Raw genomic sequence first — 64,534 nt, 5'->3', positions numbered from 1 at the left:
ATCTCTATTCAAAAGTCATAGAGGCAAAGCGGGATTTCTTCTTCCAGTGTCTTACAGATGTTAGCTTCAACATTGTACTTCACTTGTTCCCCAGGAGGGCGGGCTTTCGATTCAGGAAAAAAAGGGCTGTGGTGAGTGTTACCTTGAGATAACTGACCTCAGGTTTAATGCGTGACTTTATTTACCTTCTACTTCTCTCTAGACCTTGGAAATCAGCAGCTGTTTAGATATGCACTGTGAATGCTTCCTTTGTTTTCTATCACTGAAGACAGTGTTTCAGCAAATGTGCCTTGGCTTTGATGCCTCCTATATCTGGCCTACTTGGATTTTAGGATCTATTCTGGCTCCACTCCAAGGAATATCAATCTCTACAACATTTCCACTGCCTCAAAAGGAGATCATGAATATAGAGCAAAATATACAGTTACAAACCTGAAAATGTAGAAATCAAATAACACAGTTTGGCTGGGAAGGTAGTGTTACATTTAGGATGCAGTATTAAGTATATGATTACTCCATCTTTAGTAGTTAAGGCTTAAAAGACATAATTTAAAATTGAAAAGTAAAGTATTAAACTAACACGAATCAGTATGAAGGTAAAATGTCAAAATTGATAAAATATGGATAGACTGATAATTTTTTTAAAGACGTTTTCTTTTTTTCTTTTTTTTAAGTTTATTTATTTTTAGAGAGAGAGCACAGGAGAGAGATAGAGAGAAGGAGAGAGAATCTCATGCAAGCTGTGTGCTGTTAGCACGGACCCCGATGCGGGGCTTGAACCCATGAACCGTAAGATCATGACCTTAGCCAAAACCAAGAGTTGGACACTTAACCGACTGAGCCACCCAGGTGCCCCAATACTGATAATCCTTGAAGTTGAGGTTCAATGAAGAATACATGGGAGTTCTTTATAATGTTCTTTTTTTATTTTTTAAATATTTTTCAATGTTTTTTTAATGTAGTATATTTGAACATTTCCTTAATAAAATGCTTTAAAATAAGAGAGTAGGTAGAAGATGGTGGTGGACTGGGAAGTTCATCAACTTCATTATTACTTATAGTAAGAGATTAGTAGTTATTGTCAAAAAACAGAATATTAAATGTGTATGTTTTTGTAGGGCTCACAAGATAAGAATTGTTTTTACATTTTTAAATGACTGAAACAAAACAAAAGATGATGGTATTTTGTGGCATGTGAAAATTATACTAAATTCAGAATTTAGTATGCATATATAAAGTTTTATTGGAATACACTCTTGCTCATTTATTTATGTGTTGTCTGTGGCTGCCTTCATACTGCAGTGGCAGAGTTGAGTAGTTTTGAAAGAAGGCATATGACCCACAAAGCCTAAAATATTTACTATCTGGATTTTGTAGAAAAATGTTGCCAACCTCAGACCTAGTAAGAGATGGACATAAGAAATAAACAAATTTCAAAGAAATGGAGATATAAATTTTCCCAATCATATGAAAAGATGTTCACTCTCACTTATAATAGAAAGTAATTGAAATAAAATTGAGATTTTTTTTTATTCATCATATTAGCAAACCCAAATGGTTAAAATACAGTGGTTGAGAAAGGTCTGATGAAAGAAACATTTTCATAATTGCTGATGGGACAGTTAATAGGTATGACTTATATAGAGATAAATGACAATACCGTATCTACCAAAATTGTAAATACACAAAATCTTTTACTAACAATTTAATTCCATTTCTAAAAATAAGTCAGTCAGAGAAAGAAAAATACCATTTTGATTTCACTGTGGATTCACCATATGTGGAATTTAAGAAACAAAGCAAACGATCATAAGGAAAAAAAAGAGAGGGAGGCAAACCAAGACACAGACAAAAAAGATGCTTAACAATAGAAAACAAACTGATGGGCACCAGAGGGGAGATGGGTGGGAGGATGGGTGAAATGGGGGATAGGGATTAAGGAGTGTTCACTTGCCATGTTGAATACTGGATGTTGTATGAAGTGTTGAATCACTATACTCTATACCAGAAATTAATAGTGCACCGTATGTTAACTAACTGAAATTTAAATTAAAACTTTAAAAAATTTGGCTTACAAATGTATTTACATGTATGCAAATTGACATATATACAAGACTATTCACTACACTATGAATAAGAAAACAAAAAATGGAAGCAAGCTAGATATTCATCAGCTGGGAACTAGTAAATAAATTCCCATAGCATGTAATGTATAAGAATCAACACAGTGAAATATTATGTGTATGTAAAAGCAAATGGTTGTGCCTGGTTATGAATGATCTCAAAGATGTAAACTTATATACAAATCGGCTAGAGGGTAGTGCACAATGTTCCCTGGGAAGAAGTATAAACACACATAATTTCTTGTTTATACATAAATGCCTTTCTAAAGAAAAATGTAATACACTGAAAATATTTGTTGACTTTGGGGAGGGAAACCAGAAAAACTGAAATAGAGACTTGTAGTGAGTGTGTATATATATATATATATATATATATACATATACATATATATATACATATACATATACATATATACATATACATGTATATATATATACATAAATATACATATATATACATATACATATATATACATATACATATACATATATACATATACATGTATATATATACATAAATATACATATATATACATATACATATATATATATACATATACATATATACATATACATATACATATACATATACATATACATATATATACATATACATATATACATATATATACATATACATGTGTATGTATATTTATACACATATGTATACACACACATACACACACGTATGTATTCAATAGGAAAACTCAACTTTGTGAATCTCTGACATTGCCAATAATATTTCAACTGTGTGGAGGTCTAACATTGTCAATAATATTTACGCTAAAATGCGGTGACAAATAACATCAGAAGGGATTGAATGGTAATTTAAAGAATGCTAAATTCTTTGTTTATTTGAAGATGAAAGACATTTTGAATAACTTTTGACTTTGTAAACTATGTATGTTTACATTTTAGTCATAGAATAAAAGTGCAGTTTATAACTCCAATACAAATAGGGGAAATAATATTTAAAATATTTTAAATCTGATAGAAGACAGGAAAGGAAAAACATATATGTAAATAAACTTTAGAAACCAGATAGGTTGAACAAACAGAATTGTTTCAAGTATTAATAATAACACAAGTACGGACTCACAGTGACAGAAACAATGGCCGGGAAGACAATAACAGGTGAGAAAGTTTTCAAGAATGGAATCTAGAAAGCATGGAGATGGCCAGTAACATTTCATAGAGCAAGGAAATACAAAACCTAATTGACTACAGAGGAACAAGTGACCAAGAAACTTAGCAATTCAAACTCAGAAAGCTACCTGAACTTGAGGCATTTGGAATTCAGGAAAGCAAGGGCATAAGACTCAAAACTGGAGATTTTGTGTGAGAGGACTCAAAATTGTGGATTTTGTGAAAATCACTGTAGGGTTAAATTAGAAGATTCAGTCCTTCTCACCACACAAGCACATGATTATCACCCACTCAGAGTGTCAGACTGCATTTTTTATGCACATTTTTGTTAGGATATGACATTCATAGATAAAAGTACTCATGTTTTACATATATAGCTAATAATGATCACAAAATGAATAGATCCTGTATCCTTAATCCAGATCAAGAAATAAGACACTACTGTGCCCCAGTGGTCAGTTTGAGTAGGCTGTTCCATACGCACTTGAAAGGGATGTGTAGTATGTAGTAGTTGTTGGTTTCTTTTTCTTTAGTTGTTACTTAGATTAAGGTTTTAAGTCATGTTTTCCAGTTCTTTTTTTTTAATTAAAAAAATTAATGTTTATTTATTTTTGAGAGAGAGAGACAGAGTGTGAACAGGGGAGGGGTAGAGAGGGAGAGAGACACAGAATCCGAAGCAGGCTCCAGGCTCCGAGCTGTCAGCACAGAGCCTGATGCGGGGCTCGAACCCACAAATTGTGAGATCATGACCTGAGCCAAAATCGAACACTTAACCGACTGAGCCACCCAGGCGCCCCTTTTTAAAACATTTTTATTTAAATTTCAGTTAGTTTTTGAGGAACCTCCACATTGCTTTCCAGAGTGGCTGCACCAGTTTGCATTCCCACCAACCCTATGACCCAGCAATAGCACTGCTAGGAATTTAACCAAGGTATACAGGAGTGCTGATGCATAGGGGCACTTGGACCCCAATGTTTATAGCAGCACTCTCAACAATAGCTAAATTGTGGAAAAAGCCTAAATGTCCATCAACTGATAAATAGATAAAGAAATTGTGGTTTAGGGGTGCCTGGGTGGCTCAGTTGGTTAAGCCGCAGCCTTTGCCTCAGGTCATGATCTCGCAGTCCGTGAGTTTGAGCCCCGCGTCGGGCACTGTGCTGACAGCTCAGAGCCTGGACCCTGTTTCAGATTCTGTGTCTCCCTCTCTCTGACCCTCCCCCGTTCATGCTCTGTCTCTCTCTGTCTCAAAAATAAATAAACGTTAAAAAAAAAAAGAAATTGTGGTTTATATACACAATGGAATACTACTTGGCAATGAGAAAGAATGAAATATGGCCTTTTGTAGCAATGTGGATGGGACTGGAGAGTGTTATGCTAAGTGAAATAAGTCATACAGAGAAAGACAGATACCATATGTTTTCACTCTTATGGGGATCCTGAGAAACTTAACAGAAGACCATGGGGGGGGGAAAGGAAAAAAAAAGTTAGGGAGGGAGAGAGCTAAATCATAAGAGACTCTTAAAAACAGAGAATAACTGAGGGTTTATGGGGGTGGGAGGACAGGAAGGGTGGGTGATGGGCATTGAGGAGGGCACTTGTTGGGATGAGCATTGGGTGTTGTATGGAAACCAATTTGACAATAAATTTCATAGTAAAAAAATAAATTTCAGTTAGTTAACATACAGTGCAATATTGATTTCAGGAGTAGAAATCAGTGATTCATCACTTACATACAATACCCAGTGCTCATCAAAACAAGTGCCCTCCTTAATACCAATCACCCCCCTAGCCCATCTTCCCCCCACCTCCCTCCATCAATCCTCAGTGTGTTCTCTAGTCTTAAGAATCTCGTCTGGTTTGTTTGCTTCTCTCTTTTTCCCAATTCTTTTACATCAATTTGATTTTTAATTTTTGGCTTACTTAGTATGTCAGTTACTATGAAAGGTGTAATAAAATCTGTTCTATGATTATGGATTTATCTACTTCTTTTTGTGGTTCTGATAACTTTTGCTCTATGTGTTTTATTCTGTATTTAAAATCTAGAAACTTTTTACCCATCTTGCGTGTTACTTACATTATGAAATGCTCCTCTTATTGCTGATAATGCTTTTGCCTTGAAGCTTACTCTATCTGATATTAAGTAAGGCTATCACAAGGTTTTTTTTAGTTGGCGATTACAAGGAATATCTTTCTAAATATCTTTACTTGAAATGTTTCTGTATCCTTATATTTTAGAGAGCTCTTAAAAGAAGACCATATAGTTTTTATTCTGTATGACAATATTTGGCTTTTAATTGGAGTATTATCCATTTATTTTCAATAAATTAAATGATTTGAAAGCATTTAAATTTGCCATCTTACCATGTATTCAAACTTACCATATTCTTTTCTCATATCTTCCTTTATATTGGATTACTTACTGTTTTATTATTATATTTTCATTTATATAAGATTTTGGTTGAATGGTTTTCAGAGAGATTAAAAGAGAGACATTTTACTTATCAAGTGTTATGGATTGAATATTTGTGTCCCCAAACCTCAATATGATGGTATTAGGAAGTGGGTCTTTGAGAGGTAATTAGGTTTAGATGAGGTCATGAGAGCGAGGCTCCCATTATGGTATTAGTGTCCTTATGAAAAGAGGAAGAGAGATCAGAGATCTCTCTCTCCCCACCATGTGAGGACACAGCAAGAAGGTGGCTATCTGAAAGTCAGGAAAAAAGTCTACCAGGAACCAAATCTGCTGGCACCTTTACCTTGACCTTCTCAGCTTCCAAAACTGTGAGAAATAACTTTCTGTTGTGTAAGCTAAGTCTGTGGTATTTATGGCAACTCGAGCTGATTAATACATTGTCTAATTTATACTAGATTTTTACTACTTAATAGACCATGCAGGAACTGAAGACTAATTTAGTTCCACTTACCTCTCCCCATCTTCTGTCCTTCTGCTGATATGTATGTAATTTTTACTAATTTAAAAATGCAAAATATTATATTTTTTCATACCATCAGTCTTTATTTACATTTACTCTGGTATTGTTCTGTATTACTTCTTGCAGCTCCATACTCTTATCAAATGATTGCCCTTTAAGTGAGTGTTAGTGGGGCACCTGGGTGGCTCAGTAGGTTAAGGGTCCTACTCTTGATTTCAGCTCAGGTCATGATCCCAGGGTCGTGGGACTGAGGCCTGTGTTGAACTCCATGCTCATTGTGGAGCCTGCTTAAGATTCTCCTTCTCCTTCTGCTCCTCTCCCCCACTTGGGTTCTCACTCTCTCTGACAAAGGGGAAAAAAAAGAGATTTCATAAAAAGACGGATTGACATTTAAAAATAAATAAATAAAAATAATGAAAAATTAAAAAAAAATAGCATTAGTGATGGATTCTCTGAATTTTTGGGCTTCTGGTTTTGAATGACATTATATTTCTCTATATAGAATACATATTGGCATCTTTTTATTTCAGGTATCACTCCATTGTCTTTTTTCTTCTGTTGTTTTTTGTTAGAGGATCAGTAAAAGATGTTACTGGTTATTATTTTATTTTATTTTTAGTATTTATTTATCTATTTATCTTTTTATTTTTCTATAATTTATTGTTAAGTTAGCTAACATACATATGTATATGGTGTGCTCTTGGCTTCGGGAGTAGATTCCTGTGATTTATCACTTACATAAAACACCCAGTGCAAATCCCAACAAGTGCCCTCCTCAATGCCCGTCACCCACTCCTTCCCCCTCCCCCATGACTCCCTTCCACCCTTAGTTTGTTCTCTGTATTTAAAAGTCTCTTATGGTTTGCCTCCCTCTCTGTTTGTAACTATACACACACACACAGACACACACACACACACATATATATATATATATTTTTTTCTTTCCTTTCCCCCATGGTCTTCTGTTAAGTTTCTCAAGTTTCACATATGAGTGAAAACATACGATATCTGTCTTTCTCTGATGGACTTATTTAACTTAGCATAATACCCTCCAGGTCCATCCACATTGTTGCAAATGGCAAGGTTTCATTATTTTTCATTGCCAAGGAGTATTCCATTGTATATATAAATTACCTCTTCTTTATCCATTCATCCATCGATGGACATTTGGGCTCTTTCCATACTTTAGCTATTGTTGATAGCACTGCTATAAACATTGGGGTACATGTACCCCTATGAATCATCACTCCTGTATCCTTTAGATAAATTCCTGGTAGTGCTATTGCTGGGTTGTAGGGTAATTCAATCTTTAATTTTTTGAGGAACCTCCACACTGTTTTCCAAGTGACTGTACCAGTTTGTATTCCCACCAACAATGCAAGAGTGTTCCTTTTTCTCCACACCCTCGCCAACATCTGTTGTTGCCTGAGTTGTTAATTTTAGCCACTCTGACTGGTGTGAAGTGGTAGCTTAATGTTGTTTTGATTTATATTTTTCTGATGATGAGTGATGTTGAGCATCTTTTCATGTGGCTGTTAGCCATCTGGATGTCTTCTTTGGATAAATGTCTATTCATGTCATCTGCCCACTTTGTCACTGGATTATTTGTTTATTGGGTGTTGAGTTTGATAAGTTCTTTATAGATTTTTGATACTAACCCTTTATCCTATATGTAATTTGCAAATATCTTTCCCATTCTGTTGGTTGCCTTTTGGTTTTGTTGATTGTTTCCTTTGCTGTGCAGAAACTTTTTATCTTGATGAGGTCCCAATAGTTCATTTTCACTTTTATTTCCCTTGCCTTCGAAGATGTGTCAAGTAAGAAGTTGCTGTGGCTGAAGTCAAAGAGGTTGTTGCCTGCTCTCTCTTCTAGGATTTTGATGGTTTTCTGTCTCAGATTTAGGTCTCTCATCCATTTTGAATGTATTTTTGTGTACGGTGTAAGAAACTGGTCCAGTTTCATTCTTCTGCATGTTGCTGTCCAGTTCTCCCAGCACCATTTGTTAAAGAGACTGTCTTTTTTCTATTGGATACTCTTTCCTGCTTTGTCGAAGATTAGTTTGCCATACATTTGTAGGTACAATTCTGGGTTCTCTATTCTATTCCATTGGTCTAGGTGTCTGTTTTTGTGCCAGTACCATGCTGTCTTGATGATTACAGCTTTGTAGTAAAGACTAAAGTCCGGGATTGTGATGCCTTCAGTTTTGGTTTTCTTTTTCAAGATTACTTTGGCTATTTGGGGTATTTGGTGATTCCATACAAATTGTAGGATTGTTTGTTCTAGCTCTGAGAAGAATGCTGGTACTGTTTTGATTGGAATTGCGTTGAATGTGTAGATTGCTTTGGGTAGTATTGTCGTTTTAACAATATTTGTTCTTCCACTCCATGAGCATGGAACATTTTTCCATTTTTTGGTATCTTCTTCAATTTCCTTCATATGTTTTCTACAGTTTTCAGCATACAGATTTTTTACTTCTTTGGTTAGGTTTATTCCTAAGTATTTTATGGTTCTTGGTGCATTTGCAAATGGGATTGATTCCTTGATATCTTTTTCTGTTGCTCCATTATCAGTGTATAGAAATGCAACTGATTTCGGTACATTGATTTTATATCCTGCACCTTTGCTGAATTCATGTATCAGTTCTAGACTTTTGGTGGAGTCTTTTGTGTTTTCTATGTAGAGTATCGTGTCATCTGCAAAAAGTGAAAGTTTGATGTCTTGTTTGCCAGTTTGGATACATTTTATTTCATTTTGTTGTCCAATTGCTGAAGCTAGGACTTCCAACACTATGTTAAACAACAGTGGTGAGAGTGGACATCCTTGTTGTGTTCCTGATCTCAGGGGGAAAGCTTTCAGTTTTTCCCCATTGAGGATGATATTAGTTGTGGGCTTTTCATATATGGCTTTTATGATGTTAAGGTACGTTCCTTCTATCCTGACTTTATTGAGAGTTTTCATTAAGAAAGGATGCTGTATTTTGTCAAATGCTCCTTCTGCATCTATTGACAGGATCATATGGTTATTCTCCTTTCTTCTATTAATGTGGTGTATCACACTGATTGATTTGTGAATATTGAACCAGCCCTGCAGCCCAGGAATGAATCCCACGTGATCATGGTGAATAATCCTTTTAAAAATTGTTGAATTAGATTTGCTAGTATCTTTTTGAAAAATTTTACCTCCATTTTCATCAGTTACATTGGCCTGTAATTTTCCTTTTCAGTGGATTCTTTGTCTCATTTGGTTATCAAGGTAATGCTGGCTTCATAGAATGAGTCCAGAAGCTTTCCTTCCATTTCTATTTTTTTGGAATAGCTTGAGAAGAATAAGTACTAGCACTGATTTAAATGCCTGGTAGAATTCCCTTGGGAAGCCATCTGGCCCAGGGCTCTTATTTGTTGGGAGACTTTTGATAACTGATTCAGTTTCTTCACTGGTTATGGGTCTGTTCAAGTTTTCTATTTATCCCCATTTGAGTTTTGATAGTGTGTGGTGTTCAGGAATTTGTCCATTTCTTCCAGCTAATCCAGTTTGTTGACATATAATTTTTCATACTATTTGCTAGTAATTGTTTATATTTCTGTGGTGTTGGTTGCGATCTCTCCTCTTTCATTTGTGATTTTCTCTGTTTGGATCCTCTCTTCTTCTTTTTGAGAAGTTTGGCTAGGAGTTTATCAATTTTGTTTACTCTTTCAAAAAATCAGCTCTTAGATTCATTTGTCTATTCTATTGTTTTTTTTAATTCTATATTGTTTATTCCTGCTCTAATCCTTATTATTTCTCTTCTTCTGCTGGCTTTGGGGTTTCCTGCTGCTCTGTTTCTAGTTCAGTTAGGTTGAGCTTAGATTCTGTATTTGTTACCTTTCTTGTTTCTTGAGATAGACCTGGGTTGTGATGTATTTTCCTCTTAGCACTGCCTTTGCTGCATCCCAAAGGGTTTGGACTGCAGTGTTTTCACTTTCATTTGCTTCCATATACTTTTTAAGCTCTTTTATTTCCTGGTTGACCCATTCATTCTTTAGTAGGATGCTCTTTAACCTCCATGTACTTGGAGGCTTTCCAAATTTTTTCTTGTGGTTGATTTCAAATTTCGAAGCATTGTGATCTGCAAATATGCATGGTATGATCTCAATCCTTTTGTATTCTGCTTTGTGACCCAGTTTGCGATTGTTTTTGGAGAATGTTCCATGTGCAGTCGAGAAGAATATGTGTTCTGTTGCTTTTGGATGAAAAGATCTGAATATATCTGTTAAGTCCATCTGGTCCAATGTGTCACTCAGAGCAATTGTTTCCTTACTGATTTTCTGCTTAGATGATCTCCTCTTTGTTGTAAGAGGAGTATTAAATACCCCTACAATCACGGAATTGTTGTCTACACATTTATGTTTGTGATTGATTGATTCATATATTTGGGTATTCCACATCAGGGGCATGAACACTTATAGTTGTTAGTTCTTCTTGATGGATATACCCCTTAATTATGGTATAATGACCTTCTTCATCTCTTGTTAGAGTCTTTGTTTTAAAATCTAGTTTGTCTGATATAAGTATGGCTACTCTGCCTCTCTTTTGACATCGGTAGCATGTAGATGGTCTCCGTCCCTTCGCTTTCAATCTGTTAGTGTCCTCAGGTCTAAAATGAGTCTTGTGTAGGCAGCATATAGATAGATCTTGGTTTTTTATCCATTCTGATACCCTATGTCTTTTGACTGGGGCATTTAGTCCATTTACATTCAGAGTGATTATTGAAAGATACGGATTTAGTGTCATTGTGTTATCTTTAAGTTTTGTGCTTGTGGTGTTGTCCCTTGTCCTTTGTAGATTTTGCTGCTTTCCACTCACAGAGTTACCCTTTAGGATCTCCTCCAGATCTGGTTTAGTGGTCATGAACTCTAGTTTTTGTTTGTCTGGGAAAGCCTTTATCTCTCCTTCTATTCTAACTGACGGCCTTGCTGCATAAAAGTTTCTTAGCTGCATAGTTTTCCTATTCAGAGCATTGAATATTTCCTGCCACTGGCTTCTGGCCTGCCAAGTTTCAGTGGACAGGTTTGCTACTACCCTTATGTGTCTACCCTTGTAGGACAAGGCCCATTTGTCCCTAGCTGCTTTCAGAATTCTTTCTTTATCTTTGTATTTTGCCAGATTCACTATGATATGTTTTGGCGTTGATCTGTTTTTCTTTATTCTGAAGGGGTCCTGTTTGCTTCCCCAGATTAGAGAAGTTCTCCCATATAACTTGTTCAAATAACCCTTTCTTTCTTCTGGAAATCCTAAGATATGAATATTATTTAATTTCATTGAATCACTTAGGTCTCTGATTCTTCCCTCTTGGTCTAGTAATTTCCTTTCTCTTCATCATTTTCCATAATTTTATCTTCTGTTTCACCTTTTCTCTCCTCTGTTTCGCCCATCCTTGCTGTCACTGCATCTAGTTTATTTTTCACTTCATTTACAGCTTGTCTTAATTCATCACGAAACTGTAAGGTAACTCCATGGGGGGGAAGAAAAAAGTAGGAGAGTAGAAAGATAAGGAAGAGAAAAGAGAAGAGGAGGAAATAAAATAAAAGAAAAAATAATAGCAATTAAAAAAGAAACAGGAAAAAAAGGAAAACAACAACAAAAATAAAATGAAAAAAACAGACTAACATGCAAAACCTGAGAATAGTGGTCTATTGGTGCCTTGGAGACAGTGGCTGTGCTGGTTGGTGGAGAGCGAATGACGGTTGTCTGAGTGTCAATCTCACCCCAGTAGATGAGCAGTTACTAGTCTTTGAGGGGGGAGGTTTGGCGTAAGTGGTCTGCCTCCCTTGGTAGGTCACTGTCCGGTTCCCTGAGGCCCCACCGTGTTGATGTTGGGGAGGAAAAGGGTGACCGTCCCCCTCAATCTCTCCCCCTCAAAATGTCCCAAACCGTGCTGTTCAAGCAGCCTTCCTAGAGCAGTGTGGGCGCTGGTGGGCTGGTTTGTCCCACTCCACAGTCTCCCTGGGATTCAAAATGCCATGTGTTAGAGGATCCCACACTGTGGGCCGAAATAGCACCACTCCAGCCAACCAACAAAGGGCCTCTGCCTGGCACCTGCAGGGTCTTTTGTTCTTGGAGCATTGGTAAAACCTCTTCTCATGGTACTTTATGGAGGGGACGGCTTTCTCTCAAGTGCACCTGTGAGAGTGTTCCCCAGTCCGGGGTTGGCTCTCCTCCCCACGAGGTGTACCCACATGCATTGGCCTCCGGTCTGGAGATAGTTCAGCCACCCTGAAATCTCTGATCTTCACTCCTAAGGCTGTTTGCAAAGTGGAAACTGTCTCTCTTTGTATTTTTCCTCTTCCAGACTGTGGTCTGGAGAGGTTTTTCTCTTATCCAAATATGATCCCACACTTCCACAGCCTCTCTTTCGTTTCTTCACCAAGGGGTACCCCCCCCACACTTCCGTGCCTACACCGCCACCTGCTTTATCTCTCCCAATCCCTAAGCATGCACCTCTGAACTGCCAAGCTGTCTCTGTAGGTGCCTAGAGAGGTTTCTGTTAGACTGTAGCCTGGATTCCTGGAATTCCAAGTGTTCTGATCTCATTACTGCTGAGTTTGAGGGAGGAGGGAAATTCTGGTATCCCTACTCCTCTCCATGTTGACTCCTCTCCCTGAAGATGTTAATTGTTTTTATTGAAAAATGGACAGATTGATTTGCAATACTTTTTCTCTTTGTTTTAATTTTAACATGTTCTCTTTCATTTTCATTTTTCCACTGTATGAATTTGAAGTGGCTAGGGGTATATTGGTTGTTTTGTACTTTTCCTCCTTGTAGTTTATTGTGTTTCTTGAATTTTTTGCTCATGTTTTATGTAAGTTTTGGAAAATATGTATATTATTATATCCTAATATTGCTTTTTCCCCAGGATACTCTCCTTCTAGGGCTCCAATTCCTTGTGTACTTGAGCTTTCCAGCAAATACCATATGTGTTTTAAGGTTTTTATTTATTTTGTTATACTTTATCCTTTCATGCTCCAGATACTCAACATTGTCTATAGTCTGGATATGATCTGAATTAATTTCCTCCTATTTTGGTTCTTTATTCCAATTGTGTCTAACATGATTAAATCCATCCATTCAGTCTTTAATGTCAGTTATATTTTAGTATTTCATTTTATTTTTAATAGTTTCCAATTTGTTGCTTAAATTCTATATTTTGCAATGTGAATTGTAGGCTATAGTAATCAAAATCATTTAAATGTTTGTTTGTTTATTTATTTTGAGAGAGAAAGAGAGAGAGGGAGAGAGAGAGCACTGTTAGTGTAGAGCCTGGTTGGGCTCAAACTCACAAACTGTGAGATCAATGACCTGAGTTGAAATCAAGAGTCAGACACTTAGCTGACTGAGCCACCAAGGCACCCCAGTAATAAAAATTATTTAAATGTTTGTGTATGCTGATTCCCAAAGCTGGATCATCTGTGGATATAATCCTTTTGCTTTTTATCTTTTTTTTTCCTATTGACTTTTGTTCAATATCATATTTTTAATTCCTGGTTAAATTTTAGTGAACACCATCAAATTGTGAGCATAATTCAAGATGTTGGTTAATATCTTCCTGGAGAGAATATTTAGTTTTAGTTTTGATTTGAGTGATCAACCATACCAGTTTTTGGCTGAGGGGTTTTCCAGAATGTGGTACTTTCTAAGATAAAGCCAGGAAAGTCCTGGAAAAATTGGGTTGGTTGATCACCTTAATTCTTATAGAATAGTAAAATTAAGTGTGAGTTGACTTTAAAAACCTATGTTAGGCTAGTATATTTCTTTTTAAAAAAATGTTTATTTATTTCGAGAGAAAGAGAAAGTATGTGTGAACAGGGGAGAAAGCAGAGAAAGAGAAATTGAGAGAGAGAGAGAGAGAGAGAGGAGAGAATCTTAAGCAAGCTCCATGATCAGCGTGGACCATAATGTGGGGCTTGATCCCATGACCATGTGACCTGAGCCCAAACCAAGAGTTGGATGCTTAATGAACTGAGCCACCGAGGCTCCCCAGGCTAGTCTATTTCTAATTTTCCCTTACTCCAAGGTATAACATTTTGGAATCAAAATAAATTCTCAGGTGTTTACCAGTCCCTTTCATCCATGGGGATCCTTGTGTTCCAATTTTTGTCCCTCTGCATTCCACCCCTTCGTGATTGCTATAAGCTCATCTGGTTTTATCAGCTATCACTTTTGAATTGGCAAATTTCTTAAGGGAGAGAATGGCATAAAATCAGGCTCACTTCTCTATGCTCCTTTTGTCTTTGGAATCTTGGCTTTTACATATCGTTGCATTGGATACTCTCTGAAGCCACTTACAAAATATTTCTCTAACTTTTCTAACTGTTCTTGGCAGAAGGATTAATCTGAAACAAATTAACATGTACTTGATGAATGTGGAAATGCCCATAACATGTCATGCAATTTTCTCAAGGGTTCCGATTCATAATTTAGCTTCATGTCTAGCTTAATATAATGACATGACATTATTTTGTCTGGTTTGCAAAATCAAGAATTAAGGTGGTTTCCTAAGGTCTAAATTTTAAGTTAGAATAGTGAATATAATGTCAGAATAAGATACACCTAAATTTGATGCTTTCCTATTAGACTCTGCTTATTTTTCACTACATACACTCCCAGAGACTTCTAGACCCTTAACTGTGTGATTTTCTAGGATTTTGTCTGATCCTCAGGTTGTCCCTGAGACTGGACCACAGGAAAATGAGTGAAAAAGACTGGAAAGAAAGGAGCTAGAAATGGGGCATTATATATCTAGTCCTTTGTAGGATGGAGCTTTCTGAAAAGTATCCATTAAAGTAGCCTTGATCTGAAAAACTCTATCTACATTTAGAATCTTACTGTCTTTGATAGCCTTGTATAGGACTGATCATATTTAAGAAGTCTGAGGGTGCACCATGCCATCCCATAAAGAGAATGAAAGTGAGACCTAAGATTCTCATTTTATGTCAAGCCATCTGACAACTTGACCTCATCATTCCTTCTTGTGCCTTTCCAGCTATAGGATGTCTTTCCTCAGACACTCTAAAGATATCCCTTCTCCTCTTCTCTCTCAGGGAACTGCCACTGTCTCACTTCTTTAGTAATCTATGGGATGGCATTTCCTGTGGGTTTGCTGCTTGGTTTCTCTTGATAGTTCTGTCACAGTTGTCTGCAGAGTTCAATCACCCATCAGTGGGCTATGAATCTAGGGCATAGTTATGGGCAACTTACAACCTTGAGGTCAGAATCTATAGAAACATAGTGTCTGGAAACCTGGAGTTAGAGTCACAGAATTAACTTTTGCAAAAAAAATCTTTGGCTGTTTTGGTACCACTGCAATGCAGTGCAAGCAAACCATTGAAATTTATTTATTTATTTATTTATTTATTTATTTATTACCCAATGTAATTAACATACAGTGTTGCATTAGTTCCAGGTGTACAATATAGTGATTCATCAATTATATATATTACTCAGCACTCATCATGACAAATGCATTCCTTAATCCTCTTCACCTATTTTACCTACCCACCCCCATCTCCCCTCTGGTAACCATCAGTTTGTTCTCTATTATTAAGAGTCTGTTTGATGGTTGGTCTCCTTTTTTCCCTTTTGTTTGTTTCTTAAATTCCACATATGAATGAAATCATATGGTATTTGCCTTTCTCTGACTGGCTTATTTCACTTAGCATTATACCGTCTATACTGTCTATCCATGTTTTTGTAAATGGCAAGATACCATTCTTTTTATGGCTGAATAACATACCATTCTGTGTGTGTGTGTGTGTGTGTGTGTGTGTGTATCTCATATCTTCTTTATCCATTCATTTATTGATGAACACTTAGGCCTCTTTCATAAGTTGGCTATTGCAAATAATGTTGCAATAAATATAAGGGTGCATATAGCCCTTCAATTTGGTGTTTTTGTATTCTCTGGATAAATACCCAGTAGTGGAATTCCTGGATCATAGGGCAGTTCTTTTTTAATGTTTATTTATTTATTTTGGGAGAGCGAGAGAGAGAGAGAGAGAGAGCATATGCATGCATGCGTGAGCTGGGTAGGGACACAGAGAGAGGGAGAGAGAGAATACCAAGCAGGCTCTATGCTCAGCGTAGAGTTGGACATGAGGTTTGATCTCACGACTGTGATATCATGGCCTGAGCCAAAATCAAGACAGATGCTTAACTGACTGAGCCATGCAGGTGCCCCATAATTTTTGACAGCCTCCATACTGTCTTCCACTGTGGCTGCACCAGTTTGCATTTCCTCCAACAGTGCACAAGGGTTCCTTTTTCTCTACATCTTAGCAATAGTAACCAGACAAGAAAAAGGCATATAAGCCATCCAGATTGGTAAAGAAGAAGTAAAACTTACACTATTTGCAGATGACACAATACTATATATAGAAAACCCTAAAGACCCCACCAAAAAACTACTAGAAGTGATAAATGAATTCAGTAAGGCCATAGGATACAAAATCAATGTACAGAAATCTACTGCATTTCTATACACAAATAATAAATCAGCATAAAGAAAAATTAAGAAAGCAATCCCGCTTACAATTGCACCAAAAATAATAAAATACCTGGGAATACTTAACCATAGAGGTGAAAGACCTGTACTCTGAAAACTATAAAATACTGACTAAAGAAATTGAAAATGCCACAAAGACATGGAAAGACATTCCATGCTGATGGATTGGAAGAAGAATATTGTTAAAATATCTATACTACCAAAAGCAATCTATGTATTTAATGTGATCCCTATTGAAATACCAACAGAATTTTTCATGGAACTAGTAACAACTAATCCTAACATTTGTATGAAACCACAAAAGACCCCAAATGGCCAAAGAAACCTTGAAAAAGAAAAACAATAGTAGAGCCATCACAATTCCAGACTTCAAGTTATATTAAAAGGCTGTAGTGATCAAGACAGTATGGTACTGGCATAAAATTTTTAAAATTCATATTCAAAAGCTTTATTTGAATGTGGGAGTATTTGAGGTCTATTTTTTAATTGATTCTAAACATAGTTCCAGAAATTACAAAGAAGAGCAGAGACAGAAGTAGAAAAAAAATTATTTCTAAGCACCATGAAGAAAGGGAAATGTCTTTTTTTTTGTCACCACTTTATCTCTAAGGCTTAGATTTGTGTTTGATCCATTGCATGTGCTCAGTTATTGTTATCTGACTGACTACTAGGAAGGTCTGAGGAGACAGTTCTTGCTTACTTGACGGTATGATTTATGGGCTTAATAGCTTACACTCTGGAGTTTAACCTAACTGGGTTCCACTGCTAGCTCTTGGATGCATAGGTTTGAGCAAGATGCTCACTGTAACTAAGCAGCAGTTTTTCACGTGAAAAAAATTACATTAATAATATCTCATAGGGTTGTTGTGGGAAATGATTAAAATAATAAAGTATACATTTGCATCTCAAAAGTCTTAGTTCCTTTTCCTAAAAATATAGGTGTGAAATTTCTACATTATTTCAAATGTCTGCAAAGAAATAATCAACCAGACAAAAAAATTAATGTACATGAAGGGGATGCTTGCCTTTTTAAAAGATTCTGCATCCTGGGTGCAGATCTTCAGAATTTTACATAATGAACAGGATTCGCAATCTTTGTCACTCTCAACTGGGAGCCTTGGTGAGGTTGATCAAATACCAGTCAGAGCCAGTACTGGAAGCCTCCTTTAAGCTAGTTAATGTAGCCTCCTGCTGTCAAGATCAAGTATGAACAACTCAAGAGAATGCAATCCATTTCATATCCTCATTCCCTAGAACAGAGATCTCAATAGATTTCCCAGGACACCTTCCATCTCCTGATTACCTTTCCCTTGTGGGGAGAGTCATGTTTTCATTAGCAATCCTTCCTGCATTCCTGCTCCAGCTAGGCAAGGTAATGGAAAACCTCATGTAACACAACATTTAAAAAATAACATCAATCCTTTGTACTGTTCTGTCACACATAGTCCACCCCCACGGATACTCCAGTTTATTGCTAGATTATGTAGAACTTCTGTTAGATAACGTATTTTAAGGTAACACCATTTGCATAACATGCAAGCTGGGACCACCCGGGATTATAGAAAAAAGTCCCCTCCTACTTTGTCCTTTGTCTAAACTCTGGCTCTTTTCTCTGAGAACATTCGGACAATGCCACGATGGATCTCCTTGGTCTTAATGCTGTAGACAATGGGGTTGACAACAGGTGGGAAGAAGAGATAAGCATTGGCTATCATAGCATGCAGCAAAGGGGACACGTGGTGTCCAAAGCGGTGCACCATAGATAAGCCAATCATAGGCACATAGTAAGCGAGCACAGCACAGATATGTGAGCCACATGTGTTGAGTGCCTTCCTCCGCCCCTCCCCAGTGGTGATACTCATTACAGTGTGGAGTATGAGCCCATAGGAGATGACAATAAGCAGTGAATCCAGCCCAAAAGTGGAGGTAACAATGAAAAGCCCATAGATATTGTTGATAGAAATGTCCCCGCAAGGTAGATGGATAAGGTTGGGGTGGAGGCAATAGGAATGGGAGAGGACGTTGTGGCCACAGAAGGGCAGGCGCCTTAACAGCATGGGCAATGGGGCCATGAGCATAATGCTTTTCAGCCCCATGACAGCTCCTGTGCCAAAGATACGGGGCAGGGTTAGAATGGCTGTATAGCGCAGTGGGCTATAGATGGCCACAAATCGGTCCACAGACATGGCCAGCAACACAGCTGACTCCATAATGGAGAATGAATGGATGAAAAACATCTGAAAAAGGCATACATCAAAACTAATCTCAGTGATGCCAAAAAGGAAGATGCCTAGCACCGTAGGCAGAGTAGATGCAGAGACACCAACCTCAGCCAGTGCCAACATGGCAAGAAGGAGGTACATGGGCTGGTGTAGGGCAGTGTCTGTTCTGATGACATGAAGGATGGTGCCATTCCCAAGGAAGATGATAATGTACATCAGGCAGAAGGGGATGGATATCCAGAGGTGCTCTGCCTCCAGCCCTGGGATGCCAATCAGAATGAACGTTGTAGGTAAGAACTCCAAAGAGCTATTAGAGTTCTTCATGTTGAGATCTCATCCTGTGGGATCAGTGCTACCTTAAAAATTAGAAAAAAGCTAGTGAGGTCACATTATAATGGAGAAAGACCCCTGGACACTGAGGGAAGGGAAGAAGAAAACAAAGCTCACAGATTTAGGTTGCCAATGATCTCTTTCCTGAAAATTGACAGATGGCCACAGTCAGAAAATTCCCAGTATTAAAGGGGTTACAGTCTCCATCAGAGAAAAACTCGAGGCTGATAGAAAATTATCCCTCTAAATTGTACTTCCTTTTGGGTCTGCTAAAGGAGAAACGACTCTCTTGTCTTGGTGTGGAGATGCCTGACCCTGGCTGCTAGGGAGACAAGCATGTGTGTGGAGGCAGTCTCAGGGTAAGGTGTGGACTAATGTCAGGAAGTGGTGAACAAAGATATTTTTGATAAATATGGATATAAGGCAAAAAGCACAGTAAATAAAAACACCCAGAAATGCCTGTTGAATGAATATAGATACATGAGTGATCGAGGTTCAAAGCAAGGTTAAGAAGTGGCAGTGACCACAGCCTGGAGCAAATGATTCAAAAATTAACTAAAAAAGAATAGAATCTGGATCCACACTGGGTTTAGATGTTCTGTGCTTTAAAATGACTAGGTAGCAACTTAAAGGATGATGTGTAAAGGTCAGAATGAGGCAAGAACAAAGGCTGATGGATTTGTATACAGACTTTAAAGCTCATGAAAATAGTCTGTCATGATGATATACAGATGGAAATAATTCTGTCACGATGATAGAAATAATCTCTTGGCTCACAGTTCTAGAAGATGACCTACCTGATCCGTTGGACCTTCTTTCTGGCTCAGACACACCCATGATTCCACTGCAACAACAACCCAGGGAACCTAAAGAGACTTTCAAGGAAGGTTCCTCTGGGCAGGGAAGGAAGGCAGCAGAGGGAAGGAGAAAACCACTTCCCTAAACTGGGTACATTTTAAGGTCAACATCATCTGGGATGGCACAGGAATCACAGTAGAATCCTGGACTGACAGGGCAGGAAGGACCTCTGGAAGTATTTTAAATTAATTTACCCCCCACTCACCCCTATGCATATACGTGTGCACATGCACACACACACACACACACACACACTTGCTCACATACTTGCATTTGCACATATTTCCACACTTGCTGAAATCTTGTTTTGCATCTTTCCTGATGAGAATTCTCTACTCAGCCATTGCTGAACTTAGAGGGACCTCACTCTTACATGCTGGTTATTCTTTAGTCCTTCTCTGCAGGCTGAGGTGATACCCAGTCAAGAAGCGACATGACTAAAAATTAAGATATAAATGAGTGACTTATTAAACTAATATCATTAGCTTACAGAGGTGGTTAGCTATTACAAACACACCAGTTATACAGTATTCTTTGGGACAAGCACACACAGACAGCCAACTTCATATAGATCCCATTAGACAACTGGATTTAGAACAAGTTTTTAAAATAAGAAATGGCAGGGGGTCCTGGGTGGCTTAGTCTGTTAAGCATCTGACTTTGGCTGAGGTCATGAGCTCACAGTTTGTGGGTTCGAGCTCCGCATCTGGCTCTGTACTGACAGCTCAGAGGCTGGAGCCTGCTTCAGATTCTGTGTCTCCCTCTCTCTCTGCACCTCCCCCCCCCCCCCCGCATTCCTTCTCTCTCTCTTTCTCCCTCAAAAATTAACTAAAAAACATTAAAACATTTTTAAATAAGAAATGGCAAAGCAGCTCTTCTGAATCAAAAAGCAGAATAAATGGAAGAAATATGGCATTCAGCCTTTACAGGCTTGAGTCTCCACACATAATGCAACCAAGTCTTCCATTTAAAGAGCCCTTTCTGGATGCACTCTATCGTCTCTATCTTGGTTCCAGGTTTTATCTTCATTCCCAATTGTACAATTCCATTGTTATTAACAAAGAAAAAGCCTTCCCAGTTGTTGTCAGAAACTACTATTTAGCTTACCCCTTCCACTCCTCAGCAGACTGCAGAGAGGATACGCACGTGTAAGCAACCAGCTCTCCTTCATGCTGAGCGCCACACAGGACCCCGGAGACACAGAGTCCTGGTCCTACTCTGAAAATCTCTGCACCTTTCAACCACGGGTCAAAGAACTCATCCTCTCCCATATATATGCAGGCTCAGTCATCACATACCCAAAGCACCCTCTCTAATCTACGAAAAAAGAAAAAGAAAGTGCTACGAAAAAAGAAAAAGAAAGAAAGGTTGGGGGGGGAGGAGGAGTTCAGGATACAGTGGGAGGGACCTAGAGGGAAAAATCTAACTTATTATAAAAATCAGGGAAAAGCTTTTCTTAGGAAGTGATGTTTCAGCTGAGACCTGAGGAATTAGAATTTTTCTGCGCTAACTGGAAGGGTTGAGGGGATGTGATGTGGGAAACCGTGACTGTGGTGGCAGGTGCACAGGACTGTACTTTAACTAGGACTAAGAGAAAACACAGAGAGAAGGAAACCGTGGATGTGCCTAGCATGTTAAAATCATTGCTTGTTTTCATAAATTGTAATTTCATGAAAATATGAAAGGGAAAAATGAAACAAGAAAAGCCCATAGCCTATCTGCACATAGGATCCCTGTACACCTGCTGTGGTCTGATGTGGGTGACTCAGCAAGAATTAGCTTAGAAGAAACTGCAGAATTCTAAGCTGAAACTTCAGGTAGGGACATTCAGAGACAAGTCATTGACCTCAAGACATGATCACACTTGGCAGAACTCCCCACGGCTAAGGGACTTGGAGGACACTTCTGTTCCCCACTAGCTGTGGGGAACAGATGTTCTCCCTTCTCCTCCAAAAGCCCAACATGTCTTTCTTACCTACTCAAAGGACCACAGTTGGTCTGCCTCAGGGTTGAGCAGCTGTTTGTCATGCCTGTGGCCTCACTGTACCCTTGGTCCCATGGCTCCCTATTTCTAGTTGATGCCACCCTGGTGACCTGATATAAGAAGGCACAAATCTCGAGGGACACCTGCAAGCAGGTTCTTTACTCTCCTGTTATCTTCAGTCTTCTCTTTCCATTCTGTATGTCTGTGTGTCTGTCTTTATCCCTTTTGCTTCTTTGCATCCTTTTTGTCCTCGACCTCCAAAGTCTCCCCAGCCAAGCAAGGCTTGGATCTCTTTCAAAATGATCTTAAAAAGGCAACGATACCTCTCAGTTTCAGATTCATGTGACAAGAATATTTCAGGTTTGAGGAGGAAAGGGTTTTTTTTTTACTCCAAATCCATTGTAATAGGACACAATAAGTCAGCAGAGAGAGGAGAATATGGTACAGTAAATACTACATCCTTGGGAGTGGACAGAAATGGAGGTGAATTCTATGCACAGGGCAACTTTACCTACTGAAGCTTCATGAAGCTCTTTTCTTTATTTTTAAAAATAGAAATGTTAATACTCACCTCAGAGTGGCTGTGAGTATTGAATGTGAGCCTTTAACAACCAATGACTGTCGGCATGCCCATGCTTTCTGCCTCCTCTCTCAGGAATCTTCAGAAGGGATCATTGAAATTCAGATCATCCTCAAATATCTATTAATAGTTATCTTTCCTGATGGAGAGGGACTTGGTTCCCTGAGGAGCAAGTGCCCAGGTAATTTTGTCACCCTTTCTCAGTGTCCAGGGACCCTTAAGGGAAACAAGTAGTGTCATAGAGTCAGTACCTATTTTAAATTAACATAATAATAATAATAAACATCTACTGCATGAATAAAATAATTGATATATGTAATTTGTGTACAGAAATGTCTGGCTTATAAAAAGTGCATCCTTATAAAAGGGTTAGCTATTTTTATAACAACTGTAACAATTATTTTTATAACACTTTATAGGACAATTGTCTCCTGGAGAAATAATATATCAATCTACTATGATCATCAGCTATCACTTTTATAAACATGCAGATAACAAGTAAGGAGCAGGGCACAGAGTTGATGGTAGCCATAAAACATCAGCAGTGTTTAATAAAAGGAGATGACGGAATCCAGGGGTTAAGCTCTTGTGAGAAAAGGTTTCAGGTTGGGTTGGGGGCAGGGGAACAGGAGATTGATCAGAAAAGGGGGGTGAATAAGGCTTACCAGCCTGCGAGGACTGGAGAGAGCAGGCAGAGAGTGGGCATTTCCAGACCCAGTTGTAAAGAGGATTTAAAATTGCTGAAATAATGAGTTTTGGTTATTTATTTGTAGATGGCTGGTTCATTGGCTAATTTTCTGACCAACAAGAAAAAAAAAAGATTTGGCTTGAAAATCCACCATGACCCATTTTTATAGGACTTTTAAAAGTTGTTCGTAAAATGTACTTTTTGTGTTGCTGGTTTAACAAGAGAGAAGAGTTTTGTGTAACTAGTGTGGAAATGCACTGATATGTGGGTAGATTAGATGCAGATATATATGAAGCCGGCAGTGAACTGAGAGACTTGGAGAAGATGGAGGGACTGAGTGAGACATGGCCTTACTAAAGTCAAATAAATCTAGTGTCGAACAAGAAACTGAGGGAGTTTGGGAGATCAGAAAACAGGCTAGTAGAGATTCAGGAGACGGCCGTGGGGTGACCAGACAAAGCAGAACTGAGTTAAACACATTGGAACTGAAGAAGAGAAGTTGAGATAGAAGTTCACTGCATGACACCTGTGGACACTGAGTTGAACTTCGGATGTTGGTGTATTTTCCCCCAGATGTTAATGCCCGTTTCAAACATTTAGCAAAAATGTATGTATAAAGGAGATTGTCATTTTCCATTATACATTGAGATTAGAGTGGCTTCTGGGTGGCTCAGTCGGTTAAGCGTCTGACTCGGTTTCAGCTCAGGTCATGATCTCAGTTCGTGAACTCAGCCCCTGAGTAAGGCTCTGTGCTGACAGTGTGGAGCCTGCTTGGGATTCTCTCTCTCTCTCTCTCTCTCTCTCTCTCCCCTTGCCTGGCTCTTTTTCTCAAAATGAATAAATAAACAAAAAAAATTGATATTGGGTTCTAGGAGAACTTTGGTCAAACTTCCCTTTAGAAATCCAGCACCCTTAACACTCATTATACCTTTAAGGATCCCCTCTCTCTCAGCAATATATGAAAATTAAAGTTTGTATTTATTTACTATTTTGCTAACGTTTTTGATAAAATATGGTGTTTTTGTTATTTATTTTATTTTTCAAATTTCTTATGAAGATGAACATGTTTTCAGATGTTTTTTGGCATATTCGTTTTTTTTTAATGTTTATTTATTTTTAAGAGAGAGAAAGCACAAGTGAGGGAGTGGCAGAGAGAGAAGGATTCAAGACTGGAAGCAGGCTTGAGGCTCTGCTATGACAGCAGAAAGCCTGATGTGGGGTTTGAACTCCAAAAGCAAAAGTACATGATCTAGCTGATGTCAGACGCTTAATAGACTGAACTACCCAGGCGCCCCTGTCCTACTCATTTTTTGTGTATGTGCATTGCCTATTCATATCTTTGTTTAATTTCTTATTGGATTTTCTGTCTTTTAAAATTTTTGCTAATTTATATAGATTCTTTATATATTCTGAACCTTAAGCATCAGTTGCTCATATAGATATACACTGCAGATGAATCTCCTAGTCTGGTTTGTGTTGTCTCTTTGTTTCTGGTATATTCTGTTTTACTCTATTTTCATTTTTTGTCTATCTATATATGTGTATCTACTTCTCTGTTCTCTTGTATTTTCTTTTAAAAAGCCTCAAATTTTCCTTTTAACATTTATATCTTTAATTGGATACATTTTTTATGTGTATTATAAGGTAAAGATCAAATTGTATCTTCCACATGGATAACAAATTTGGCTAGCACTGCTTATTAAATAACCAAAATTTACCTATTTTTACATTTTAACATTTTTTCAAGTGTTTATTTATTTATTTTGGGAGGAAGGGCAGAGAGAGAAGGAGTGAATTTCAAGTAGGTTCTGCACTGTTAGCTCAGAGCCCGACACGGGGCTCGATCTAACGAACCGTGAGATCATGACCTGAGCCAAAATCAAGAGTCAGATGCTTAACTGACTGACCTACCCAGGTTCCCCCCAACCTTTTTTAATGTTAACTTTTTCAAGTGCCATCATATCTGAGGGTCTTTGTCTGGTCTGCTGTTATCACCCTTTCTCCCATTTTGGCCAAGCAAACAGAAACAAAAAAAAAAAGCCAAAATTTTAATCAGAAACCAGTCTGACAGATATCAACCATGTGTGTACCATCCAAATGAATGGTATAAACTAAAGAAAAAAAAAGTGAAGAGGTGGGGGACTCTGTAATATAAGGGCAGGAAAAATTACCTTGTGTGGAGGCAAGGATATGGGAAACTCTAGACTCCTAAGTCCATGGAAAGAAAGAGAAAATTGAGTTTATAATTTTTTTAAATATTTATTTTATTTATTTTTTTAAATTTTTTAAACGTTTATTTATTTTCGAGATGGAGAGAGACAGAGCATGAACAGGGGAGGGGCAGAGAGAGAGGGAGACACAGAATCTGAAACAGACTCCAGGCTCTGAGCTGTCAGCACAGAGCCCGACGCGGGGCTCGAACTCACGGACTGTGAGATCATGACCTGAGCCGAAGTCGGACGCTTAACCGACCAAGCCACCCAGGCGCCCCTTTATTTTATTTTTTTTAAAGTTTTTATTTGTTTTTGAGAAAGAGAGAGAGACAGGGTGTGAGCTGGGGAGGGGCAGAGAGAGATGGGAGAGAGGGAGACGCAGAATCCATAGCAAGTTCAGCACAGAATCCACCCGTAGGGCTTGATCTCGTGAACCACGAGATCATGACCTGGCCTGAAGTTGGAAGCTCAACCGACTGAGCCACCCAGGCAACGCTTTAATGTTTATTTTTGAGAGAGAGAGAGAGAGAGAGCAAGTGGAGGAGGGGCAGAGAGAGGGAGACACAGAAACTGAAGCAGGCTCCAGGCTCTGAGCTGTCAGCACAGAGCCCAACACAGGGCTCAAACCCACCACCATGAGATCATGACCTGAACCAAAGTCGGACACTTAACCAACTGAGCCACCCAGGCACCCCAAGAGAATTTAGTTTATTAAACAGACTCAGCAAGGTTTCTGTTCAGGCAGATCAGGAAGGAGGGGTGGTGGACTATATACAAGGTTTTCCATGCTTCAGGACTGTGAAGAATAACTCTCAGTAAGCACTTCCAGGTCATGGTAACCTGTGGCATAGGAGGCTGGAGGCCCAGAGGGCCTGAATTGAGTGAAGCAGAGCTAGGATACTGATGAGGAGCACCCTTTGATAAATGCCATCATAAGGGAATCCTCCTGGTCTTTCCGGGTGTGAAGAGAAAAAGTTTCCCTAGAAAAGAAGTTCTCTTTCTCAGTTTCGAATCTCTATTTATGCATTTATGTATCCAAAAATTAATAGCATTTATTCATTGAGCATCTGTTCTCTGCCATTCATTGTATTTATGGAGATGTACTGGTTAACAAGACATGCATAATTCCTCCAAGGAGCTTAATTTAGAAATCCATTCTGGAAAAAGACAAAAAAAAAAAAAAAGAAAAAAAAGAAAAAGAGAGATTGGGGGAGGAGGAGGAGGAGGAACTAAGCTGGAGCATGAAGCAGCACATTATTATGTGATAGATGTTACGCTGGGAAATGCAGGGTTCTAAAGGAGCAGACACACGGAGCATCTACTTTGATGTTGGAGAGAGGGCCCTCAGGGAAATGTCCAGGAGGAAGCAACCCCAATGCTGAGACTCCAACATGAATTTCATTTAGTCAACGGTATGGGCAATCTTCTCTGCCAGTTTTAGGTTCACAGTCTCCTGAGCGATGGGATCATGACTTACAAACGTTTGCGCTATTTTCCTTCATTGAAATTCTGCCGCATGTCATGTCATTGTGCAAGATCTCACAACCGAAGTGCTTAGGAGCAAACACTGACTTCTGATTCCTGACAGTAAGTCCACAGGAAAGGTAAAATCAGAGATGTAAAGAGTCAGGAGTGGGGTCAAGGGCTTTTACTAGATGAACGGGACCAGGAGGGAGCACATCCACAGAAAAATTTGGAGGTGTTTTACCTAAATCAGCCATTAGGGAAGAGTGACAAGTTCTGATTCTTCCAATGTGACTAAAGAGTCCAAAGGACATGGCTTAACCAGGATAGAAAGTGAAGAGAAGGACTTTGACCAGGTAGAGAAGAGGGAAGCAGTCCCAAGGAACCATTAATGAAAGGTACATTTCTTGAAGTTAATTTATCTCTTCTTTACCAGGTTCTGTTCTGGATGCTTTTTAATGTACTTTTCCTTTTTCATTTTTGTTCCATTTCATTTTTGTTTTAATATTTGTACATTGCTGATGACCCTCAACAGAATCTTCTTCTGGGCCATTTTCGGTGCTATCAAAACAGCAAGGTCTCATACGTAGGAGGAATTATAATTTAAGCAAGAGAACATCAGCACTCGTAACCCATAACTCAGGAAAGAAATCTATACGTATTTTAATTAGGGCAGTGGAAAAAAACTTGGGGAACATGTAGGGTGATGGTAGGTTCTCAATGCTGTAAATCTTTGGCCTGATTTGGGAACTTCTCCTGGGTACCCTCTGGAATCTTTAGCTCCAAGACTTAGTACTGACGTTCTTAAGACCGAGGAGTTTGCTGATAATGTGGCGGATCTCCTTGGTCTTAATACTGTATATGATTGGATTAAGCATAGGAGGCACAAAGAGATAGACATTGGCCATGAGAAGGTGGACAGCAAGTGGGACGTGCTTCCCAAAGCGGTGCACGAGGGACAGCCCCACCATAGGCACAAAGAATATCAGTACAGCACAGAGGTGTGAGGTACATGTTTGGAAGGCTCGGAGCTGCTCCTCTTGGGAGGCCAGTCTTGCCACGGTGTGCAGGATGACCCCATAAGACAGTGCAATGAGCACCAGGTCCAGCATCATAGTGAACACCACCACTGCCAGCCCATACAGGTTGTTGAAGGTGGTATCTGTGCAGGCCAAGTGTATCACTTCCTGGTGTAGGCAGAAAGAATGGGAAAGGACTCGAGGCCCACAGTAGGGAAAAGACTTCAGGAGGAGGACAAGGGGAACTAGGGCCACAGGTCCCCGGAAGATGACAGCCAGACCTGCCCTGATCACTCGCTGGCTAGTGATAATGACCGAGTACCTAAGGGGGTGGCAGATAGCCAAAAAGCGGTCAAAGGACATAATAAGGAGCACTGAGGACTCCATGAAGGAAAATGAGTGGATACAGAACATCTGGATCTGACAAGCCACAAAGTAGATACCATGAGATTTGAACCAAAAGATTCCCATAGTGGTGGGCAAGGTAGACACTGACAGTCCCAGGTCAGTGAAGGCCAGAAAAGAGAGTAGATAGTACATGGGTCTGTGCAGACGAGGGTTGGTCTTAATAACTATCAGAATGAAACAATTGCCCGAGATGGCCACAAGGTACATAAGGAAAAAGGGGATGAAAATCCAGTGTTCGATGGTGTCCAATCCAGGAAAGCCAGTGAGGTAGAACATGGGACTAAACTGAGTAATGTTGGATAAGAGCATGAATTGAGGACTGAAGAGAGCTATCATTCCTCAGGGATGGAGCTGAAAATAAATGGATATTTCTGGTTATTAGTTCTTCTGGTCTCACTAACAATCACACAGAAGGAGAATCATGACCATCATCTTCTTTGCTATCATCTAGTTCACTATTATCAATTCTACCATTCTACTACCTTTAGTCTTTGCTAGCACCGCCTTCACCAGATTTTCTTCAGTATTTCTGCAATTTCTATTCCTTCTCAGCCTCCTTTGCTGGCTTCTCTTCATTGCTCATGCTTGAAATATAACCATTCCTATTCTGAGCAATTTTCTGGCCATACTCTATTGTTTCTCCTGGCAATATCATCACTCACATGATTTTATTTACTATCCATACATTGATAAATATCAAATATATAACCTGATATTTTTTATTTTTTATTTCTAGGCTCCTATCTAGCAGCATGTTGAGTGAGCATCTACATCTAGTTGTTTCAAAAGCATGTCAAAAATTCAACTTATAATCACTTCCCCCAGTAGGGTTTTCATTTGTTATGTTTTCATTAACTCAGTATAGGAAATGTAGACTTCAGAAATAAGTTGAGGAAGAGACATATATTTGAGAGATATTAGTAAATAGGCTGGACAAAACCTAAGAAGTGAGTGTAGAGAGAAGTTTCTAGTATTGAGCCCTGGGCAAATCTGGCATTTAGAAGTAGAGAAGAGAGACTTCTCTAAAATATTCTGAGGGAAAATAAAATCCCAGTTGCATCAGGCAAAAAACAGGAGATGGTGGTTTTGGGTGTAAGTTTCATGAGGGATTAATCAATTAAATATAATATCACTAAGGGGTCAAGGTAATAAGGACTGAGAAGTGACCAGAGGATTTAGGGACGAGGAAGTCATGGTTGATTGTGAGAGAGCATTTCCATGGAGTGGTTGGGAATCAAATCTGATTCTAGTTTTCAGATGAAGGAGGCAGTGTAGGATTCCAGGCAGAGATGAGACCCATTGGTTGTTCATAAATTCAAAGTGGAACTGGTCAGCATTCTTGTGTGTTTTTGACCACTGTGTTTATCTGCTCAAATGCAGAAGAGAAGTATGTGGAGAGTTGAAGTTAGGGTAGGCTTGTATGATGACAGTTCAGGGTCTATCAAAAGAGTAATTATGATGATGTGCTGTGGACACTGCACTGCGTAAAATGAAAAGTGAAGACATGAAGGAGTGAGAGATGGTGAAAAAGGACCGGCGATCTAGAGTGTGGGATGGGGTTGAGATGCCAATTTAAGGTAAAGGACACAATCCTTGTTAAGAGGAGGTCAGGGCGCTGAAAGTGTGGCTGCTGATTGGATTAGGGGAGGGAATATTGGAACCATAAGAATTTAGTCTGGATCAGTAGTGGAAAGAGCAAAGTGAGTCAGTGCTAAAATTTTAGCCAATAAAATGGGACTGGAAAGGGCTGTGGATGCAACCAGGAGGGGTTAGCGATGATGGTGCATGCTGCCAACCAGTGGAAAGAGTGCAGAGGAGGTGGTGAGAAGGAAACATGTTCTAGAAGACCAATGCCAGCCTTTCATCACTTTGACAAGGGGTGAAAGGATTATCCACGTGTATCCTCTCCATTGCTTCACCCCTAAGTTCACGACTCAACCAACCGTCCAATGGCTTTTTTTTTTTTTTTTTTTTAATTTAGCTAAAGCAAAGCTTTTAAAACTCACCAACGACCTCTAGGGGTGGAATTCAATGGCAGCTTAGTCACACCTGACCTCTAGAGCTATTTCTTCTTTTAAAGGCTCCCTCTTGGAATTCTTGATGACAGGATCTGCTGGTTCTCTTCTAATTTTTATGACAGCTCCTGTTCAGTCCCTCCCATCCATTGCACAAATGTTCATTTGTTCATGTTACTCAGGCTCCTGATGTTAAATACTTTCTCATTCGTTATGTAAGCTATTATTATTTTACTTATAGACTGATACCCCTAACTATTTATCTCTAGTCCGGACAGCTCTGCTAGGCATCAGGCTCGAACTTCTGCCTTCCTGCTAGTCTCAAAATGGATGCCAGTTAAATCCAATACATCTAATCTTGAGCCCATCCTCTACCCTCTCCACACGTGATTCTCCTCCCATTTATGCATTTTTGACAATATTGTTTAACACTTTCTAATCATCCAAGACAACATTTTGGAATGTATCCTTTCCTTGGCCCTTTGCTTCTTCCCAGATCTATTTTTCTAACTAAGTTAAGTAATTTTTACCTCCTAAATATCCCAGCAGTCTGTTGCTTTGTCTCCACGCCTGTGCTCACTGACATAGTTCTTAGTTCTCACCTCACCTGCTCACCTGACCTCTCTGTCGCTTAACTTGCACGCTTAACACCGACTCCCCTTGATCCATTCCCTGCTGCGGTCCTGGGGCTTGTTCAGAGAATGCTAACTCTCTGAGCTTCTGCACTGTTCCCAGTTCTTCCCAGCCCCCTTTCACCAGAATGCGGTTCACACTTGTGAAGAGCTATGGCGAGGGCTGCGGTTTGGTGAGTCTGTGCCCCAGCCAGACTCTGGGGGAGACTTAGCATCATCACATACATTTCTCATAACCATGAAATGTTCTGTCCCCACTACACAGAGCAAGGAACTAGAGCAAAGGTAAATGACTTCTCCAAGGCTTCCAGGTGAGCTAATGTCTGAGTGAGCATCTGAGCCCCTGTCTGCCGAATTCCAAGATGTGTGTTCTGAATATGTTAGAATATTCCATAGCCGGGTCCTTCTGGCTTCGGCATCTTTCTCAACCGACATTTTTTCTCTTGCAGTTGACAAATCCATGCAACTCTTTCTACAATTCTCTACAATTCCCTATATGTATTTTTCTAGTTGCATTATTTAAAAAAATTTTTTAATGTTTATTTATTTTTGAGAGAGAGACAGAGCACGAGGAGAGGAGCAGAGAGAGAGAGGGAGACAGAGAATCCGAAGCAGGCACCAGACCCTGAGCTGTCAGCACAGAACCTGACACGGGGCTTGAACCCACCAATGGTGAGATCAGGACCTAAGCCAGAGTCAAAGCTCAATTGACTGAGCCACCCAGGCACCCCTCTTGTTGATATTATTTACATTGCTGTATATCTTGCTTTCCTGAAAAAAAATCTTGTTTTTATGACCAGTGAACATTGGCTGATTCTTCAAAACAGCACAAATATCATTTTCTCTGACAAATCTCTCTTGACTTTCTTGTGTAGAGTTAGGCAAATCTTTCTCGGTACTGACATAATACCTTTGCTACAGTACTGAAAGTGTAAATCACAGGGGCACCTGGGTGCCCTATTTTTTTAGGTTTATTTATTTATTTTGAGGGGGGAGGTAGGGGCAGCGAGAGGGGGAGAGAAAATCCCAAGCAGGCTCCTCACATCAGTGCACAGCCTGATCCAGAGCATGATCTCATGAACTGCTCTTGAACCAGGAGGTCATGACCTGAGCCGAAATCCAGAGTTGGATGCTCAACTAACTGAGACACCCAGGTGCCCCGAGTGACAGAGTCTTACTAATTTCATCTCAGGTCATGATCTCATGATCATGGTTCATGAGATTGAGCCCGCCTGGACTCTGTGCTGGCAGAGTGGAGGCTGCTTGGAATTCTCTTTGCTCTCTCTGTGCCCTTCTCTCTCTCTCTCTCTCTCTCTTAAAAATATATAAATAAACATTTAAAAAAGTGTAAATCACACACATACTTCCTTTATATATATATATACATACATATATATACACACACTTATTTATACTTATCCTTATATATCCTTTATATATACATATATATTAAAGATAAGTATATACATGCTTATAAATACACTTATTTATACTATATGTAATATCTACTTATATGTTATATATAAGTATATACAATTACAAATATGTATACTATAAATAACAGGGGCACCTGAGTGGCTCAGTCAGTTAAGCATTCAACTTCAGCTTATGGTTTCATGGGTTTGAGCCCCACATCGGGCTCTGTGCTGACAGCTCTGAGCCTGGAGCCTGCTTTGGATTCTGTCTCCTCTCTTAGTCCCTTCCCCATCCCCGCTCATGCTCTCTCAAAAATAATTAAATGTTAAAGAAATTTTTTAAGTGTAAATTCCACACATACATCCTATATATATATATATATATATATATATATATATATATATATATATGTATATATATATATATATATATACACACACACACACATATATATTTATATACAAAAACAGAAACAAGTATATAGATACACTTATTTATACTTATATATAGTATCTACTTATGTTACACATAAGTAATAATTACAAATACATATATGTATACTATAACAAAAATAAGTATATTTACCTATACATACTTCATATAATATGATATATTTTCTTCATAGATATATTCTTTATATATAATTATACTTACAGATATTTATACTTACACCTACATACACGTATTTCTTATATACCCTATATATGAAATATGTTATTTGTATCTTATATATACTCCTTATATGTGTGCTGTTTGTGTGTGTGTTTAGAATTTATGACTCACTTTTTATACTGATGAGAGTGGAACTCTAAGAAAGGCCCCAGGAGTGCAGAACAGTGCCTAACACATAGTAGGCACTGATATATGCTTTTGCGTAAAAAACTAAATGAATAAGTGAATGAATTGAGTGCTCACTGCTTGTCCTGATTAGCTGTGCCTGGAGTTTGGTGTTGAGTGCTATTTTCACTGACTTCAGAATGATAAGGACAGGAAGGAGGCTCTGGGAGAAAGGAGGTCTATAGACAATGATAGGGCTGGGGTTATTTCTCCTGGAAAGGAAGTTCTGAGGAGTTTCTCTGAAAATGAAAGATAATTGTCCATGTTAAGAGAGAAACAGGTGTTTCTCCTTTAAAAAAATCTCCCCAAATTGCCACCTTCCTAAAGTGGCCCCCATTTCCATCTTGGCCTGAAAAGACCCAGGCCAGAGAGCCAACCCCATCCCCATCCCCAGCCTACTCAAAAGAACTGGTAGGACTTCTGTCCTGAGGAAACAGATAAGCCCCTCTTGGCTTCTGTCCCAGCTCCCTGAACCAGATAGAGAGGTGGCCACTTGCTTCCTCTGAGACTCACCCCACCCTCTTCCAGAGTGAGGAGAAACCAGAGCCCAAACTTTGATCCTCCTTTGGAGTGGGCCAAATCTTCCCATCTGAGGTGAACACTCAGAGGCCTGAGGCTGCCTCCCCACTCTGGCTTTGGCATCCAGCCTGCATCCCTTCGCTGGGGAAGAGAAATCCTGCTTTGTCCTCCGTGAAAGGGGTAACGTCAGAGCCACTCTGGAGATTGAGGCCACCCCCACCCCAAAACAGAACCATGTGTCTGATAAAGGTTTTGGAGTAACTAAGGTTTTAAAAGACAAAAACAGAAACAACAACAAACAAAAGAACCCAGGAAGCCCATCTGTCAGCATACAGCCGTGGCTACTGACAATGTAACTATAGTATTCACAGCAGAGACCGAAAGAAGAAATTCCTGAAAAGAGATTTTTCACTATGCAATGAACAGGTTGATCTCCACCTTACCTTTGTGTTCGAAATATTCTTTTGTTTCAACCTAATATTTGCTATTTAAAAAAACTGAGTTAGTGGTAGAGGCTACTGTTTCTTATGAGTAGGAGAATACCCAGATGGACTTGGACCTTATTTTTGAAGATACCTCACTTTTGAGCATTCCCACAAGGGTCAAATTCAATGTGTCAACGTGCCTTTTGTGACCAGGGTGGATGAGGACTTTGGAGGGGAGTGGACGTATTCTGGATACTGGGGAAGCCATAAGGGTGTCTGTGTTAATAGAAAAGACTAGGGGCAAGATCCTTCTTGCCATGTTCACTGGTCCGGCACACAAAATGTACTTCAATCGGCACACATGTACAAAATGTATAAAATCTGAACTGAAGAAGCTAATGGATGCTTGGTTGATGAGAAGACAGGGAGGAGTCTGTGGAGACCGGAGGGTTTATGATATCCATGATTTCCAGAAATAAACCAAGAAGGGCCTGGCCTGGGCACATCTAGGGAGCCAGGCAGCCCTTTCTCGTGGCCTCAGTAACATAATATTTATTGTAGATGGGCTTTCCTTTTCTCTAGAGAGGGCAGTCTCTGTTCCTTTCTCTGGCCCTGGTTCTTTGCAAAGGCTTTTACTAGTGTCAGGAGTGGAAGAGTTTCTGGGAGATCATGGAATCCAAGACTTCATTTTACAAATGCAAAACACTAAGGCCCAGTGTGCTGAATATACTTGTCTAAGGTCATTCAAGGATTAGGTGCAGGAGCTGGAATTAAAATTTAGGCCACATTTTCCCAGGGTCTCTGCTTTCCTGGACAACTCTACATCCCTGACTCCTTGCATTCTCTCTTTCTTCTCATATGACCCTCACCCCCACTGAAACCCTGGCTTAGGGCAGCAGTGGAGACTAACCTGCAGATGCTCGTTTTAAAAAAGTGAAGCTCAGGTGATCTGTACCGGGAGAGGAAGCGGGTAGGCAGTATGGCAACAGCATCAGTGTGAGGCCTCAGGCTGTACTGCCAGGGAAGGATTTATCCTCCTTCTTTCCCTGTGCATGTGAAGCACCATGGCACCAGCTGGGAGAAGCTGAGGACAAACAAAGAGTCCCCAGGGCTGGAAGCCCTGTGGGCAAGAGCCGACGCGACTCCTCTCCCCTCTACATCCCTCTCTCCTTCCATGAGTTCACCTGAGGCTGAAGAGCCCTCACTTTATAGGACTTAATCTCCAGGCTGCTGGATCTCCGCTGGCAGAAAAATGGTACAGCTTCATCCCCTTTTCCTGCTTTATGAAGAAACTGATCCCGGCCACCTGCTACCTCATTTGATCCCTCCCTGTGTTCATCAGAATGGTCCCACAGTTTGCCAGAGAGGCCGGACGTGGTGTATGAAGGCCACCCACGCAGCTGCCACATTGGCTCACATTGCTCACCTTCCTGGAAGCACCAGAGCCCCCAGCACCCCCATGTCCTCCCATTCTCGAAGTCATTTTCAGGCCCACTTACCTATTTCCTTTGATGAGATCATTCCTTCACTCTTTGTCTCTGCCAGACACTGCACCTTTGAGCCTAGAGGCTGGCCAGAGGAAAACCTTCCATACACACTCCCATCCCAAATGCATGCTCCAGCCTGTTTCTCAGGCTTTCCTGAGGCTCTCCACTCAAATCTGAATATGCGGACCCTACTTCAACAAGCCCTGACGCAAGGAGTCTTTTCCCCAACGTTCCCTCTCTTCTTGCCTTCTTCCCTTTTCTGGTAACAAATACCATCGTCTCAGAAAAGTCAGTTTGTGTTTCTTCCTCAGTCCAAGCTACAAAACCTGAATTGATTGATGTGGTCAGGTCGTATGCACACTTCTCTTCCCGTGGAACACACACACACACACACACACACACACACACACACTTGGAGATTGGCATTCACAAGGTATTATAATAATGTAATCATAAGCAGGAGATAGTTGATCAGGTTTGCATGAATGTGAACCCCCCAAATGGGACATATAGACCCAAAGTGAGGACAGAGACCCCTGAAGTTTATGACATGCCAGTGTGATCAGAATACACCTAGATAGAAGATGGCATCACCTCAGACGAGGTAAATAGCCAGTAATTATGGACAGACTGTAGGCAGGCAGAGTTAGGGTGACAGGACAGGATGCAGAGAGCAGGTCATCTTTTGAAATTGTAGTTGATGGGATGTGAGGGCGATCTGGCTGCGACATCTGTCACCCCATTGATCGCCAGGGTTGATTCGGCTGATCTGGCTGGCTAGGCGGGTGTCCCCTTCCTCCCTCACCGCTCCATGTGCGTCCCTCCCGAAGCTGCAAAAAAAAAAAAAAGAAATTGTAGTTGATGAAGAGAGTTCTGGCTCAGGCAACAGAGGGAGAGAGTTGAAAATCCTCAATTAGGTTTGTAGGAAATAAAATTCGTATCAGAAAAAATTGAGAATATTCTGCCTTTATTGAGAACATAATTTTGGTCATGTCCTAGAGGGAGCCAAGTTAGGGAACAATTGCTTCTGTTATTACCATCAGCAGCAACTATTGCTATTATTTGGGGGCCTCTATGACATATGAAATGATACAACAATCATATGGACAACCAAAGACATGGACGTAGCAATTATGGGAGTTTGGGTGCATAGCAACTAGCCCAACTGGGAGGCACAGGGAAGGTACTCAAACTGAGCTATGAAGACTAAGCAAGAATTAATCATGAGACAGGACTTTATAGCAAAGGAATGGCAGGAAGGAGGGGTATACGCTAAGGCATAGAGGTGAGGAAATTTTTCTGAGAACCATAAAATTCTCCAATACTCAAATATAAAATTTGAGAGAAGTAATGCCTTAGAATGAGACAGTAGATGTAGGCAGAGATAAGAGTCTGGAAGACTGTATGCATATTGATGATTGAGTTTAACAAAGCAAGGAATGACCTTGTATTTTTTTATGGAAGATATTATTAGCAATATGTATAAAGTATTTAAAATCTGCACTGGCAACAGACATTGTTTGGTGCACGGTGCTAGGTGAGAATAACTCCTAGCTCTTCACGTGGCTAAATGATACTATGGAGTGGATGGATAACCTTCCACTTATCTGGAGGCTTGCAATACTATTTGCCTTATATTTCTTGCTAGCATCTATATAATAGCTTTCTACTCTGCTTCTCTGAATTATACAGTAAATGAAGGACTAGCGCCCAAGGAATTGTCATTTTAAGAAATACAAAATGTTCTTAGGTCTTTTTGTTTTATTTTTTTATATCACAGAAAAATCCTTTAGAATGAAGATTGAAATGACATTAACCATTCTTATCAATTTTCGTTTGCTATGCATCTATTAAGTGTCTGCTCTGAAAAACCCTGAGCAAGGCCTTGCAGATACATAAGTTGACATGACATAGTTTTCTCTTTATGAAGATCGTATTTGGTAAAGAAAACAGATTGTGTTAAACACAGTTTACTGAACAGTTTGTCCCAGGCTGGGAAGGCAGAATTTGTTTCTGAAGGCTGGTGGCACCGAACAACAAAGGAATAGTTCTTGGGCACATCTCTGTCCCCTTGGGTAATGATGGTGTAGGGAGGCAAAATTTGCTGCCCCAAAATGTGTCTCTTTGGCATGTGGATTATTTTAGGCTAATTATTATTATTTTTTTTTATATTTGGGACAGAGAGAGACAGAGCATGAACGGGGAAGGGGCAGAGAGAGAGGGAGACACAGAATCGGAAATAGGCTCCAGGCTCTGAGCCATCAGCCCAGAGCCTGACACGGGGCTCGAACTCACGGACCGCGAGATCGTGACCTGGCTGAAGTCGGACGCTTAACCGACTGCGCCACCCAGGCGCCCCTAGGCTAATTATTTTTAAGAAACAGAAGGCTAAGGTTTCTTTTTGCTTCCCATTGACTGCCTAAAAGAATTTAGATAGGACACCTGTTCCAGGAAGAGAACTATTACCATAGACAACTACAGTATAATATGAACTAGGTGTGGTAGACAGGGAGGAACCTAGCAAAATCTGCTTGTTAAAATTATTCTGTCTCATTGTTTCTCTGAGGCCCAGCAAACATTTGTTTACCAAATTTTTACTCTTTTCATCTTCTTGTGAATTATCTCTCCTTTAAAGTCCCAAATCCCTGTCCCCTTCTCCATAGTTCTTGATGGTATAGTCCTCAATAGCTTGACTGACTCTCTATGGACCTTTTATGCTTATGGAGCCCCCGTATATATGTAGTTAAATTTGAATTTATTCTGTTTCATGATTTATTAATGATTAATCTGTCTCATGTCAGTTTAATTCTTAGACTAGCTAGAAGAATCTTGAATAGTAGAGTAAAATTTTTCCCCTCGCCAACAATGAAATCTTATGAATATAAAGTGAAGTGAATGTAGGTAGGTGATTCTTAGGGACGTGGTATATCAATATGTTGGTATGAGTCTAATCTTGAATGTATTAGAATCCATTACTAAAGTATTGGGGCACCTGGGTGGCTCAGTAGGTTAAGAGGCTGACTCTTGGTTTCGGCTCAGGTCATGTTCTCACAGTTTGTGAGTTTGAGCCCCATATTTGGCTCCACACTGACAACAGAGAGTCTGCTTGAGATTCCTTCTCTCTCCCTCTCTCTCTGCACCTCCCCTGCTCACTCTGTCTGTCTGTCTCTCAAAATAAATAAATAAACTTAAAAAAAAAAAGAATCCCTTACTAGAGTATCTAAATCCATTACTAAAAGTATCAATGTAAGAGTGTACCTATTTGTATGTGTGCTAGTGTGGCTTTCAGTGCATATAATATTATTTTCACATGTGCCTGTGTGTGTGTGTGTATGTGTGTGCATGTGTGAAAGATACAGAGACAGCTGTGTGTGTGTGTATGTGTGTGCATGTGTGAAAGATACAGGCAGAGACAGCTGTGTGTATGTGAGAATATGACTGTCTTAGCTCATTCCCTATCCACAAGGAGAACAAGTAAGCCTACTCTGTACCAGAGATTGAGAAAGCCTGTGGGAGAGACAGGGATATATTGGATCCTAGCATGCTTTTCGGGATCCCAGTTATATTTAGGGGAGGTTCTACCCAGTATCAATACCTAGCTAACTGAGTCAGGCTTGGCGGGGTATGAGATTACTGTAGAACAGCCAGGTCAATATGCATCTTGTGATTTTCCAATACAACCACCAGGGGGAGCCTTCAACCCCAAATGGGTTTAAATTCAAACCTTCCTTTCCCAACAGGTTAAGAAAATACATCTTCCAACTTCATTTTCCCACATCCTGTTGATCTCCCACAAAGTTCTAAGAAATGCCAGCTGGTGCATTCCTCCTCTGTCTCATGCATACAGACAACAGACATACCCAAACCCTATAACCCACATAAAATCGTGAAAGTAATGGAGAGATATATTTTCTCTACTTTCTCAGATATTAAAGATAACCTCATAGGATGCAGATGTGTCTGAGTGCCTTTAGTTCCAGTTACATTGACCAAGCTTTGAATCCCCAGTCAGACCAGACACAGAACTAAAGGAAATCCTTTCTCAAGGTTTTTGGTTTCTCCAGACTCAGACTCACTTGGGTTGGGGGAGGGGTCTCTGTTGCAGAAAATGGCTGTAGCCTGAAGGGGAGCAGAATTTGTGGCTCCAAAATATTCCTCTTTGGCATAAGGATTATTTTAGGCTGATCATTTTTAAGAAACAGCAAGGCTCAAGGGAGCTCTGAAAACCAACCAAGCAGAAGTTACCCTTTTGTAAGAGGCATTTACATTTGTAAGGAAATCTCCATTTGTAAGGATGTCTCCCTCCATTACCAGGATGAGGAAAAGGACTAAACCTCAGGAAACTGGTCGTTGGGGAAGGCAAAGACCTAAATCTGCATAACAAACTTACCCTTGATCGCTGTGCTTTTCCACTAGCCTCCCATAACTGGCTTCCCACCTCCCAACATCTGTTGTCTTTAGATGGATCTGGGATTTTAAATGGTGGCTTGGGACATTTTGGGGAGTTTTCCTGGGTACTTTCCATGTATACAGGAGGTATGCATGTTATTAAACTTGTTTGTTTTTCTGTAGTTAATCTGCCTTTTATCATGGGGGAAGGAGGTGGTCCCAGCCATGAACCTAGAAGGGTAGAAAGAAAATTATTTTTCTGACCCCACAAAGCACACCTTTTTCTGATCCAAGGTCCAGGCCTGGTGAGCAAGGCCCTCCTTAGATAAACATTTTTTGGTATGTGATTGGTAAGGGCTTTCCAGGCTGGAAAGACCTATGCATGTTGGGATTGTCAAAGGGATCCTGCAGTCTGGTCTGAGCCCATGAGAAAGCTTCTTGTTGGAATCTATATTTCCCATTGCCTTGCCTCCCTGGATGTCTGCATCTATGCAAGCATAGAAAGTCTAGAATGTTTTCATAGACGAAGGCTCCACATCTTCCTGTAGCAATCTTTTTAGTAAGTTCTTCTTTCCTCATATCGTGCCTCTCACCAGTCATTCCAAAGAAGAACGAATTTTCATCTTCACTGTGACAAATTTTTGGTGAGACCCCTTTTGAAAAGCCAAAAATCAATCCTTCTACCCTCACCCCTAGCTTGGGTTAAGGTCTACCTGGTATTTTTGTTTGTTTGTTTGTTTGTTTTGTCTGTCTCCGCTCATAGCCCATCTAGCTCAGGTAACTCAAACACCTGCCTCACCAAAACAAGCCTGACATTTCCCAAACTTTTCTCTAGGCCACTCTAATGAGAGAGCATAAGGCAAGCTCAGGGGTTAAGTACAAGCTAGCACTCCCTTCTCCCTGCCAGGTGGAATGTGTTATACTCCTGGGACACTCCTGGCTATCCAAGAACAACGGTAAGGGGTTTAAGGGCTTGCCATGGTGATGTGGGAAACAAAGGCAAATGAAAATTCCCTTACTGCCTACAGCCCATTGACAAGTCCTTGAAATAGGCAGAGTGACCTCCGTCTAGTAGCTCAGCTGCCTTCATGCTGACACTTTGCTAGGGGCAAAAAGGAATCTTGGCCCTGGTTTGCTGACTTAGGGCCTTAACCTTGGCGATGCCACTTTGGGCCTCTGGTTTTCTTTTTAGTGTGCTAAAGACAGTGAAGCTGGAAAAGATTAAATCACTTGCTTTTGGTCACATGGCTGGCATTAAATGAAGTGATGTGACTGAATTTCAAAGTCCTAAGAACTTGCATTTCTTCATGCCAACTTCCAAGAGAATGAGTTCATCCTCATTGGAAAACAGTCCAGTGGCTTGGACTGTTTGGAAAAAACAATATCAATTTCAGTCTCCCCCAGAAATGTAGTCTTGACAGGTCAGTCAGGAATTTTCTAATGGGCACCAAGAAGTCTGTCACATGGTACTCCCAATTCCCCAAAGGAAGCTGAGGTCAGCTGTGTGAGGAGACCCTCTACTCTTCCTCCTAAGGGAAAATGGCCTTGCCTGGAATAATTCTTTCTTTTCTTTTGCTTACAACTTTCTTGCCCCACTCTCCTTCCTATAAAAACCTTCCATTTTATTCACATCCTAGGAGCTCCCCTCTACTTGCTGGAAGGGGTGCTGCTGGGTTCATGAATTATTTAATAAAGCTAATTAGATCTTCAAAATCACTCAGGTTTATAATTTTGTTTTTTAGCAAGTAAAATGTTTATAGTATACATCATTTTGGCAGCTGTTGTGACAATAATGTGTAACAACAAAGTGATAATTTCTTTTTCTTTTTAAATGTTTATTTTTTGAGGGAGAGAGAGAGAGCAGGGGAAGGGCAAAGAGTGAGGGGACAGAGGATCTGAAGCAGGCTCTGCACTGACAGCAGAAAGCCCAATATGGGGCTCAGACTCGTGAACCATGAGATCATGATCTGAGCCTAAGTCAGATGCTTAACCAACTGAGCCACCCAGGGGCCCATGATAATTTCTGAAAAAAATAAAGTAGCTCTTCGTATCCTGAATTAACGCGAACTGCTCTACATATACTTTCTTATGGAGACTGAGAAAGAGTCAAACTCTTGCTGTCTCTGTGTTTCCTCATTCACAGCAATGAGGAAGGCTAAGGGCTAAATTTTCTTATCTATGTCATGCAGGTTTTATGCTATGTAGTCAGTGGGATGGTTACTAGTAGGCAAATGAGGAAGGAGGTGGACTATCTACTGGTGACAACGGACCGGGCTGTTGCTTTGCTTCTTTGTAAGCACACATTATCACAGTATTGTCTAATAGGCTTTGCATTACCCCTCCTCCCACTTTTGAGGCTCAACTTCTTGGCTGATTTCAAAGTAACAGCATACTGCTTATTGAGGCCCTGCCTTTATCCAGGACCCCTCTGCTCCGATTTCTTCAGCTGGCCTCTGCCAGCAGCTTCACATGGACTCTGATCCCAAGAAACTTTACTCATCGCTTAGTAACAACCATCACCACTGACCTGTGACCTTGAGTACTCACTTCAGGGAAGGTGCCTGATATGCTCCAAGAAGCATACTAGTTGTCAAAGTCGGAGAATAAAAGTATCTCTTTAGTCAAACTAAGGAAGTTGAACAGAGCACATTCATACACCCAGAAACATGCAGGCTTCCGTAGAGACATTCACAGAGACCCATAATTATGCATTTATCCTCCAAATATTTATTAAGAACCTACTATGTGCCAGGCACAAGGCTTTAGGAGAGAGCAGTGGATAAATGGTAGGGTCTCTACTCTCATGAGCCTCAAAGTCTACAGAGGTATTTTTGTTACATCATCCCTGTTTAGACACATTCAGTATAAAGCAAAGCTGTGGAAACAAGAGAGTGGCCTTCTTTGAACTACTCAGCAGACTGACAGTTCTTATGAGAGCTTCCTAGTAGTAGATGGTCAGACCAAGCCTTCTCTGGTTTCTGGTCTACCCACATCTCTCTACTTGTAATTCCAGTCCATAAAGAATATCCTCTCCTTCCAACAACCAGAATAGGAGAGGAGACACAAGACCTTTCAAAACCTATTTATTCTGTAGATACCAAAGGACAACAGAGAAAAGAGATGCCACAAGTGGCCTCCAATAGAATCTTGGAATGGTGACCATCTGTTCTTTTCAGTTTTGACGGGCTATATCCAGTTGTGCTCTCTGCCTCCAGCTTCAACCCAGAAGAGAGTCATTTTGAATGGTATTTGAGGAATATTCTTGGGTTTTCTCCTAGCCTAGAAGTGTTCTCTCAAAAAGTTTGACTGAGGGGCGCCTGGCTGGCGCAGTCGGTTAAGCGTCCGACTTCAGCCAGGTCACAATCTCGCGGTCCATGAGTTCGAGCCCCGCGTCGGGCTCTGGGCTGATGGCTCAGAGCCTGGAGCCTGTTTCCGATTCTGTGTCTCCCTCTCTCTCTGCCCCTCCCCCGTTCATGCTCTGTCTCTCTCTGTCCCAAAAATAAATAAACGTTGAAAAAAAAATTAAAAAAAAAAAGTTTGACTGAAATTTACCCTTCATCTTCCATTAAGCTAACCCTGTTTGTCTTTTTCCCAATGTACCTCCACTTTGGATAAGACAAGATGAGGAATTTAGATGTGGATGAGATTAGAAATTTCAGGAAATATTTGGAAAGTATGAAAAAAATAAATGAGAATCCAACTAGAGAAAAATAAAATACTAAAATCAAAATATTATTGGATGGGATCCAGAGCAGATTGGACAGCATAGGAGAAAGGGTAACTGAACTCAAAGATGCATCAATATTAATTATCCAAACAGAAGCACTGAATGAAACAAAAAGATTTTTTTTTTTAATTAAAAGACTCCCAGAGATGGTAGATCAAGATGTCGACCACATGTGCAATTGGTGTATTAGAAGGGAAGAAGAGAGGAAAAAAAGATAAAAAATTTTTGAAGAATTATTGCCTGAAGTTTTTAAATATTATAACATAAAGGATACCCATGAATTCAGATGCTCAGCAAATATGGAGCAAGGTCAATTAAAGAAAACATACAGGTGAATGAATATTAAAAAACACACGTTGCATACAAAGAAACTATGAAAAGAATGTCGTACGACTTTTCTTCAGAAACAACAGGGGTCAAAGGAAAAAATGTGTGATTTCATTTGTGATGTGGTGGAAATAAAATCTCTTCATGTAGATTTTTAGTGAAAATTTACCTCAAAACCTAATGTAAAATAAACATTTTTAGGCTAAATAACACTTGAGATTAAGACTGTTTTCTCTCTATTGAATTCCTTAAAACACAATTGATATTAAACCAAAATAATAACAAAATATTGTGTAATTATCATGTAAGTAGAGGTAAAACATATCTGAACAGTGGTACAAAGATTAAATTAGGCTATACATGAAATTACATTATCATAGATAAAAAAGAAACATACCAACACTGGGTCAACACATTTCTGATTCTAAAACAGTGCAAAGACTTTGCTGAGGAAAGAAAATTACTACCTTATATTTTCCATCCATGAACAGTTTCCATCCATGTTTGTTTGTTTGTTTGTTTTTGTTTGTTTGTTTTTAAGGTCTTAACAAAATAATAGTAAGTGAATCCAGTAACAATAAAAAAAAAAAAGAATAAGACCTTAGCACATTCATTTGGAAGGTAGGGGGAAAAAATTCTTAGCATTTTTTTGTAGAATTCCATAGATTTTTCACATTTTTTTATAGAAATGCAAAAGATCTGGATTAGCTAAACACCTTACAAATAAAGAACAGTTTTGTACAGCTTATATACTACCTAATTTCAATACTTACTGTAAATCTTCAGTAAAATAGTGCCAAATAATCATAATGAGAGACAAGCACATCAATAAAACAGATGAGAGAGTTCACAAAGAGATCTTCACATAACTCAATTATTGATATTTGACAAAGTCACCAACTATTTTTGTAAGAAAAAATAATATTTTCAATAAATGGTGCTGGTCCATCTGTATATTTATACAAAAATAAAATTAGCTTTCACCTTATCTCATACCTTACACAAAAGTTCATTTAGGGGCGCCTGGGTGGCCAGTCGGTTGAGCGTCCGACTTCAGCCAGGTCACGATCTCCCATTCCGGGAGTTCGAGCCCCGCGTCAGGCTCTGGGCTGATGGCTCAGAGCCTGGAGCCTGTTTCCAATTCTGTGTCTCCCTCTCTCTCTGCCCCTCCCCCGTTCATGCTCTGTCTCTCTCTGTCCGAAAAATAAATAAAAACGTTGAAAAAAAAAATTAAAAAAAAAAAAAAAAGAATACCTAGTGTCAAGGTCACCTTTTCCTAACGTGTGGTCAAAGGATTCAAACATGCGGTCTTTCCTATAGAGAAGTCTGGTTTGGTGTAAACTTTAAAAAAAAAAAAAAAAAAAAAAAAAAAAGTTCATTTAACACAGCAAAGACCTAGGTGTACATAATAAAAATATATCCAAACTGTAAAACATCGAGGAGAAAATATAGGAAAAAAATCTTTATGATCTATTTTAAGAAAAAAAATGAATTAATAAATTAAACTTCATTAAAATTAACAAAGTCTGCCCTTCACAAGACTCTGTTAAGGAAATAAAGTCAATCCAGAGATTGAAAAAAAAAAATTATGTACATTTGAAAAAGGCTTGGATCCAGATTGAATACAGAATTCTTATACCTCAATAATGAGAAGACAGTCCAATGAAAGCAGGCAAACTTTTAATGTAAGTATTTTCACAGAAGATATGCTAATGTCTAAGAAGCATATGAAAAGATGATCAAATTATTAGTCATTAAGGAAACGCCAATTTAAACCACCATAAAATGACTTCTAGACACCAGGATGACTACAGTTAAGACAACAGATAGTACCATATGTTGTTATGGATGTGGAACACTTGGAACTCCCAGATGTTGCTTGTGGAAGAGTAAAATTCTTCAACAGTTTGGGAAACACTTGAGAGTTGGGGTGTGGAAGGACAGTGTGTTTCACTAAATAGCTCAAGATCTCTAGCTGGTGGATGAGAGTCCGAATTTGAATAAAGAGGTTTAGTGTCAGAGCTCACCTCTTTTCTAAAATGCAAGTCAATGGCATACTAGTCAAAATGTGTATTTTTCAGTCTTTCGTAGTATCTGTTGGGAGAGAGCTTATTTTGAAGTAATACTATGGATTTGAAATATCATTAAAAATATATATCTCATCTTTCTTTGCTCCCTTTGCTTAAAAGTACTGATAACACATTTCCTTTGGCTTCCTTCTTACGCCTTAGTGTTTTGTCTACTCTTTCTGGGAAAAGTGTGTCATTTTGGTTTATGCGTTACCAAGATACAACAATGTTCCTGGCATTAAAGAGTTAAATAAGATAGGTTTGCCAACATTTCTGAGAACAAACATGAGGATCCTCGAACAACGTTTAAGTTGCTAACAAGAACACATTCCTAATAATCTAATTTTCTTATCAAGATCTTGGTGCCATGCCTGCAGATTAGGAAAAAGGACAGATTGAAGAAAATAGTTAAAATAACTGCATCCTTGAAAGTAGGGAGACTAATAATAATGTTAATGATAATAATATTAGTAATAATAATAGTAATAATATAACAATGACTATTATAGCAGTCTGCTATTAGTACAATTAGTATTTATAGCTAATGATTATTTAGGCCTTGATAAGTACCAAGAAGTGTCTTCAGCACTTTCCCAAACAGGATTATTATCCTTGACGTACTAAAAGTACAAAGAAAGTTTAAGTCACCAGACCAGAGTCACACAATTCGTGAGTATTAAAATTAGGGTTTGAATCCAAATAGCTTAACTTACAACCACTTAGGGAGGAAAATGCAATATTTGTGCTTCTTTTATTTTTTTAATGTTTTTTTAACGTTTATTTATTTTTGAGACAGAGAGAGACAGAACATGAACAGGGGAGGGGCAGAGAGAGAGGGAGACACAGAATCGGAAGCAGGCTCCAGGCTCTGAGCCGTCAGCCCAGAGCCCGACCTGGGGCTCGAACTCATGGACCGCGAGATCGTGACCTGAGTCGAAGTCGGACGCTTAACCCACTGAGCCACCCAGGCGCCCCATGTGCTTCTTTTAAAAAAAGGAAGGATTACTGAGCATAATGGGGAAAAGGATATAAAAATTTTGAAAATATTTTGTAAAGAAAAATACTAATATTGTTCTGGTAGAGAATAAATTAAATTATCTCATCCTTAATTCCATCTTTTATCATTGCACTTTTCTGGCTCTAAGTTTATTTATCTTTATGATCAACGGTAAACAACAACAAAAAACAAAACAAAACAAAACAAATAAAAACAAAAAAACCCCACCACAGTGTGTAATGGAGACGAGTGCTGCAAAGTTCCTGCTCCAGTGTTTCATTTGGTAAATACTTCATAAAAAGAATTTCCTCCCAATAATTTCTGTCAAAAGAATCTCAGAAATTCTCTGTCAGGTATCTCTAGAGAAACTACACAGAGCTTTTTGTTTATTTGATTGGTTCGGTTTGGTCTTGAGTTTGCTCAGGTTGTTCTTGGAAAATCAGCTTGAAATGTGTATGCATCTCATGTCCCTTAACTAGGTGTGGTCCACAGCATACTATGTCACACAAATCTTCCTTCTGTACCTTGGACTCTTGTGAGCCCCAAGGGCTACTTCTTTCCCGGAGGACCTATAGAAGTCTATACAAAGCTGAGCTTCTGCTCAGCAGGGAAAGCAGTTCTATGGAAAAACCAAGGCATCTGGCTAACAGACACAGGTGATGTACATGGCCATGAATTACCAGAAAGGTGGGATAGAAAGTGAGGCTGAGCAGGAAGACTTATGGATATAAAGATACATGTCACTACCAAGCTGGAGGAAGGAAGGGTGAGGCTCCTGGAGCTTGAGGGACATGAGCTAAAACTAGATTATGGTATTGTGCCAGGGCACAGATTGCTGATGGGAAATTTCTATGGGTAATGTTACTTCTGGAGAAAGGGCACCAAAAAAAGAGTCTCTTAATGATGTCTTTCCGAGTGATAGTGGGGTCCAGAGCCAACAGCCAAGAAAGAATTCTTGAGATGTCTTTGGTGCACACAGGGTGATTTTATTAAAGCGTGGGATAGGACCTATGGGCAGAAAAAAGCTGTACTGGGGTTGTGAAGGGTGCCTGGTTATATACTATGGAGCTGGGGGAGATAAATTCAAGGGGAAGTTTCCAAAGCGATTTTCATATGCTAAAGAAGACTCACAGATTACTGGAGGCCTAGCTTTTGTTAAGCTAAGGTTGTTGTTTTTTTCTCCCTCTGGCAAATCATTATCATTAAGACAGTAGGGAGTTCCTGGAGATTAGGCTATTGATAAGATTGCCTTTTTCTTGTAATTTACTAAGATGTTTGTAAACTGATGGAGACTCTATCAGTTGAACCATTTGTTTTCTGTCCTTTCCTTTGTTCTTGGGCAGCCAGGAGTGCCTGAGGAATGTCACACACATCCCACCTGGGTGTGTGTGGAACCTGTTGTTAGCTTCTACTTTGCCTTCAGCTTGCCTTATGCTCCCTCATCATGAATGTTGAAAAAGCTGCCAGAGCTCTGAAGCCATTATGGAGGCAGGGTAGCGATAGGTCAATAGGAAGAGATTCTGGTTTCCATAGCCCAGGATTTCCTCCATTCCTATTCTCTTCTGCTTCCTCAATCTGTCAGTCTTCCCAGTGGATAAGATAACACCTATGATCACCCTCAGTCGCAAGAGGATTCCCAAGTAATGGTTTCCATTTTTTGGTGGTGGACAAAAAGAGCAAGATATTTTGAGTTTATCAAGAGCAAAGTTAGAGAAAGCACAAGGAAGGTTCACCATACAGCAATGTTAAAAACAAACAAAACAAAACAACAACAAAAAGATGAAATAGCTTATCCAAACCACTGTAAGAGAATAAAAATAATTTTCCTTTACCTTTCTAGGTTTTTGGCTGAGGACTCCCTATAGTAAAAGATTAATTGGAGACAAATGATTAAAATTTTAATAACATATATACCTCCAGTCTACCTGGGACATACCCAATAAAAGTGAGTAACTCCTTGAAATGGTCCAAACCATCACCTTGAATGCCTTCTTAGGATAAAGATGAAGAAAAACGTTGGGGGCTGGATGGGTAGGAGGGAGAGCTTCTAGTGGGAAGTTCCCAGGAAAAGCACAGTAAACAAGGGAATGGTTGTCATGCATAACAGTATGTCTTTACAGCAGGAAGGTGTAACGGTGTGTTATAGCCATTGGAAAGAATAGTGGTGGAGAAGAGATTGGTAAGAATTTCCAAAGATTTACTCCTTCTCCTCTTCCAGATCTCCCCTATAAATGCAAATGTCTCTTACTGGTCAGCATAAGGATCAGAAAGGTAACATCTACTCAGCTTTTGTTCTAGGTCTGCTGTTTCTTAGAAATAATCAACTCAAGATAATCGTTAAGCCAAACAGACATATTTTGGGGTGGCAGATTCTGCTCCCTTTCACATCCATCAATATGAACTTAAACAGCTTCCCAGAAATCTATTGGCTGATCCAATGGATCCAACTGCTTTATGCACCAAGAGGGTATTTTGCCTTATTCCAATGCTATTAGGCTGTTCCTGTGGAGATGTTCCTACTATTATTGTTGTATTCTTTCCAAGAAAGTGCTTCCTAGGCCTAGTCTTCTAATATAGGTTCTTTTGACAGATATCTGAGCACCCAAGTTTGACCCATTTCGCTCATGGAAGGTCCTTTCCAACAGAGTCCTTGCACCATATGGCCTCTAAAAGTTCTGTCTCAGGAATCCTAGGCTCTGAAGACAGGCATTATCTTTCCCCACTCTGTTACCTCAGTTCAGGTCTCTCTTTATTGTTCACTTGGTTCAAAAGAGTCACTAAGCATAATGGAATCGTTTTTTTACATTTACTGGTCTCGGCTCTCTCTTTTTTTCTCCTAGCCCCATGCCATCCAAAGGTGTCCTACAGTAATCTCTTCTCCACAGTTATTCTTTCCAATGGCCAAAATGTACCCTTATACCTTCTGCTGCAAAGGCATAACTGCCTTCTGGATGTATAAAGAAGTCTTTGGGTTAAAACTAATGAGAACTTCATGCTGTCAACTCAGTGGTTGACAAGAGATGGCAAGGTAAGAGCTAAAACAAGCAAAACTGATAAAACATTTGTAAACTCATTGCCCAGATAGCTCTCTTTCCCCAGGTCTTACTTGATGATCTATCACAGAGTGACTTCGGATAGTCATAGACTATTTATTTCAATCCTTATGTTGTCCACTTTTCACAGATTTGGGAAAGAGCTCTGGTCTTGAGGCTGCCTCTTCCAGTCATGTTTTGGGTTACTAACTCCACTCAAGTCCCCTTCTTCTTCATCCTCATGGGCATCCCTGGCTTTGAGGTTTCCCATGGCTGGATTTCCATCCCCTTCTGTTGTCTCTACACGGTCTCCATTGTGGGCAATATCACCATCCTGGCTGTCATCAGGATAGAGCCCTCCCTACAAGAGCCCATGTACTTGTTCCTCTCTATTTTGGCTCTAACAGACCTGGGGCTTACCCTCACCACTTTGCCTACAGTCATGGGACTCCTCTGGTTTAATGCCTCAGAGATCAGCTTTGAGGCTTGTTTTGCCCAGTTCTTCTTCCTCCATGGATTCTCTTTTATGGAATCTTCCGTGTTGTTGGCCATGTCCTTTGACCGCTATGTGGCCATCTGCCGCCCCCTCCATTATGTCTCCATCCTTACCAACCGGGTCATCAGAAGAATAGGGATAGCCATCATTTTCCGCTGTGTTCTGACTGTTCTTCCTGCATTATTCCTACTGAAACGGCTTCCATTTTGTGGCTCCCACCATCTCTCCCACTCCTACTGCCTTCATCAAGACATGATTCGCCTGGTGTGTGCTGATACCACTATCAATAATTGGTATGGATTTGTTATAGCTCTGGTCTTTACTACATTGGACCCCCTGCTCATTGTGGTCTCCTATGCACTCATTCTGAGAAGTGTCTTGAGAATCAGCTCCCAGGGTGAAAGTTTCCAGGCTCTCAATAACTGTCTGTCTCACATTCTGGCTGTTCTGGTCCTCTATGTGCCCTTGGTGGGACTTTCCATGACTCACCGCTTTGCCAAGCATGCCCCTCCAATTGTACATGTCATCCTGGCCAACATCTATCTACTAGCACCTCCTGTGATGAACCCTATTATCTATAGTATTAAAACAAAACAGATCCGTCAAAGAATTTTTCACCTCGTTTCTCATAGACAATTGCACTAGAGCGTTGAGAAGTAGGTTTTGGGTATTATTGCTTATAAAAAAGAACTTGGGTGAGGCACTTGGGTGGCTCAGTCAGTTGAGTGTCTGACTCTTGATTTTGGCTCCGATCATGATGCCAAGGTCGTGGGATCGAGCCCTGATATGGGGCTCTGCACTGAGCATGGAGCCTGCTTGAGATTCTCTCTCTCCCCTCTGCCCTTCTCCCCTGCTCTCTTGCTCTCTCTAAAATAATTATTTTTAAAAATTAAAAAGAAAAAGAACTTGGGAAACTTGGAAAGTTTTTGGTTTGGGTGTCCAGTCATGTATGAATCACAAAGCAGGAATTGAGGTACGTATATTATTATGCTCCCTGAATTTGTAACTTAAACTAAACTGAAACATCTACCCATTATGTAGCTGCCCCATTTACATGAGATTTTTGCCTGCCAAATTCCTCAAAGCTGTAATTCTTAGCTTCTTCTCTTTGCTTGAGTTTACTCATGAAATATTTAAATTCTTAATTCTATTTAACCAATAGTATTTTTATTTATCAGTTAACATGAGTTCATGTCTTCCCTGATTGTAACCATAGAGTCCTCTGTCAGACATGTTTTTCACTGCTTCTGGCTTTATCATCTTCTGCTCTGTCTGGGTAAAAAGATTCTTTACAACTAAATCTCATCTCCCTGGATCACATTGTTTGGGAAGTGATAATATGATCAATGCTCCTGAAAGACTCTCTTAGGCTTTGGTGGAATGAGTCATTTACAATTTCTTCTCACCTGAATGTTTTCATAAAAGGTTTATATCATTGGTTTTGGTCCCTGATGAAAATAATGTAGCTAAGAACAAATTCTTGCCATTGAACATGTTGAAAAAAGTGAGCAGGATATAACTGGAAAGCCAAGAGCTTTCCCAACATCTGTAGTTTTTATTGTGTTTATTACACACGTGAAATTTACAATAATTGTAATGCTTAGTCCACTATTCTGGACATGCAGATTATGTACCAATGCGATTCCAGACCTCCCTTTGGAGAGCCATGGGAGCTGTGAGTGAGCTGGGGGCTCCCTTGGGAGCAAAGGGCCCAAGTGAAGCTTGGGTTACTTGTGAGGTGTAATTGAAAGAGGGGCAGTTTCTCCTTGGTGAAGTAAAACTTTGGGAAATGTGACTTCTTTCTAACTGCTGAGTAAGGACTGGGAAATGCCTTGTCTTTGTCAAGATGGCAGAATGCTTACATATGTTTAAATGCATATAGTGTGTCAGTGTCTCTATTCTGATGTACCAGGATGTCAGAAGAATTTTTTTTCATTGTAACTTCAAAAACCTCTGTCGAGGGGCCTCTGGGTGGCTTAGTCGGTTAAGTGTCTGACTTCCACTCAGGTCATGATCTCATGGTTCCTAAGTTTGAGCCCCGTGTCAGGCTCCGTGCTGACAGGTCAGAGCCTGGACTCCACTTCTGATTTTGTGTCTCCCTCTCGCTCTGCCCCTTCCTCATTCATGCTCTGTCTCTCTGTCTCTCAAAAATGAATAAATGTTTAAAAAAAAATCAGGGCACCTGTATGGTTCAGTTGGTTAAGTGTCCAACTTCAGCTTGGGTCATGATCTTAGGGTTCATGAGTTCAAGCCCCGCATTGGGCTCCATGCTGACAGCTCAGAGCCTGGAGCCTGCTTTGGATTCTGTGTCTCCCTCTCTCTCTGCCCCTCCCTGCTTTCATTCTCTCTTTCTCTCTCAAAAATAAATAAACATTAAAAAAATTAAAAAAAAAACACTGTGTGTTGAAAATGGTTTTATTCTACCTAACAGTGAAATAACTAAGACTCAGGGTTATGTGACTTTGCAAGGTGCATGTGACAGAGCTTCTCTTCCATCTGAACTGTAAGGAGCCTTGAGGGATAGCCCCTTGCCCCATTCCTAGAGACTGTATCCTGGGTCTTTCACTATAGGGGCAGGAGGCAGTATTTGCAAAGCTTGGGAGGGGAATGTTGGAGAGCAGAAGGCTTGTGCCTGAGAGATAAGACTCCAAGTCCAGGGAGGGGCTGAGCAATTGATTCCTGTTGTCTCATGGCTCAGATAGTACCCCCACCTCAGACCTCTCAACCCTGCATGCATGGGGACTCCTGCCTGGGGACAGGTAAGGATGAGTCACTGATGAAGAATGATTTCCCTGAACTAGGGTCCCAGGGGAACACCCTGGTTTCCTTTGAGACCTCCCCTTGGGTTCCCTTTCTGACCCTCACCCCTGTCTCTCTGGCCCTCTCTCATTTGTCTTCTACCTGTCTTTCACTCATTTTCTTTCCTATCTGTTCCACCGACCTTCTCTTCCTACTGGAGGCTTGTCTCTCCTCATCTTGTCCACTTAGGCTCACCTCTAAGTCACTCGATCCTAAGCATAGAGCTGGACGAGCAACGTGTGTCACTCAGGGGCCCTTGCGTCACCAGCTAGCCCTCACAAATAACTGATTGCTTGGCTCCTCCATGGCTGGTTGACTGACCCTAAGTCCCTCTCTAACTGGCACTTACTGGTGCTTCACTGTGTGTGATTCCCAGTGCTATTGATGAGCCTGGGCCCCCCTCTCCAGCTTACAGTCGTGCCTCTCTGGCCACAGTCAGGCTTTCATATCCCCTGAGAGGCAGGCAGAGACCCTCTAAGAATGGCTAGGGACATAATCTTCATCCTGCCTTCAAGCCAGTAGGTATGACATTATATGACGTTAGATGAATGACATCTATGACACTGTTGAGAATGTCGTTTGAAGTGGAGGTGATATCTGCACCAAACCCTGATACTCAAAGGTTCTATCTAAAGATTTTTAAAAACATTACTGCATAATGTATCAGGTTGTGTTAAATTCACATGAGTGCATTTTATTTCAATGTTCAGCCTCACCAGTGCCTTAATGTACCCAGAATAGTGTGAAGACAGTAGTCCGTCACACCTAGAGCCCTGTCAGGCGACAGGGTGACGTGTGTATCTCACTATGTTTTAATGTGTGAATATTCTTTATGGGAGAACTTCTTTGGGGTAGTAAAACCATATCCATGGCTGTGTATAAAGGAGAAGAAATTTGCTGACTGGTACTGCAGAATACTGGGTTGTTCTCTCTCTCTAAATGCATCTCTTCACGGTATTTTCTACCACATGCTTGATCTTATTCTTCCTTATTCCCCAAGGCGGGGGGTGGGTGGGTGGGTAAGATAATGCTGACAACCAGCCTGGCATAGTTTTGTCTTTGGCATTACCCTACGCTCTAATTTCATGGTTTCCATAGCTGGTAAACACCAATGATACTCTAATAACACTGCTCTCAAGGCACAGAACCTGTTACTCAGTGACCACCAGTCCTTCAGTTAGCTAGATACTTCCATGGACTTCTGATACATAGTAAAGACTTTATTTTCAGTTGTGGCTCAGTTCCTGGCACTAATGATCTAAATGTCTATATAACTCCTTCCCAGATACAAAAGAAATGTTCTGGGGCACCTGCGTGGCTCAGTTGGTTAAGTGTCTGACTCTTGATTTCGGCTCAGGTCATGATCTCATGCTTTGTGAGTTCAAGCCCCACATTGGGCTCTGCGCTGATAATGCAGACCTCCTTGGGATTTTCTCTGTCTCCCTCTCTCCCTCTCTTGCTTTCCCTCCTCTGCTCACTCTTTCTCTCCTTCAAAGAATAAAAAGAAAAAAAAAATTCCTTGTCAGATGCAATCAACTATGGCTGGAATTCAAGGTTATTAAAAATACATTATTTTTGTAATTGGTTTTGAGTAGGCTGCTATGACAAGGAGGTGAAGAACCAGCCATAACTTGAGAAACCCCCTTATAGACTCCTCTTCTGTATTTTTTTTCTCTTTTTTCTCTCCTTGGGTATCCTGCAGCTCTTAGGAAAACATGGACACCCCAATGATTGAAAATTGTTCACTAAAAATCAACATTTCATATATCTACATTCAAAAGAAAATTCATCAATGGAAAGTTAGGGAAGTTGAGAAAGGTGTCTTATGAGGTTGGCCTCAGTGTACTCAGACTATGTGCCCGGGAAGGAACGGGCAGACCTTGTACACAGGAGACTTTGATTATTCACTTTTGGGAGTCTCTTGTCACATAGTGGTGTGCAAACAGCTTAGTGGGATGCCCCAAATACAGAGACTTCTATCTCTACCTCTACATGTAAACTATCTATATATAATGATGCAGGATTAAAAAAAAATAGACACAGGAACATCATCCACTCCTCGTTTATTATTCAATTTAATAAAGAACATTTTATTAAGCTCCTACTCTACTCAAAGCATTGTGCTTAAAGCTAGGTTATAGTGGTTTTCATAGTCCAGTAAGGGAGGAGGAAGAAGGAGGAAATTTCAAGTGTGGCAGGTGCTCCTAAATATGAAGGTATGCTCATCCATGTGCCTGATGCACACACATGGCACATTACATAGCTTGTAAATTGCACCAGAACATTTGCCAGAGTCCCACATTTGCACATTTGGCTTGCCTCCATATTACCCAAAATTACAGAGATTCTGGGAAGTTCTTCTTTGGCAATCAAGGGCAAGGGAATGTGCAGAAGACAGAAGTTCATTTATATTTGGCCCTGATTTCATCAGTCTTTAGGGAAATAATCTTACTCTATACAGGTTGCCTGTATAAGGCTTGAACTCTGGCAAATGTATTCCTTCCTCTTCTTATATTGAATCTATAACTACCCTTCCTGCCACCATTAAGAATGAGACCTTATCTGAATCCCTCCTTACCCGATATGTGCGTGAAACATCCCTACAGCCTGCCATGAAACCCTTTTCAACAGCCCAGGCCTTCTCCTGCTCCTAACACATGTGTTTCCTCTTTGTCTTTCTTCCTACATAATTGCACACATATAACCTACCCTTTGTTACCTTGGTTTTGCACACGTAAGGAATACATACCAAGCACCAATCAAGTCTAGTTCTACTCTGAATTAATTTCCTCTTGAGGCTCTGATTATATATAATTTCTGACTAGCACCTTTTCCTTTTGTCGGGATCATCGTAATAAAACTTCTTCCCCTAGATCAGGAATTGATTTACTTGCTGATGTGAATTCACTTCACTACGTAAAAATAGAGCATTCCTATTTTACTTGTGCAGTTGCCTTCTTGGCGTACTGTGTTCAATAGCAACCATTTGGAAATTAGCTCAGAAAGACTCTGCTTCACTGATGACAAGTTCTAGAAAAGGCAGGTGGTGCACAACATGGGACACAACAGATAAAAGTTACTGGTTGCAAGGTTGCAAGGATGTCCAGCCCATATGAAAAAACAACCAAGAACGGAATCTGTGTTCAATTTGTTGGACCATGCCACTCAGAGTCCATGAACCCAGAGTCACATCAGAGCTGCTGCAAGTTGAATGAGTGTTAAGTACAAAATGAATATCAATTGAGCCTATGCTAAGCACCTTGCTCTGTGTTTGGTGTTTTACATGACTTATTTCATTTCATCCTCAAGGGGAAAAAAAAAAGGGAGTGGCAGAAAAAAACAGTTGTATCTGAAATCCTTTTTTCTGGGATTTGTACATTTATTTTAATGTCTTCCTTAGAAATTTATGACTGTCAAATTATTATGTTTTTAGTCTCTCAGTCCTTTTCCAGACAGGAGAAAGTAAATACCATGTTCTTGATGGGAACTGGAGAATACTATTGCGAATCTGCTTAGTTTTAATACTACAGATGACAGGGTTCATAAAAGAAGGGAAAGGAAGTAGATGTAGCTATTTGTGATGTGTACTAGATGGGGACCATTTCTTCCCAAATCGGTAGATGAATGTCAAACCAAAACAGTGACATAGAAGACCAAGATACAGCAGATGTGGGAGGCACATTTGTTGAGTGCCTTGGACCCCTCCTCTCCAGATGCAATACTCATGACAGTTTTGAGAATCAAAATATAGAAGCAAAAGATTATCAGGCAGTCCATTAGGACCATAGAAAATACCATCACAATAGGATATAGGCAATTGAAGGTGATGTCAGCACAGGCTAATTTGATGACATCCTGGTGGAGGCAGAATGCATGAGAGAAGAACTGGGACCTGCAATAGGAAAACCAATCGAGAGGGAATATTGGAGGCAAGATGACTGTAAATCCCTTCATGAAAACCCCCACTCCAATCTTTATCATTTGGGTGTTGGTAAGAATGGAAGTATATCTCAGTGGGTTGTGGATGGCAACAAACTGATCATAGGCCTTGGCAAGCAAAATCCCAGACTGTATGACAGAGAAAGTGTGGATGAAGCAGGCTTGGCAAAAGCAGGAACCATGGCTGATTTCCCTATGATTTGTCCACATCACACACAGCCCTGTAGGCATTGTAACCAGGGTCATCCCAAGGTCTGTGGTTGCCAGCATGGCTAAGAAATAGTACATGGGCTCGTGGAGGTTATGGTCAACCCTGATGAGAAATAGGAGAATGCCATTGCCATGAAGTATGGCAATCTAGATGACAGATAACGGGATAGAGATCCAGTGGTGAGCCTTTTCCAGGCCCACGAAGCCGGTCAGCAGAAAGGGTGGGGCACTGGTGTTGAGCTCCATAATGGGCATTACAGTAGGTGAATCTTCTGTTTAGGAAAGACCACGTTAGGTCTTCAGACATTCTTCTTTAGCCACTTCTACTTTTTTACTTCCTGTAGCTCTTCCCTAAACTGTAGTGACTCCAGAGAAATAAAACATTCTTTCTTAGGAAAGCCTTAGAGATAGGGGGGAAAAAGTAATCCGATCAACAACTGCAAATCAGTGTTTAACATATGTGCCAGGCAATGTACTAGGCAGCATGGATATAGTAGTTTATGAGATAGAACTGGTTCTTGTCCTTATAGCTTGAAGTAGATTCAGAGGTCATATGTTTTCACTCATATGTGGATCTTGAGAAACTTAACAGAAGACCATGGGGGAGGGGAAGGGGGAAAATAGCTACAAACAGAGAGGGAGGCAGGCAAACCATTAGAGACTCTTAAATACAAAGAACAAACTGAGGGTAGATAGAGGGGTGGGGGAGAGGGGAAAATGGATGATGGGCATGGAGGAGGGCACTTATGGGGATGAGCACTGGGTGTTATATATAAGCAAATTTGACAACAAATTATATTAAAAAATAGATTCAGAGAATGAAAGAGGAATAACAGCAATATGAAAATTATAATAGAAGATTTACAGAACTCTGTGGGAGCATGGCTTACTTTATTAAATCTGGCAAGGTTTGGGCATGGTCAAAGAAAGCTTCCCAGAGCATGTAACATCTGACAGGTACATGGGAATCAGGTAAAAAGGAAGGGTATTTTCACCCTGAGGGAAAAGCAGAGGAGAAATTCCTGAGGCAAGAATGGGCTTGAAGAAATAATTTGTGCTCAATGCAGTAAGAGAACTCAAGATGGGAGTAACAAATGATTAGACTGTAGAGGTTTTATTGGTTTCAAAAAGTCATACCAAAGGGCTACCCTGGTGGCCTTCTTGCCACAAAGTAAAGCTCAAAAACATTTAAGCATCTATGCTTTGTAAATACTTCTATCAGTGTTGGGATAAGCTAGGACATGGGTAAATACCAGTATATCACCATGAGCATTAAGAAGAATATTCTAGAGTGAGTTCATCTCATATTTGTATGAAGCCTCTGAGACCTCCAGACTCACTTTCAGGTAATTCCTTAGCTGACATTCCAGCTCCTCCAATCTTTAGCCATGTAATTTGGGTAGACCCCTTCTACTCCCTCAGCCTGTGATCCTCCTCTGAAAAATAAATGAGAATTAAGTGTCCCTTGACCTGTGAGGACTTAATGCAGTATCATCCGGGAGTGGACTTTGTAAGTGGGGCGACGACACTGTGCCTCTGTGATGGGTTTGGGATACGCTTAATCAGAAGGCCGTTCTGAATTTGTTTGGCTGAGGAAGGCCAGCATCACTCACACTCAGGTATGCTGAGTCATTCCAATTTGCTCAAAACATTTGGAGAAGAGGTATAAGATAATAGGGATTTAAGAAGCCTTAAGATGACAGTGACTGAGAATAGTTAGAGGCTAGTGAAGGTTCCTGGTGTCTGGGACAGGATGGGGGGTGGGTGGGAAAAGGGGAAGGGCACTTTGGTAAGCACCAACTAGGCTGAGGGAAGCCTGCAACCTTGGGCTTCACATGGGAGTGGGGGTGAGGCGAACATCGTCCCGGTAGAGCTGGGAGAAGCAGAATGTGAAAACCAAAACACAAAAAAAGAAACTTGGTTTTGGCAGGGATGGGTCTGAGTTGCCTATTGTCACAAGTCTAGCCAGGTCTCTTTCCTCTGACATGCTGAGTGAGACCCAGATGGGTGGGGGAGCCAGACAGCGGGGGAAGACCCAGCTGGAGAGCATAACTGCTTCCTACCTATTATACAGCAGACGTGGCCTGGATGTGTGGCCAGTGTGCCTATTTTTTAATAGAATGTCCACAAACATCTTACTTTCCCCATTTTTCACTTAATTGGTAATTAGGATATGTACTCAATGACATAGTTTCGTGCTGTTGAAATAATTTTCCAGGCACAAAATGGAGCTCTCCTGCCCAGTGGTGCCACATCAGTAACACCAAACTTAGACAACTTTCAGTCCCTGTAAACACTGCACTTGACCATACATGCAGTGTATCCAGTCAGGCAGGCCCCAAACTCCAAGCCAACTCTGAGCTTTCTCACCCCACACAAGGCTGCCTAGGTGACTGCAGACAAGATATTTTCTCAAGGTATTTGTCTCTTCCTTATTCTTTGTTCTTTATTCTTCATCCTATAAAACACTTCTGCTTTCCCACCTCCCCTCCCATATTGCAGTTCTCCAGGTAGAGACTCCACTTCGTGATGTGTTAAATAAAGTTTGTTTGTGTCCCCTACATGGTCTTCTTTAATCATTTTTAACACTGCAAAGAACTGTAACTCGACAACTCTTGCCTCATGACCTTGAAAAGTTTATACATCAACTCACAGGGGTGTCCACTCCTGGGGAGCCCTTAAGATCTTGGATTGATGAAAAACTGTTTCCCCAAACTAATCATTCTAATCCAAAAATGTGGCGGCTTCAAGAAGACACTCTGAGTCTCTCTTCTCTCATGTGACTTCTCACGGAGGAACACCACCCAGACATTCACATAACAGACTTCACATTTGCCTTGCTTTTGGATCCTTCTCCCTTTTGTTTCATTTCCCCAATCCCTGTCTGCTTTGTAACCTTTCTTCTTATCATCCGATTTTCTGACATCCCATCCTCTCTACTGTCTGACAATGTAATTTGGACCGAGCGATACCATCTGTTCTCATACATGGTGTGCAATAGTAGATGCAAATTAATCACCAAATTCTCATTATATGGCTCAGTGCATAATAGTTCTATTTTCCCAAGCCATGAACTGAAATTCTTGACTTTCATACCAGTGAATACTGGCTCTGAATGGCTTTCTACCCAAATCATCCAGCTTTTTTCCCTTTTTACCAGCATCCCTTGCTGATAAAAATGGTGACCACCTTCCCCTACCCCAGCACCAGATCCACTATAGCTCTCTATCTGTGTGGGGTTTGAGATCCTGCAAATCTACAGTGCCTATAGCTCATAAAGAAGGGAATGAACAAAGAAGCTCTACTCTGCCTTTAGTTACAGAATGTGCACACTTAGCTCCTGATGGACAATAGGCCCACTTCTGGGAATACGCAGCAATTTAAAGTAAAGTGTCTAATGTCAGATTCTGTAAAGTCTGCCTCTGCTTTAATCTGAGGCTGGTCTATTTGGCAAGTTTTTTTGTTTTTTTGTTTTTTTTTTTTGTTCTGTTAGTCTATACCCATGGTCATTATAGTGCCTCCCCTCCTCAACCTGATTTAGGCTTTGGGTGGCGGGGTGGTGGGTGGTGGTAAATACCTGGTGGCACTGACAGGGGTCAAGAGGAAGTTCATAAAAATAGCTGAAGAGAGCAACAAGGGAAATAGATAATCTATCCCAGAGTCCTGAATTATTCTAGAGCTATCTGCCTCTATTCCCACAGGTCTTTTGCTTTTTTCTTCCCAATTACATCTGCCTAGTAAGGAAGACAGATTTTGGCTTTCCTCTATTCCAAAAATCTGTAAGAAAAGATTATTTGGGAGCCCAGTTTTGAGGGGAGTCTTTGGGATACATTCTTATGCCTCATCACGTCTTGACTGACATATTGCTGCTTTTCTCTGTAAGTTTCATTAAACCAACTCTCTATACCCTACCCATGACTTGTTCCCTATGCTGAGCCTTCCAGGACAAGAAACACTGGAGCTTCTTATTGACCTGTTCATGAGTTTTTTGTTCATCGGTGCCATAGATGTGACCCTAGACCCCTAAGCCTGGCCAAAGTCTTGGCTTCAACACCTCCTCTTTAGATCATACCCAGAAGCCAAGCTTCAAGGAGCATTTGTTTCAGAAGATCCTCCCCAAGGCCCATTTATGCCTCTTCCCTTCTTTGTTCTCCCAGCTTTGGAGCTTTGGAACAGTGGTGCCCCAAGGTCTCAAGCTGTATCCTTGTTTGGGTCTAGCCTTGTCACCAGAAAGGTGATTAATTTTAAGCATCACATACTAGTAGGGAAGAAAAGTTAGAGAGGATGGACTTTTTGCTTTTTTTTTTTTTTTTTTTTGGAGAACTCCCAGGACTTTGCCTTTACAGTGAAACATATGTGGATAAAAGGACCAGAGTAGGGCATTAAATTGCTCTATTAGGAAAATTTCCCTACCCTAACTCCCTTGGCCCAGGTGTTCAACTGGGACCATTGTGATCCCAGAACTCTGCTCTGTTTCATAGAACTCACCTCCATCAAAAAGAAACTGACTTCCCAGTCCTATATTTCTTATGAGCTCTTTCTCAGATCTCGCCATACCATCTCTGCAACATAAGGAAGGACAGAAAGGGAAGAGAGAAACTTTTGGAGGTGTCAATCAAATGCAGCCATTTGAAGACTTTCTAAAAGATATTGTTATCCTAATGCCCTTTATATTAGTCTGCTATGGAAGGCTCCAGGATCATTGGGCCTAGAGAGAAAGTCAAGAAAGATTTCCTTTGATGGAGTTTAGATCCTCTGAGTTGATTCCCGAGAGTACAGAGAAAGGATGCATCGTGGCATAAAGAGTTGTGAGCTTATTTATATTTTTGAGGGTGTTCCATGAGAATACAACTTAGATGCCCAAATATTGGAAGACATTACAGGGCATAATAACAGAGACATTCAGAGGACATGCAGATTCAGAAAAATAATCAGAAAAGCCGGGGTGCCTGGGTGGCTCAATCGACTGAGCATCCAACTCTTGATTTCAACTCAGGTCATGATCTCACAGTTCAGGTTCGTACGTTTGAGCCCCGTTTAGGGCCCTGTGCTGACAGCATGGAGCCTGCTTAGGATTCTCGATCTCCGTCTCTCTCTGCCCCTCACTCCTCCCATGCACACATACCATCTCTCTCAAAATAAATAAATAAATATTAAAAAAATAGAAGAAGAACCAGCAAACCAACAGACACATAGAAACGTGGGTCACTTTAAGTTTTACTCATTTGATCAAAAACTTGTATTTTATTAAGGATTTTCCATGTGGCAGTTTCTATAATAGAGTAGGAAATAAGACCTATAATATCATTGTCCTCCTGGAGCACACTGTCTATAAACTATGAAAGGAGAGAGACAAATGTCATCCAGACCAGATACACAGCTGAATTGAATAAAAATGAATGAATGAATGAATGAATGAATGAACAAAGAAACAGTCCATTGAGCTGATCTGGTAGAGATTATTTATGAACCTGGAAACTGCTCTAAAGGTCTGGTTTCATGTTTGTTTTTTCCATGCTACTCAGAAATCCCAGGAGTTCTGGAAAATTCTTACCTTCGTATGAGCAAGAGTAGGGGCAGGAGTCCGAGACCACTTTGAATGCCAGCATGACAAAGCCCAGTGATAGGCTCCCTCTATGTGAAGGGAAGTGACTAGTCACTGGGTGGCACCTTGTATGATCCTAGCATTTCGTATTCAATCTTCTGTTCATAAGAACATCTTTTCTGATTCACTTTAAAACCTGTCACCTGAGTCATGTGTACTACTCTTCAGCTGGCCACAGGACCATGAACTCTTCCCCATGTCTAGACTGTGACCAAAATAAACTTTCATAGCTATTTGGAACCAAGAAAGACCATTTTCTTCTTGTCACAGGCATTGCCTCCCTCCTCCCCATTCACACATATGACCAACTATTTGTCAATTCTGGTATTTTTAACATTCCTTCAGTCTAGTCTTATCTGTGGTAGATTGCCAAGCTGGAACTTTAATACCATTTTACTATTTGAAAATATATATCTCTACTCCCCTGTATCTAGAACTAGCTCATCAAGATAATGTTCATCTGGGTTAGGAATTATCTCTGTGTTATTATATTTTTACATATGTTTACATATATGTTATTAATAATAATAACATCTAATAAATATTTATCAAACATTTAACTGGACAGACTTACATATAGCTTCCCTAGAGTTGCCATATTGAACTGAGGATTGGGTAAGGCTCATCATTTCACTTAGTGCAGTTTTCTAGAAATAGCAGCTATTTCCATATTAGCAAAAAAAAAATAGATGAATGTTTGAGATTAGGAGTGTCATTGCTAAGTATATCAGAGCCAAGACATGCAGAACATTTGGAAAAACAATGGGCTTTGACTTAGAGACCAATGGTCTAGATCCAAGAATTGTGTGATCAGGTGTCTTATGCCCACTAAACAGGGTGAGTTACTTCTGAAAAGAATAAATCAGTTGGACACCTGAGAGATGTGCTTAATCATGTACATATATTATGCCATTTGCTATCTAGCAATAAATGGGCTATGTGAAATGATATTCTGAATATCAGAGAGAGGTAGGTTTCCACTGACATGTCTTTCCCTAGTTGCTCCTAACAACAAAGCTGTCAGTTCGTCCAGGTTCCCCGAGTTATTCTTGGAGAGCAGTGGGTCAAATTTATGCTCTAGAGTTAGGCAGAGAGAATAAACGAATTA

The 64,534-nt window shown here is 40.1% G+C and overlaps 4 protein-coding genes and 1 pseudogene across 4 annotated transcripts in view; 1 reads left to right on the top strand and 4 right to left on the bottom strand.

The window, feature by feature from the left end:
* Nucleotides 1-18,331: 18,331 nt before the first annotated feature.
* LOC101099398 (olfactory receptor 51J1) lies at nt 18,332-19,285 on the bottom strand. Its single transcript, XM_045038127.1, is given in 3 exon segments — nt 18,332-18,721; nt 18,723-18,979; nt 18,982-19,285. Coding segments are annotated over 3 exon segments (951 nt in total).
* An 8,569-nt stretch (nt 19,286-27,854) lies between these two features.
* On the bottom strand, nt 27,855-28,817 carry LOC101099146 (olfactory receptor 51M1). Its single transcript, XM_003992884.3, has one exon. It carries the CDS (start codon nt 28,812-28,814, stop codon nt 27,855-27,857), a length of 960 nt encoding a protein of 319 aa, XP_003992933.3. The 5' UTR covers nt 28,815-28,817.
* A 21,642-nt stretch (nt 28,818-50,459) lies between these two features.
* LOC101093045 (olfactory receptor 51Q1-like) lies at nt 50,460-51,518 on the top strand. The gene has a single exon (XM_003992862.2). The coding sequence runs from the start codon at nt 50,571-50,573 to the stop codon at nt 51,516-51,518; it is 948 nt and encodes a 315-aa protein (XP_003992911.1). The 5' UTR covers nt 50,460-50,570.
* A 5,575-nt stretch (nt 51,519-57,093) lies between these two features.
* LOC101098889 lies at nt 57,094-58,067 on the bottom strand (annotated as a pseudogene).
* Nucleotides 58,068-64,496: 6,429 nt separating this feature from the next.
* Nucleotides 64,497-64,534, bottom strand: part of LOC101092789 (olfactory receptor 51B6) — a 939-nt gene continuing 901 nt past the window's right edge. Inside the window, exon 1 of the mRNA XM_003992861.2 lies at nt 64,497-64,534. This exon is cut by the window's right edge and continues 901 nt beyond it. Within this exon, the coding sequence (XP_003992910.1) occupies nt 64,497-64,534 (38 nt within the window).

This window comes from Felis catus, chromosome D1 (assembly GCF_018350175.1).
Source record: "Felis catus isolate Fca126 chromosome D1, F.catus_Fca126_mat1.0, whole genome shotgun sequence".
NCBI classification, from domain to species: domain Eukaryota; kingdom Metazoa; phylum Chordata; class Mammalia; order Carnivora; family Felidae; genus Felis; species Felis catus.
Note: the sequence above shows the minus strand (reverse complement) of the source record. Positions and strands in the feature narration are given on the sequence as shown.

Bases quoted from the DNA above. Each gene is read 5' to 3' on its own strand.
- LOC101099146 (XM_003992884.3), bottom strand. From the start codon at position 28,814: ATGCTCTTATCCAACATTACTCAGTTTAGTCCCATGTTCTACCTCACT.
- LOC101093045 (XM_003992862.2), top strand. From the start codon at position 50,571: ATGTTTTGGGTTACTAACTCCACTCAAGTCCCCTTCTTCTTCATCCTC.